This window comes from Nicotiana tabacum, chromosome 17, assembly GCF_000715075.1.
Source record: "Nicotiana tabacum cultivar K326 chromosome 17, ASM71507v2, whole genome shotgun sequence".
NCBI lineage: Eukaryota > Viridiplantae > Streptophyta > Magnoliopsida > Solanales > Solanaceae > Nicotiana > Nicotiana tabacum.
In genome coordinates this window covers 127,308,943-127,380,735 of record NC_134096.1, presented here as the reverse complement: position 1 = coordinate 127,380,735, position 71,793 = coordinate 127,308,943, and the positions used below count along the sequence as shown (strand labels likewise).

The following is a 71,793-nucleotide window of genomic DNA, read 5'->3' as shown; positions in this document are numbered from 1 at the left end:
ATTTTTTTGCCTTCTATTGAAAAACCATGAGATTTGGTCTTGAAATTAAAGTAAGCCAGAAAAGGTAGCTTTAAGATTATAAAGTCCTAATTAGCAGACAAGTTTAAGAGCATGCAACAAGAGAGGAGCTCTCTTTTAATGTTTTAATCAATTCACTTCCAACTTGTAAAACTTTGGATTATTAGGAAATATTACGACGACGCAACTACAAAAAAGTTTCAGGTTTCCCTGCAATATAACAAAACAGTGTTCAACTACAGACCTTTAACCATTGTAAAAGCACAAGAACCTGAGAAAAGTGAAGGATCTTTTGTTACAATAGAATTGTTACATTGGGGTCTTCATTCTTCAAGTAACTATATTTATAAATAATGTGTATAAACTTAGAAAACATCATCTTGACAAGTTAGTGCTGTTTTATGGAACCAAATAGTTCCTCGAATGAACGTTTAGGGGCATCAGTACGAGCTACGATCTCCACGACTTTGTAATGAGATTCTGGATGGAGTAATGCCTCAACTGCTACTTCAGCTACCTGATCTCTAGATATTGAGCCTTCATATAGGGTATCCTACATTATGAGGAAAAACAATGAGCATCTTAGGAAAATAAGGTTGACACATATATAACTAGACATGGAAAACAACAATGAGAGCTGCATATTACTACCTCTTGTTCCATTACAATGTTTCCTTGAGGTGGATCATTTCTTAGCCCACCAGGCCTTACTATTGTGTAGTTGATCCCAGATCTCCGAATATATTGTTCAGCTTGGAGTTTTGCTACCAATGTCAATCCAAGAACATTGAGAAATACATATGCTGGATTAAACAATTGGCCCATTTCAGCCCCATTGACCAGAATGGAGCTAATAAGGATGAATCTTTTAACACCAAGTGTTCGGCATGCTTCAACAAGGTTCACTGTCCCAAAGTTATCAACCTAAGAGAATGAGTATACTAGGGGTTAAACAAGTAGAAGATAATGCAGCAAGATTCAATAGATGGGCCAACATGTCAACCTCAATGACGCGGAAGAGCTACGAATATCTGATAAAATTTTGCTTCATAATTTACTAGAGTAATTAGTATAACCAAGGGAAAGTCGTGAGAACAATGATCTGGATAGAAAAATATCAACAGAGGCGCTACTGGCTATAAAAGAGAAGGAACAGAATAGATCTAAAATACAAATTTAAGGTAAACTCAAGCGGTGGAAACGTAAAGGTGATATGTTTCGCACTCTATACATCTTTACGGGAAGTTCAGTTTTTTTCTTGAAAGCAAACGAAAAGCCTCTCAACATTTCTAGTGCCTTGAGCATTCAACACCTAAGCAAACATCAGAACTCAATGGCTGTTTTTCTTTAGAACGTTCGAACTCAATGGTTGTTCCTTTGAATCCACTAAATTTTTGGCCATTATATTTTATGCTGCTTTGCAGAACCTCAATTACACGATTTTCAATCCAGCTAAAGGCTAGGGAAGGAAATCAAGTCTGGTGTTTTTATTTTACAGGCAAGGAATTCTTTCATAAAACCTGAAACATGAATTGCAGTTTCAATAATACCTGGTCTTCCAATAAGTGGTGGAAGATTATCCCAGGATGCATATGGTGGACCATTCGGAAGGAAAGAAACAATAGATGTTTTGAAGGAAACAGCAACTCCTTACAGAAGATTAAGATGAACTGTCTTTTTTTGTTTCACTTTTGGTGTAAGGAAGATTTTGTACAGGATTTTGATTCAATGATAGATATCATAGGATCCCTGTAGTAGGAGATAGAAGATAGCTATGGTTTTTGTTCTTTTTAGATATCTGTATAGATGGCTTTAGCACAGCCTTCGTGCTACAAATATATAAAATGTTACCATTCTCAAAAAAACAACACTTGGTCTTCTGACAGTAAGTCTGTTCTGAATTCAACCTAGTAGGCCTTAACCTACTTAACCATGCCATTCATGATTCCTGTTCTCCAGGCGCTATAACAAGGATTCTTATGGAGCTATGGCCTTAAAAGTGATATTGGACCTAAAATGTCTGTATTTGAAATTGCTTTGAGTAAACCTGGAACTAGTTTAAAGGGTGGTATAACAGGAAGAAAAAAATAGCAACAAAAAAGAAAAAACACAATTAACACCAACAATCCCACCAGAGAAACAATTGTTAGTACTTGCCTGGTTTCTGAGAAAAGAACGAAAATGTTCTCCATAAACCAAAAAAGATGAAGTCTTAGAAACATGAAACTGTTCACTCCTCCATTTTTCTTTTCTGGAATGTAACAAATCTTCAAGGGAATAAAGTTTCTTTAACGCGAAAGAGCAAATCTACGGCATTGAGTTTCAGTAGCATATCTTGTGGTAGCATATTCACAAAAATCTCCATTGTGAGTTTTAAAAGAACAAAAAATACTTGGTATAATTTCTTTCAATGCCGAAGAATGAGCCCATGGCTAGCACCCATTTAAAACGTGTCATCATGTTAAGAAACTGTCTAACTGAAATAGAATTCAGACTCTTAACAAGCCCAACTGGACTTCCTTCTTTAATTGTTTGTGTTGTGTGTGTTTGGTTCTTTTATTTTTCCTTGGATCAATATGCATATCCTGTAAATCATGTTATCATAAAGAACATCCAAACAGATCAATCAGTATCTCTTTCAAACTACATATGGTAAGTATGACCAAGGTTGCTAACTAACCTTCCATGGAGCCAGAAAATCCAATGAACGCCGAAAACCTGTAGCACATATTACTGCATCTGAATCATTGCCAATGGCATCAGCTAGCCTTGCTGATCCCTCTGTGACATCCGCTTTAACCTGAAAATAACATAATAGAGTTGATTTCACGTAACAATAATTCAAAAACTTAACTGAACATTATTACTCCAAAGTTAAGCTATTCACTTACCTTTCTTCCTTGATCTTTTCTATACAATTTGCAATATCAATTGCTCAGAGGGTAAAATGTAATCACCTTTATGCTAAATGATCACATTTTAAAAGTTTTGAGGTAATCTCCAATTTTAATCCATTTCAATTTAAACTAAAAGTATTACCTGAATACACCGACCAAAACAAGCTATTTCAGAGGATGAAGTATAAGTAAGAAATCACGAGAGAGAAAAAAGATTACAAACTTATTCAAAATGAAGGACAAAAAATGCAAATAGAATTGGACAAATAACCCAAAATATATTAGATGAAATGTAAAGGCATTTCCCCTATTAAACTAGGCCTCATTGCAAAATCCTCTCTGTGCTTAACATTTGACCTATATAGTACCATACTTTACTGCTTAATCATCTACTGATTGAGCAATTATCTATTAATTCTATACAAAATTTTAAAAATAAAATAAAACAATACTCACAATCTGAAGGTCAGGGTTTGGACCCGATAAGATTGATTTAGCCTTATCAATATCAAGAACCCCAGCCTTGACAGCAAAACCCTTAGCCAAAAGCTGCTCAACAATCCTCTTCCCAGTGCTCCCAGTTGCACCTGCAACAAATATTCTCTTCTTTTCACTGATACTCACTTCCTCTTTACCTTCAATTTCACTTCCTTCTATCTGTGATTAACAAAATAAGAAAAACCAAGATGACAAATAACCCCAAATAGCAGAAGTTCATTTTCTCAGAATATCACGAAATCTTGAAAATTGCAAGTACAAAGTGTTAAACTTTTTAAGAGAAGAGAGTTACATTTACTGCTCTGAGATGAAAAGAATGAACTTTGTTGTCAAAGAGAGTAACAGAGTGCGGTTTAGAGGTAAAAGAAAAGGTTTGAAACAGAGAAGTTCTAAGGAAGCAAAGACCAGTGGCAGTAGCCATTGATATTTTCTAAATTGGGGCCGTGGCAATTAGTGTAAGTTTTCAGTTATATTGCCATTTACCGGACATTATACTTCTCCAACTTGCTTGGTCCCAATTGCCCATGAATCATTATCTTATTTTATTTGTTCTTACGTAATAAAAGCAATTTAGTAAAATATAAACAAGAAAGAAAAATAGTGAAGGAAGAGATTTTTTTCTTCAATTGTGTTATATTTCCTATTTATTATGCGATTTTTATATAGGTATGAAAAACGAAGAATTAATATTGTAAAATAGTGAGTGAAATGACCACTATTGAGTGGAATGATCACTACATAAATATGTCATTGAATATGTCATTAAGAATTTGAGAGGAAGATCATGGAAGAAGATCATGGGGAAGGTTATGGAGATAATAGAGAAGAGTAGTGATCATTACTCCTTTGGTGGTGATGGACATCCACCATAATTCAAGATTTTATAACACTTGATGTTGGATTTTATAACACTTGATGTTGGGCATACTTTCATATGTTTCGATATTAATTTACTCGCATTTTACCGCCTTTTGGTTATATTTGATATTGAATACGCCCAACTTAGCTTAAATTATGGAGTTTTATATTTATTTGGATTTTAATGGATAATGTAGGTACTTTGAAGATGAAATTTGGAGCAAAATAAAGAAGTAAAAGTTAGTTATGCATGACAATGTAATTAAAATTTGAAGCATTGGAGACTTTAGTTAAAGAATTGAATGTGAAACTCTTTGTTCTCAAATTGGAGAATCACTACAATAGTTAAATTAAGCAAAGTCCAAATAGTATGTGGCCACAACAAGTTTTTGGCGTCGTTGCCGGGACTTAGAATTAGCTATTTTTCTAGATTAGACTTTTACTTTTATCTTTATAATTTTTTTTCTTTTTTGTAAATATGTTTATTTCTATAACAATTTAATCTTTCTCTTAGTGTATTTCTAGTTCTCTCAACATGACATATGGGGATGAAATATACGGAGGTAAGGTTATTGAAGAAGACGCTTGGTTGACAGAAGACTTTTACGGTACGTATTTTTGGGCTTGTCATGACTTGACCTCTTGGAGATCTGAATTGGAATATGGGAGTAAGGTTTTGTATTGGGACGGATATTCACAATTACGAAAATATGCGGAACGACGTTATCTTCTAATAAAGTTGGTGAATGATTGGTCGAAGGAGAAAGCAAGTTTGGCTTGGCTTTGCACAACTTGGATGTAGATTTGAGTGCAAAGGCTGATGCGTTCAACGTCCAACAATTTAATGATAAGTTGTGTGAAGTTGAAAAGAATCTTCTAGACCAAATTGAGGAGCTAAAATAAGAATACCAATCATTAGACCATATTTTCCTTGATGGTACAAATGTTGAGAAGGGTGTTCTAGAGTCATGTGAGAGAGTAGATAACATAACTTTTGCAGACTCTAGTATATGTAAATATGGGGATGTAAATAGTAATACAATTCATGAGTTAAGGCGCATTAGACCCCATTCTAATTATTTTTTCACATTGTGTTTAGATAGTAAAATAGTAATCGAGCCATCTGAGCCTATGAGGGAGCCAAAGAGTGAGGATGAGAGTGCCTATATTCTTGAATTTGTCATGCAAAAAAGCAAAAATTATATTCCTCGTCTAAAGGCTGAGAAGTGCAGAGTGAAAAATTTATTACTTGGCCGGGTTATCTTTGTAGCCCCACCAAAGGAGCATAGCTGCAGACTGGATGCCCTGTTAGGGGCTCAATTCATAAGTTCGAGGTGGAGGCAAAAAATGGTCCACGCCGTGCCGCGACGTTAAATTAGGCGATTGTTGGGAGGCAACCCAGCTTTACTTTTTTCTTTTAGTTTTGATTTTTTTTCTTATTGTATTATTTTTGTGGTGTTGTTTTATTTTGTAGAATTTTGAGCATAGGGAGCAAAGCCATAGGAAGTGTGCAAAAGTGAGTCAGATGGTTGGAACTAAGTGTGGGGTGCCCAGACAAAGGATCATGCATGGGAGAAGTCTGAGTACCCCGTGAGCTGTTATTCCTTCGGCCTTTGGCTTTTTAGGGAGTTTCTTGTCCACCCTTGTTATTTTTTCTTTATTTGTGCATTGGGGACACTGCACTCTTTTAAGTGTGGGGTGAGAGAATTCCTTTAGATAATTAGTAGCAGTATGTTAGTAAAAATATTAACTTCTTATTTTGTTATTAGCTTCTTATTTTTATTTTTTTAGTTATGTAGTATTATAATAGTAGTTTTAGTAGCTTAATTTTTTTTTATTTTTTTTAATGTGGAAAATCATAAAAAATAATTTTTTTAAAAAAAAATTGAACTTTTCCCGACAATTAATCTCCTAGACAGTTTTCTTGAGGGATTAAAGTCTAACAAAAAATACAAAAAAAAATAAAAAATAAAAAAACATAAAAACATGTCTTTTAGTTTTCTTTAGGTAGTAATAATCCCCCGTGGTTTTTCTTTGTGCCTTGGTTCTTTTCCATGGGATGTAGCTTGAACCGGCTTGTAATTTTATTTTATTTTTAGAGTAGGATGTAGGAAATAAATGGAGGAAGAAAGATGAACCTAGGCACCTTTGACTTGTTTGATAGTAGCATATTTAGGCTTTGACATGTGTAAAATCTTCCCTATGTGTTGAAGTCGTTCATGTTGCCTTGTGTAATTGGATAGCATGTCTTGTGACGCCTAGGTCTCATTTACTTGACTTATGTTCACTTTGTGCTTTGTGCTTAATATCTCGTGGCTTCGTGAATACTTGCATTAGTTGAGAGTCGGAATGGGACCATCCTTAGTAAGTCATGTGCCATGTGTGGTAAGGTTTTTGTGTAATCTATGTATTGTACGTGTGCCTAGAACTTGCCCGGTATGTGAGTTGAAGCGAAATTTTAGGTGATGTTCGGTTTAAAAAATAATTTTAGGCCTTGTTTGATCTTTTTGAGCTTAGTACTTACCATAAATAAAAATTATCTCTAGTTAACCCCTTCGAGCCTATAGACTTTTATTTGGCATCCACATTACAAGCCTATACCCTTTTTGTTCTTAATTGATATTGTTAATCCTTTTACCTCTTAAAGCACTTTAATTGTAAAATGACCGCTAAAAGAAGTAAGAAGAGACCAAGTGTGGGGTGGCTTTTGAGTAGAACCAATAAAAGGAAGAAAGGAGCACATGTTTTTGTAAAAGAATACGCCACTAGTAAAAATTGCAAAAGATAAAAAATAGTTGAAAAAAATATATAGATGAATAAATATCTTATTTTTGCTAGTAGAGTGTAAAGAACGATAATGCTTAAAGAGTGAGGGAACAATTTTTAGGGTGATTTTGTTTGTGATATTGAAGTTGGGATTGAACAATTTGCGCTTAAAGTTTATCATGTGGTGTGTTAAAGTGCTTAGGAGGGTTAGCCACTATTTCTAAAATATATCCTACTCGTCCCTTAGCCCACATTACAACCATGAAAAAGTCTTAATTGATTTTAGATCGAGCAAGCCCACATTAGTAGAGGTTTATATTATGGGCAAGCCTATGGTACCAATTGAGTGTATGTGACTTATTTGTGAGAGTGAGCGATTTTTTTGATATATGTGAGGTCCTTAAATTATATTTCACCATGAGATTCAAATGTGTGGATTCAACTCACTCTCCTTGATTTTGTTGTGAAGGCATATGGTTTCACGAGGGATAGGTTACGTTATTAGACTTCTCTATGATGTTGTGCGTTCAAGCCATGAGTGCATTGTGACATTGAGTAAGTTTTTGAGGCTAGGATTGTCATGAGTATGTTGTCTTGTTGTGAATGTTTCTTTGTAAAGAAAAGTGTATGGGATTGCATAGGCTAAAGTTTAATTGTTGCTATCAACTATGGTCATAGGTGCAATGTGCTTTTAATGTGAGGAGCTTAATTTTGTTTCATCTACTATAGTTATGGTTTGTTCGAGGACGAACAAATGTTTAAGTGTGGGGTAGTGATGTTGGACATACTTTCATATGTTTCGGTATTAATTTACTCGCATTTTACCTCTTTTGGTTATATTTGATATTGAATACGCCCAACTTAACTTAAATTATGAAGTTTTATATTTATTTGGATTTTAATGGATAATGTAGGTACTTTGAAGAGGAAATTTGGAGCAAAATGAAGAAGTAAAAGTTAGTTATGCATGGCAACGTAATTAAAATCTGAGGCATTGGAGACTTTAGTTAAAGAATTGAATGTGAAACTCCTTGTTCTCAAATTGGAGAATCACTACAAAGAGTTAAATTAAACAAAGTCCAAATAGTATGTGGCCACAACAACACTCTCCCTTGGATGTCCATATATAATATGGCTCGTTAAAACCTTACTAAGAAAAACTTTTGTGGGAAAAAATCTTAGTGAAGGAAAAAAAGTACACATATCTGTAATACGCTTTATTTTCTTTCTCGTTAAAAACCTTACCAAGAAAACCCAGTGGGACAAAACCTAGGCTAAGGAAAAAAAGAGTATAACGCGTATCTTACTCCCCCTCATGAAAATATCACTTTATTTCTCGAAGACGGCGCATTCCAATCTTCTGTCTTAATTCTCTCAAATGTTGAAGTTGGTAATGCCTTAGTGAACAGATCAACCAAATTTTCACATGAACGAATCTATTGAACATTAATTTCACCATTCTGTTGAAGATCATGCGTGAAAAAGAATTTTGGTGAAATATACTTTGTTCTTTCTCTTTTGATGTATCCTCCTTTCAGTAGAGCAATGCAAGCGATATTGTCTTTATATAGTGTAGTTGGATTATATTTTTTCATAAGAAAACCACACATTTCCTGAATATGCTGAGTTATTGATCTCAACCAAATACATTCCCGACTAGCTTCATGAATAGATATTATCTCAGCATGATTTGAAGATGTGACATTGTTTGTTTCATTGAACGCCATGATATAGTTGTACCTCCATATGTAAATAAATAGCCTGTTTGAGATCGGGCTTTATGTGGATCAGACAAATAACCTGCATCGATATAGCCAATCATTTCTGACTTGAATTCATTAGAATAAAACAATCACATATCTAGAGTTCCCCGAAGATATCTAAATATATGATTAACACTATTCCAATGTCTTCTTGTTGGGGAGGAGCTAAATCTTGCTAATAAGCTTACTGCAAAAGCAATATCTGGCCGGGTATTGTTGGCAAGATACATCAGTGCCCCAATTGCACTAAAATATGGAGTTTCATCACCAACGAGCTCTTCATCATTTTTTTGAGGCCGAAATGGGTCTTTATTTATGTCAAGCGATCTCACAACTATTGGGGGTACTAAATGGATGTGCATTATCCATATAAATTCGCTTTAAAACCTTTTCAGTGTATGTTGATTGATGGACAAAAAATTTCATTTGTTATATGTTCAATTTGTAGGCCAAGACAAAATTTTGTCTTACCAAGATCTTTCATTCCAAATTCTTTCTTCAAACACTCTACAGCCTTTGAAAGCTCTTTAAAAGTCACACATCGGTTGTGTGTTGAGTGACTTAATTTATCAGTTGCTAGCATATTAATATGACTTGAATAAGTATCAACAATTGATTATCTTGTAAAATAAAAATATGGCAGTACCCTCACATACAAATAGATTGTTTGAAGAACGAACTTCAGAAAATGCCTGCATTTGTATAACCAACAAATCTTTGGCAATATTTGTTAGAATAAACAAATCTATATCAAGGATTCCTTTTGCAATATAATCCCAATAGTATTCCAATATCTTCATATAGGAATAAAACTATATCTTGCTAGTATATGGTTATACTCATAGTTCTAGCAAGATATATTGGTGCACCAATTGCACTAGACACAAAAATAAATCAAGTACGCCATGATCGCTCTAATTTACATAAGAATTTGCTGAAGCTTTATTTAATAAATTTCTTGAGAACCTTAATATGCTTCAGAACAATTTAAATCCTTCAATGATTTCCATTATACGCATATCAAGTGTTTCATGTATTGCCAGATTAAAACCTGAAATGACTATATCCACCAAGGAGAACATGTCTCCATATAATCAATGCTAGGATATTTATAAATCTTCTTATGACACAAGTCGTCTTTATGTCTATCGACTTGACTTTTTTTTTCGTACAAGAACACATTTATACCTCCACTGACTTTATATTTTCAGGTGTTGGGACTATCCGTCCGACTTTATATTTTTCAGGTGAAGTCAATTTTATTACGTATTTTTTATTTGACCAATCATTTATCTGTCTAAATTCTATGACAGATTTGAGCTCAAGATCCCCATCAATATTAATAATATTGAGCGCTACATTATATCAACAATATCGTCGACGATCATTTTATATCGGTTCCATCGTTACCCAAATAAGACATAACTTATTGAGATCTGTTTATCTCATTACTTTCAGGTATCTGAACCTCTCCCATGAGGTCTTATAAAGTGTTATGTCATGGTGCTCTTATAAAACACTTGCCTCCTTAGTATGATCATCTTTATCTTTTGCTTATCTCCTTCTTCAAGGAGTTTTATCTTTGGAACCGATTGGTCTGCTATGCTTTTTGCGTGCCATAGACTTTGTTCCTCATGGACTTTATTCTATTTGGAGCATTAGCAGCTGAAATATGATATTTAGCTTTGGGTCAGCAAATGCGTCTCGCAATAATTTACAAATGAATTATCACTTGAACTTCAAGTTCATATTTTCTTGTATGAGGATCTATATGTATTAATAATAATTCATTCCACGCATAATTTTCTCAGCTGCCCATTTTCTCCCCCTAATGTTAGGATCACCAACACATTTCTCAACCTTCTTTGGGAACCCGTCTTTGTGTATTGTGCTGGCATAATTAAATCATATAGCACATCCATATTTCTAGATGGAAATTATTTGGTTCCTGACCCTGAATCGATTGTGATAGGGAGAAATTTTCATAACCTGGCTCGATGCATACAAGTACTGTTGTATATTAAATAATGCATCTCATACCAAGTTTCGTTTTGGGAGTTTTGTTCTCATAACCAATGGTTTAGCTATAATTGGAGGCATACATTTTTTGCAAAACCAACTTGGATTTAAACCAGCATTATTAAGATAAATTACCATAATTTATATTCCGAAACTGTGCTCTAATAATTTGAGCAAGCAACCTTGCAAAAGTCAAACTGCAAGTTGATAACAAATGCACATGTGACCATACAATAGATGTATCTATTAAAATCATATAATAGTAAACGATCCACATGGCAGGTGACTGGGCCCATATATTTATCACCTTTTATTCGTTCCAGAAATCAAGGGATTCAATCCCAACTTTAACTGGTATATCATGAGAATAAGTAACACAAGAGAATTCTTGAAAAATCTTCTATTTCTTCAATATATGCCAATGTGAATTCTCAATTAATTTTCGCATCGTAATTGAATCGGGATGGCCAACTGGTCATGCCAACTAATATTTATTTCAGTAAACCTCTAGTTTACTTGTGGCATATGATTCCATCATCATACTTATATTTGTGTAGTACAAATAGAATGAAAATTGGGTGACTTTTTATATTTACCCGGTATAATTAAAGGTAATATGAAGATAATCATCCTTCCTTTCATTTATAGTCTCAATATGCCAACCACTTTGACTAATATATTTGAAACTCAAAAAGTTTCTTTTGAGACTTACTACAATATCAATATCATGAACAATTTTACTCATACGGGTAATAACAAATTAGCTCTTTCAGAGTTTTTAATTGATTTTGTACTGCAAGATCTTTTGTCACACCATCCATATGTTGAATGTCTCGTTCACGGATAAAATTATATCATAATGATGTCATGGTCAAAATCATCATAAGCAAAATCATTTCTTGATTTAATTTTGCCTTTAATAACCTTTTATAAGACATGGCAAAAATATTTTCGGCATACCATATGTACGCGATCAATAACATATTCATGTAACTACACAGTAATATTTATTATCTTTTTTTCTGGTCCCACAGACTTCTTCCCCGAAGGTCAAGCTGTCTCAAACCCCCCGTAGAGGTGAGTTATAGTATTTATTCAACCATGCATAAATACATTCTTATGCATAATTTGTATCACATATATATTTTCACATTCACTTTCAGAAATGGATTTGCATTTATAATGCTTATCACAAGTCACATTTTCAAGGAATGAACCATAATCATCTGAACGTGCCTTTTATTTACGGACCACATTGATACATATTTCCTTCACATTTGAAGGATTATTTTGAGAACCATTATTGTTCTCCTTTTTACAATGACCATAATGGTGACTATTATTATTTTGGTCTTTGGCATACCCACATTCATTCGTCAATCATTTGTCTTCATTTAGACTTATTATGCACTACTACCACATTCACTTCAAGAATGGAGCAAATCAAGTTGGACGCGCTTCACGCCTTTTCATGAAAAATATATTATTTTTCTTTAGTCATCATTATATCATCAATATGGTACATTGGGACTCAAACCCAATGCATTAGCAATATAAAGACATGTTAGGCCATAATGAATTGGGACTCAAACCCAACTCTTATCACCGTGGAGTATCAGGACTTGAATCTGATGTCTTATCCTCAATCAATGTCATAATATGTTAAAATAAATTGGGACCATAAAATATTACCATTCATGATTATATGCATAAGTAAATTAAGTTTCAACAATACCTATAGAATATAATAACTCTTATGGTCAGAATAATTGTTGTAAATCCTATTATAGTTCAAATGGACCATAAATCAATGTCATAATATCTCCTGAATCAATTTTAGGATATTGCTACTGCGGGGCTAATTTACGATAGAAAATATAAAGAATATTTCCAAATGTATGTATCGGGATGATGTTCTTTCGATACAATTTTAATTGAAAATAGATTCTGGAGGTAAGTTGTACTTATAATTTTAAAATCATATACACATAGAGTTGTAATACACCTTCAATTATAGTAGTAATTTTTATAGTCACAGTACCTCTCCAATTTGGTAATCATTTTAATATTGTGCTCATCCTTATAAATGTAAGTCTAACTCAACATCAAACAAACAAAACTAAATCGCATGCATCAAGAATCAAAATATATAGGAAGAGAAAGACCAAAGATATTGCTATAGTTCGGTGCTAAGCCATCCTTTTTTTTTAATCATTAGCTTTATGTACTATTAATAAACATTATGATCTCAAAGATGTCATATATTTCTGTATAACATGCACAAACTCATAAAAACACCACTATGATGAATGAAGGCAAAGAAATCTTACCTATGGTCGTATTTGATTATATAACAAATTCATTTCTCTTCAAAATTATAATTATACTATCGTGTAAAATAAATTATATTAACCTTTAATCATAAAATAATTTAATATTAGAATGAATAGTGAAATTCACTCCCTGGACAATAGAGATCTCGTACATCTCACTTTCTTAAATTTTTACTTTGGGTTTGGTTTAGGCAACAATTATGTTCCTTACTGACTAAAACTCTACGAAAAGAAATTTCATATTAGATAGTACAAAAAAGTAGATATTTGTGTAGTGGTATGAATGTATAAACCCTTACCATTATGAAGAAAAAATAGAATAAAGTTACCTTGCTGCCAAATTGGTATTGGCCAACGCCATGGAAGTTAAAGAGCACCTACCACATAATCTTGATAGAAAATTATGAAATGAGTCATTCGTGCTGATAACGTGTTGTGAAATAAAAGCAATTTAGTAAAACATGAACAAGAAATGGAGATAGAGAGAAAGAAGAGATTTTCTTCTTCAATTGTGTTATCTTTCCTATATATTACAAGGCCTTTATATAAGCATGAAAAGTGAAAAATCACTATTGTGAAATAGTGAGTGGAATGGCCACTATTGAGAGAAATGGCCACTATTGAGTGGAATTGTCACTACATAAATATGTCATTAAGAATTTGAGAGGAACATCATGGAGGAAGATCATGGGGAGGGGGGGGGGTATAGAGATAATTGAGAAGAGTAGTGAGCATTACTCCTTTGGTGGTTATGAACATCCACCATAATTCAAGATTTTATAACAGTTCTATCTTTTTGTCTAATTTTCTTTTCTTGTTTTTTCAATTAAAAAGTTTCTTTTTTTTGTTATTTGAGGGTTATTTCTATCATGAAACAATTAATATGGAGTTAAACTTGCACTAGTTTTTTTTTATTAAATGGAAAAGATACTTATTAGTCATATTTTTGTGATAGATTTTTATCGTATAATATTTTATGGAAGTCGAAAAAGTTATTTTCATTATATCTTATTTCATCTTTACTGTTTGTATAATTAGAATCGTTAGGTTTGTGAGGAACTTATTTTGAGATTATTATTGGAGGTCATAATACAGAGATTAAATAATGATGAAATTATTTAGTGAGTATATTTTTATTGGTAAATGTTTGATCATTGATCTAAAATAACATACAAGGATATAATATAAAAACTTACATTTGATTTTACACTAAATAAACTTATATAAACTTTTATTTCCAGTTTTGACATGAGTGTTTTAAAAGGATTTCGAGGGGGAGAAGGGGGGAGTACGGCATAAGAAAAATATTGTAGTGGTAAATAATCCTGAAATTGCTTATACCAGAATTAATAATTCAATTAAACACTGTTACTCCGTATCACTTATCACCAAGCTAGGGATAATAATTACATTCGTTTGGAGTTTCGTGTGACTGAACGTGTGATCAGACATATATACAAAGTGAACCTTATAATATTTGGAATTGACCTACTTTTTTGTACGATTATTATGGAAAAACTTCAATGCACTCTTGAGTGGAACAAGTGAAAGCCGATCATGATTTTAAAGAATAGCTCAAGTGCTAAACGCTGCCACAAGTTGTCTTCATTTTCTCCAATGTTTTCTGCTTTTATTTGTCGTTGCTTCAGGTTTCTTTTAACCTTCTTGATTAGAGGCTTAACTGTTAGACTTGAAGAAAAACAAGGCTTATTTATTAGAGAAGTTAATGCAGGCTTACCATGTGGTTTTAGGCCTAGATGAGGCAACGCCTACTAACGAGGTATATATACACTCACGTGATATGCAACTTTTCAGTTGAGGAAATAACTTCTGGTTAAAGCTAAGTAAATGGTGGTCATAACAAATTGAGCATGGTTTCTTGAAGGGAAATATAAGATTCAAATGCTTCATCAGATCTACATCTGAATGTCAAAGTGGGGATAAAGAGAGGAGTACCACAATATCAAAGAAATAAGAAAAGTTTTGGTATAACAACCGAAAACATTCCCCATATAGTTAGGCTTGGACCATCCATCAGAAAGGAGACAACTGCTCTTGGAGCTCCAATTAGACTGTTTTACATGAAGTAAACAACATTGGTGTCACTATGTATCCACAATTGGCCTTTCTCTTGCATCATCTGCACATTAGAGCACTTCCCACTATTAGTTGTTTAACCTTCAAAATAAGTTATCCAAGCAATATATCAAAACTAAAATACACATTCCAGTGTTGCCCACTTGTGAAAAAATAGGTAATCTTCACATACGTTTGTAACTTGGACACCAAAGACATTGTAATTAAAGAACTTGCATACCTGTAATAGTTTCTCTATCTCCGCCTTTGAGTAAGGTACAGGAGCCCCATTGTTGACAACACTCTCTACATCAGCAACTGAAATTTGTTCAACATGTTGTGAGCTCCTGTGCCTACCAAGCACTGCACTGAATGCTTGCAATCTGCAAGCAAGTTCAGAGATGTTAGATTCCATAATCGACATCAATCATGGAGTATAAGAAAATGCATTCAATGATCAATTAGTTAATCGCTCAGACCTCTCAGGAGATACGCTGATTTCAGCTGCCGAAGGATCATCAGTTTCCATTGCTTCACTGCCCCTTTTCCAAGAAGAATGCAAAAGAAAATTTTAGAAACATAGACATTAGAAGGATAAATATCATAATAGATAAAACAAGATAACACCATATAGATAGATCATCAAAGGAATGAAATGTGAATAACACCATATAAATAGATAATCAAAGGAATGAAATGTGAGGAAGTTGCAACCACCTACTATTGTTTACTTGATGACAACTTATCAGTTATTAAAAACCACTTACCAAAAAACTAACATACCTGTAGCAGATAAACAAGATACCCCTAGGGGTCGTTTAGTACGCGGACTAAATTATCCCGAGATTATAATCCAAGTACTAATTTATAGCACATGAGAGGTGGGATTAAATAATCCCACATTTGATGGGATAAGATGGGATATCCTGGATTAAGTCTGGGATTAAATTTATACCTTGTTTGGTTGGCGGTATAAATTTATCCTACATCTTATCCCACCTTATACCTCATACCAAACAACCCCCTAAGACTCAAAAATGGTGATAGTAGCTGAAGCAAGTATATTCAGTCAGTAACTCACCCAACTCCGTTGGCTTCATGATCAGCTGATTCAGTACCAGCATCATGCTCAGCTCTGCGTTTACGAGCTGAACCATTATTACCAGCATCATGGTCAGCTCTGCGCTTTTTCTCCAATTCCTTTTCTCTTTCTTGCTCACGTTCCTCCATCTCAGTCAGTTCTTGATGATATATGGCAAAATGTAGAACTTGAAGAGCAGCGTCAACATCAGACTTCAAAACCTGCCAGAAAAGGAATTGAAAGAAATTTTGTAGCAAAAGAAAATCCATTCAGTGAAGATAACCACGCCAAGAATGAGAAAGCAGAACATACTCAGTGAAACTACAGTCCTAAGAAGTTACATACGGTTTAGTTCATCGTCCTACCATAGGAATTATAATCAAAGAAGATTCACACCTGTCTTCTCAACTTCAGCTTGGCATGGGCAGTTGAGAGCCGAATAATTGTTTCCAAAGTTCTGGCAGTAATTGGAAGTGTTCCTCCCCCAGTCTATTGGAAATTCAGGCAAATCAATTACATCACAAAAAAACTGTAACAAGATAGTTATCTGGATATTCAGACATCAAACACAAACCTTCGCATTTGTACTGGCACTCCTAAGCTCTGCGTAAGCAGTAGCTATGTGATCAGATGCCTACAAATGGTTATTATAAATATCAGAATGGGAGCAGTACATCAATCAAGATATGCCTAAGGTTTATTTAAAGCCTTATTCTTTAAGAGGGATCTCAAATTTTAAATTCCAAAGGAATAAAGAAAAATTTGATTTTGCAAGGGAAAGCAATGGTGGTATCATCATTATGCATAAATTAAGCTAAATTACCTCATCAGTCAGTTCAGGGTGGATCCTGTTTTTTGCATAATGAATGTATGTCTTAAGAAACTGGATGGTCAGCACATCCTTTTTACGCCGACTTGAATTACCATGTAACGTCCGATTATGCTTAACATAGACAGGCATTTCGTCCTTGTCATTTTGCTCTTCATATCTTGAATTGTCATCTGATGTCGAGCTACCTAAAAGGTGAAATAGTTCGCTTCATTCATAAGCAAAAAAGAAAGGAAACACATGGAGATTTTCAAACTTCACTGCGAACCTACCTCCATCTATTGTACGATACTGATGCATGCGCAAAACATGCTCAGAAATTTGACGATCAACCCCAGGATCCATTTGATCCAGAACAATAAACAACAAATCAAAACGAGAGAGCAGAGAGTCTGGAAGTCCGATGTTCTTCGTTGGAGTTAATGATCGGTCATACTGTCAAGAACCAAGATGGTATAGAAAAGTTAATGACACATAACTTAAGGATATTACACATAGGTGGACGTGTTTTGAACAACTTACAGAACCATATATGGGATTTGCAGCTGCAACTACACTGCATCGAGCATTCAATGATGCATGGATTCCTGCTTTAGCAATTGTTACAGTCTGCTGTTCCATAACTTCATGTATAGCAACTCGATCTTGATCATTCATTTTATCGAACTCATCAATGCAAACAACACCTCTGTCAGCAAGTACCATGGCACCAGCTTCTAGCCTTCTTTCTCCTGTTTCCAAGTACATATTTGTCAGTTTACTCTACATACAATGCAAATCCTGCTTTTGAAAAAGAATTACCTGTTTCTTGATCAGAAGTAACTGCGGCTGTCAAACCAACTCCAGAAGAACCACGACCAGTAGTTGATATTGCTAATGGAGCAATATTCATAATTGCTCTCAGCAGCTGAGACTTGGCAACAGATGGATCACCAACCATCATCATGTTTATATCACTAAATACAGTAAAAATGGTAGCTGTGAGGACTCAAGAATCAATCTCATATGGAGAAGTTACTGTACATCAAAAAGTTCTACTATAGTTGCCTGAAGCAACTGAAAATAAAAAAGGCTTGATTCACATGGTCAAGCAGTAATGCTAGCAATGGTGCTAAGGAGAGCAAAAGGACGCTAACATAAGGCCAAAGAGCTCATCTTACCCTCTTAAATGAGTTCCATTTTTCAAGTTCTTTTCAATCCCACCGAGCATGAGCAGAACTACTGCTTTCTTTATCCACAAATGCCCATAGATTGAAGGAGCCAGTGAATTAGCAAGTAGGTCAAAAGTATCATCCCTACCACATATATTCTTGATGTCTTTCAGGACTTTCTCTGTGTAGTTTGGCGCATTTGCTGACTTGTTAAGGAGAGACACATTGTTAGCTATGAGGATTGTTCTGCACAACAAAATTGGTGGACAGGATTAAATACAGAAAACAGTGGTTAACTACTCTAAGGGTAGTATTTTACTTTAAACACACAACCTGAATACCCCATTCATGCTTCCTTGGCTTTTACTAGGAAGAGCTTTGTATACCCCAACAACTGCTACACGGTCTCCAGGCTTGCATGAATCAACAAGATCATCCTCCACAACTATATCAACTGTTCGAGGAAGTTGACCAGGAGCAGAATTTTCAGGAACCTCTTGCATTGATAAAGTTTGGTGATCTTTATATGTGCATAGCCCATATTCTGTAACTAGCAAATTTCCATTATCATCCTACAACATGATCATTCTTGTAAAATTTCTTTTTGCTAAATAAAAAACAAAAACAAAACTACACAGTAAATCAATTTATTATTACCCGTGTCGGGTACACAGAACCAGTTGGCAGACCAACATTTGACGTGATATCTCTGTATTCACGGGCCATGAATTTCTCAGTTGTCGGGCAAAAGTGGACACTCTTTACTACCTTTGGCCTCACAAGAGAACCTATAGATGTTGAAAGTAGCAGTTTTCATCAATAAAGTTAACTAAAATAATCAATTAGTAAGTAGCCTCAAAGCTAAGGACTCAATATAAAACAAGAAAGCAATTTATAACTCAACAAATTACAGACAATGTTTATAACTCAATAATTTCGTTGATGACAGGTGAAATCTGTGATTTAACTTGTGTCTCCCCTTTTAGTAATACATGTAAATGTTTCATTGCAAATATAAGATGGAAAAGCCAATGCAGAATAGCAGTGGCGGACCCAGGATTTTGTGCAAGCGGGTTCAATCTTAGAAGTACATAACTTTAGTCGTAAAATAGTAGTTGTCAAGTGGGTTCAAATAAAATATTTATACAAAATTTATGCAGCTTTAATAGTAATTTATACATATACACAATATTATTTTTTGACAAAGCGGGTTAAGTTGAACCCGCTTTCCACCATGTGCGTCCGCCACTGCAGAATAGATGTGATGCTGATAATGAAAGAGAGTGATAAAAGATAGTGATACACTTCAGTTATAAACAACAAGAAATAATGAAAAATACATGTGTTTTATATTCATGCATACTTGAGATTGCAGATATAAGCAGGAAAAATCAAGAGGAAAATTGATGCTAATAAAGAAACAGAGCAACAGAAGACAACACATTCAAATATGAAATAACAACTTGATATCCATGATTCGAGAAATTGGAGCACAAAGCATGAAAAGCATTGTGGATCAAAAGAAATCTCTACCAAAAGTGACAGTCCATAAGGAACTTTTGTTTCTTGTCTCACTAGAAGACAGCTAGCTAATCTTTTTCCAGTTTCAACCAGCAAACTGCACTAGTTACTGAAACTAACAGAGATCCAAAATGCTTCTAAGAATATGGTGCATTTTTCTGAAAATAAGGAACACAGAAATCACCAGTAGAAATGGATAAAATGGATATCTCTTGTCCAGTCCAGCTACTTAGGACTCAATTATAGCTCTTGCTTAATAAGTTGAACCCTCTTATAGTAGAACTATAGTCCTAGAAAGGTCAGTGTTCTTGTGCGTTCACAAGCAACTGGTACTGATATAGCATGCCCCCCTAAAAGCGAGCAACTACTAAATCACCTTAAATTCAATCACTAGACATATGCATGTCTTCCCCTGTCGTATGGACAGGGATATGTTTAAAAGGTCATTCCAAATGGAAAATCACAACCAACATACAGCTGCCAAACACAAATCAGCTGTATCATCATACCCAAGCCTTTGTGGCATGATGTAAAACAACTAGCACACCAGTTAAATAGTTCTCTCTTTTCATTGTTTTTACCATTATAAAAGCACTTTCTTTGAAAAGTATTCATCAATGTTTTCACCATAGACCCTAAATCATCAAAACTTGCAATACCTGACTCAGAAATTATTAGTCCTTCCTACTGATTCATTAACGACATCAATTAAAACAAACTACTTCATTGGCAAAATTGGTGATACCACAGTACATATGAATAATTCAAAATCTACACTTTACACTGACATAACACCACAAAGTCATCATATATGAGCTAGAAATGAGCACTATAAGCAGATTGGAAAGTCATACACTTGGTAACAATTCCTTCAACGCAGACCATGGAACCAATGAAACGGGACAAAAGCTCTCTTGGGGTTACTCTCCTCGAAACAAATGGACCAGTAAACCCAACCAACACTTGCTCTCCTTCTTTAAGGTACTTGGGATTATGGGTCCGGATCATATCCGTTAAAGAATCAACCAATGGCTGCATATATTCACTTGGATTCTGAAGAATCCTACACAATTCAAGAAAAATAAAAAATTGACAAACTGGAAACTAATGTCAACAACCCTAGCTAGTACTTCAAATACTCAATCAAACAAAAAAATCATTGAAAATCTTGTTCTTTTCCAGCATTTTTCCCTCAAATTGATCCCGCAAGCTAAAAAAACTGGAAAAACCAAAACATCAAGCCTAGGTAGTAGTTCATTTTCAAAAAGGCAACCAAAAATCAGTATGTAATTTTTATTTTTTTCTTCAAATTATACGAGCCAAATCACATCACTAAAATTCGTGAAAAATAGGAAACCTGCGAGCCAAATCAGAGCCTTCTCTGTCATTGTAGAAATCAGAGAGGTCCAAAATGACACGACGCCTGTTATTGTTGATCATTGAGTCAAAATCCTTCTTCAGCTCCGTGTCCAGCTCCTGCAAAAAGTGAATCCGCAGTTGCAAATATAACAAAATAATTAAATACAACTAACAGTCCGTCAAATTACACAAACTATATCGAACAGAAATAATGTGGAGAAAGAAATAAAAATGGTTATGGAGAAAATCTTACAGTTTGTTCAAAGAATTTGAGGAAAGTTCTTTTGTGCGATGCCCTGACTTCATCACTTAGATCCATGGCTGACAGAGAGAGACTGAAACTGTGTGTGTGAAGAGAGGGAGGGAGGAGAGAGAAAGAGAGAGAGTTGTGAAAGTTGAGATTTGGGAGGGTTTGCGTCTTATTTTGGAGTTAGGGTTCAGAATTTGGCGGGAAATGAAGGGTTGAGGTTGGCGGGAAGGAGGAGGGCATTTCGTCATTCTATCCGCCTTTTGTTTCTTGTTCTTATTTTTCTTTTTCTTACTTTATCCGTCCAGAAAATAGATGTTATTATTTTATTTATTATATAGAAATGAAACACCTCTAAGATATTTTAAATTAAATTATTTGATTTTTTTGTATCTTTATGTAGTTTATGATAACATCAAAATTTTAAATTTGTGATTGATTTACCAAAAACTAAATTTGCATATCGTTTCTTTTAGGACGAGAAAGATTATTTTTAATTTTTTAAAGATAACATATAAGAGCTCAACTAAAAGATTACTCAATTCCCCATATTCATGTTGAAGATTTTTGTCATTTTTTTTTTCTTTCAGTTTTGTCTATCTTACTTTTTCCTATCTACTTATTATTTAAATTATCTATATTAAATGATTTTTTTTAAAATAGCATAGTTGACTAATTTCAAAAGGTCAAAATGAATATCTAATAGCACCATTTTGTATGTTGTCACACACGTATTCCGTTCTTGTATATGGGGCCAATTTCATATATATCCACTTTTGGGGTCATTGCTAAAGTTATACCCACATTGCACAAAATTTTACAAAGTATATCCGCTCGGATCTGAAATAGTTCAATCTTTTCAATACAAGTTCAGAATATCAAATCCAAAATTCTTATATCTTTCAAATGCTACTTCAAAAATTCGAATCTGAAGTAATTTAATATCTTTATCCAACTCCAGAAATTAAATCTGAAGTTCTTCTTTCTTTCAAATGTAATTTTATAAATTCAAATATTAAGTACTAGTTCAATATATTGAATGCAACTTCAGATTTCGAATCTTAAGTTCTGAAGCATAAACTTATTTTTCGAATTTCAACAATCAAATACATGATTCAATGCCTAAATCTATTCCAAATGAGCTCAAATTTGAAACATAACTTTCAATTATCATAAAGAATAAATCTCAATTATAAAATTATCAAAACAACAACAAATTTAACAAAGTCATTTTGCAACTAAAAAAAAGAAAATAACAGTAAACAAGAAGAGAAAGTGTATGTAAATAAAGTTATCCAAAAGTTGGGTAAAATTCAATATGTGAGGCAAATGAAAATTTTACTATGTACATGTGTGAGTTAATTCAACCCATGTTTCTTAAATTGTGTGAAAACCAGCACCGACCTCATAAATTTTGACCCACTCTCCAACCAAAACCTGTCCCCATGGCCCCCTTTGCTTGTCAGTTTGAGCCCAGAAAAGAACCTCTCCATATAAAGCACTCCTTATCACTATCTTTTCGAAGACTGGACCGGAGACTCATTCCATTACAATTCTTGATGTCTTTTTTGTTTTTTCAGAATAACGAGACACTCATATGGTTTGATGTACCTGCACTAGCGCGGCCCCCAGAAATATTTTTTTCATTAAAATTCAAGGTCGAGTCTACAGCAGCCCCAATACCTACTTGGCGAAGCAAAGTACAAGAAATGAATATAGCTGCTTATACAAATTGCAGACCACTTGGATATGGCTGCTGATACAGTTCTCATTTACCTTCTGGACAGGGGATCTGTTCAGAATTTTCTTAAAAAATAATAAACTCAAATGACGTGTCTTTTCATCTTTTATTATTCCATCATGTAAAAATAGCAGTTCAGAAACATGTCATCTGAATCTTAAAATTCTGATTTCTATAAATTTATTTAAGAAGACTTCTTTAATCTAAATCTCCATGCAAAAAAAATACTTTTTTCCTGTCTCTGGGTACCACGAAGCAAAAACATGCTCCAACACCAAATGGAAAATTAGTCAGATGCCATCACAAAGCTCTTAACCTCAAAAGACATTGCATATTTCAAAGCTCGCATCTTTCACATAATTCAAAACCGATAGCATTGTTGTCTAATCAAGCTGTGAAGGTCCAAGCTAATTTAAGGAGTGAAAACACATGCGAAAAGTAAGAATGTTCGTTGCTAAGCTAAGAACTACAAGCCAAAAATTATTATATAAAAGAATTGACAATTGTTCATCTCTCGCAGCGCCTTGTTTATAGCCATGCGGAGATGAAACAGCCTCTGTTTCACTGTAATCCTCTATATTATGCCTCCACAAAAGGAGGATTGCTCTTTGCTGAAGTGAGCTGGATTAAGGCTTGAATGCAGAAAAGGCGACGACAGAGTTGTGACCACCAAAACCAAAGGAATTTGAGATTCCTGCATATGAAAGAAATAGATGTTACTAAATGCCTTTTCTTTTCATAAATAATTTTGCTATCTTCAGCATTTTTATTTTTTTTTGCAAGTTGGAAGTGTTTCAATTATTCCTGAGAACTGTTTATTTCTAAGAAGATAGCACACTGTCATAATTTAAAAGTGTATCTTACCGACATTCACTTCATGCTGCTGTTTTTTGTTTGGAACAGTATCAAACTCCACTGAAGGCTCGGGATTCTGCAATATTCGTTAAAGTTAAGAGATTTGTAAATGAAGAATGAGCATAACAACCAACATTTCATATCCAAGTTTCGGAATATAAAACAACGCACAAATTGGTTAATTGAAGGATGCACCCAGCCGGTTGTAATAGCTTTAACTGTTGCAATAGCTTCCATACCACCAGCAGCGCCCAGGCAATGCCCTATCATAGACTGGAAAAGAATGGAAAACAAAAATCTTGAAAGTTGAACATACTGGCAAAAACTCCAATAAATTCAAATAAATGGAGAGATGCATTACAATGTCGACAAAAAATTACCTTGGTTGCATTCATTTTGATTCCTGAGGTGTTCTTGAATACCTTCTTAATAGCATTTACCTCTGCTATATCACCAACAATGGTGGAAGTTGCATGAGCATTGATGTAATTAACCTGAAAAGAAAAAAGAGAAGATCAACTCAGTAACTAAATCCAACTATAACTTATCAGCAAAATCTACTCAATACAATCTTCACCTCCCCAAAGACATCATCAAAGTTGAATGTTTCAAGTATCCACCTAAACTAGGTTCTAAGATTCTGGATTGCAACGTAGACAGACAATTTCACCTTTGGCTGATTTGTCATAGACAACAACAGCAACAACAACAATGTTACAATCCAAATTAGTTGGACTCGGCCATACTAATTCTCAATATCATTCCTTTCTGCTTGAGCGTCTTAAAAAGGATTACGGATTTTCAATCTTTTAAATTTAACCAATAGCAATCAGTACTAGACGAAAGGACATTCTAGGGTTCTACCAGAATGTGAATGTGGGACTTTGTTAATTCATCAAGAGAATGGTAGGATAAAAATGGAGAAGGTTGTATATGATATCTACCTTAAATTTCCCCATTCTCATATATGGCAGTTCTACCAGTTTCTTTGAAAGATGGTAAAGAATCCTGTATTATCTATGTCTTAATCCTCATCATGAAGGCTTTGAGAAAAATGTGGAACAAGAAAGTCTGGATTTTCTTAGAGCAAAATGAGGGCAATAGAGCAGCACCCTTCGCTGATGGCATGCTGATCCTAAACAATTGATACATCTTACGGCATTCCTCTGTGGTTTCAAGCAGTTGTTAGTGTCATGGCTCAAGATAGAGGGGTTTGTATCTAGGACGAGTTCTTCAGGCATTTTAGGTGCGTTGTGGTTAATGGTGAAAGAATCCATTTTTTCTGATCGCCGGCGGTGTGAACATATGCCTTGATGAGTAACCTTTCCTTTACTCTCAATAGGGGAGGTTTTTATCTAATACAGACGAAGGGCAGTAGTCTTTACTTGGAATCTGGAATTTAGAATAAACCTCACATGGGAGGTAGCATTTGTTCTCTAAGTGACAAAAGGACATGGATGGAAGAGTCTTTGGGCAGAAAATCGACATGGAATAGACTCTGATGCGACAAGAAGTTATTTTTGAACTATTAAAGAAAGGAGATTAACTCGTCCACAATTACTCCGATTCAGCCAAAAACTAACACACAAAAATGTCCTGCAACGAGGCTCATGGGCCACGATAAAAAATTTCGTTCAGGTTAACAGTTATTCTCTCCATTGTAATCTTTCCCCAACAACAGAAGAATTCTGAGAAGCAAAAGTATGAAATATGATGGATCCTTGGTCTGGTGGCCCCAACATAACATTTTGTCATTTTGAAAAATTTCCAAACTTTTTATGGAAAACATCTAAAGTAGTATGCTCTTTCCAGCATTTCTTTTACCCCTCTCTTTGACTATTGAGTAGAGAATGAGAGCATAACCTCAACTGATAGGAGAGAGAAGCAAATACCTCTTCTGGTGACACTCCAGCATCTTCAAGGCTGCTTTGAATACATGACGAAACACCAAGACCATCAGCTCGGGGATCAGTCATGTGATGAGCATCACAATTAACTGCACCACCCAAATACTCTGCAATTATTGGCGCTCCTCGTTTCATTGCATGCTCCAAACTTTCCATCACCTGCCAAGCATGTCATTCAGTCTTAACATTGAATTTCCAAACGGTGAGTACATCGTATGAAAAAGAAACATAATCTCTAGTGATTGATCTAAATTACGCAGTACCAGACAATGAAAGAAAGCCCAGCAATTCATGGATAGCAGTTTATGGCATATTTAGTTGCTTCAGCATAGGAGTCAATTTATGAAAAAGAAAACAACACTGGACCGCAGATAACTTGCTCAAACAAGATACAAATCTTAGATGCACTTCCTACGATCAAAATATGATCATCACTTGCAAGAAACTTACCAAGACTCCAGACCCCTCGCCCATAACAAAGCCATCTCTTTCTTTGTCCCATGGTCTGGAAGCAGTTTGTGGATCATCATTCCTTTGAGACAAAGCTCTACATGCCACAAAACCTCCTAATCCAATAGGTATTATGGCAGCTTCAGTACCACCAGCTAGCATCAAATCAGCTTCACCTCTGCGAATGTGATTGGCGGCAGCATAAAAACAATAATTGGAGGTAGCACAAGCAGTCGAGATTGAGTAGTTTGGTCCCATAAAACCAAGATCAATACCAAGCAAGGCAGAACCCATGTTTGTTATGGCATATGGTATAAAAAATGGAGTAATTTTCCTGTGACCCTTTTCAATAAGGTTTTGGACGCCATCTGAGAAAACCGTAAGACCACCCATTCCTGTTCCTACCAGAATACCTGCTCGCTCCTTATCAATCTGCAGGCAAAATATTATAAGTAAATAACCTAAAGTCATTTACTGCAGAAAAGAAACAAATCTAGAAAAACAATGAAAGCGGAACAAGGAGAAAAATTAACATCATGCTTTTCATATGCACCATCAAACATTTGTTTTGTGAAGAAAAGTAGTTTGACTGTTTCTGGAACTCCCAAAATGCTCTGGAAGGACTTAAAGAGACTATTACACAGTTTACGATCACTAAGGTGGTATCTGATATAAACTTGCACAATGAGGGAATACACTTAACTATAAATGGCATTCAACAATTCACATATATACAGAAAAGTTTGTTTTTATCCAATTTGTGCAGTGCAATTTTCTGGCGAATTGGATTCAATTGAACCCCCTTCAACACACTTGGCTATACCACTGTATTCATGTCAATGTAAGCTTTTACCTTTAAAGTTAAAGGCTTAGAAAACCAGAGCAAAACAGCATAAAGAAACGAGCCAAAATAACAAAGGAACACATCATGCAATCCCAATGAATAAGGCAATAAACTGTATAAAAACGAGCTAAAAGTACCAAAATAACAAACCAAGAATGCCAAAATAAACACATTATCAGCAAGCAGTTTTCTCCAAATTCTCCACTTTTCCAAAAATTAAAATAAAGCAATGGACAAAATCACACGAGCCAAAAACACATCATGCAAGCCCAATTCCAGCAAATTCATCATATAGAAAAAAAAATGTGACAGATTTACACAAACTCAAAAAAAAGCCGAAGAAAGAAAAAAGCCCAAACCTTTCCAAGTCTGTCACCACCAAGATCTGCATTTTCAAGAGCTTTTTTCCCAGCAACAATGGCATACCTAAGACAATCATCAAGTCTCCTATCATTCTTCCCATCAATATATCCGTCTGATGTAAACCCACGAATTTGTCCCCCAAATCTTGTGGGGAACTTAGAAGCATCAAAACGATCAATGAGTGAAATCCCACTTTCACCAGCCAAAAGTCTGTCATAGTAAGTATCGACGTCATTACCGAACACAGAAACAAGGCCCATCCCAGTTATAACAACCCTTTTCTTTGGGTCTTTTTCTCTTTTTGGAGCGGAAACAGTGGTGGCTGAAGCTGAAATAAAGGGCACTCTTTTGACATGACTCAATGACCTCACATTGGAGAATTGGGGGACGGTTTTTTTGAGTGGATCGAGTGGAGATGGACGGAAAGATGGAGATTGGATTGATTGCATGATTTTACTGAGGAAGAAGAAGCAGGAGAGAAGAGCTTTCGATGTGAACGATGTGGTTGTACTAATACGATTTTCCAGTACAGAGAGGGGAAATATGTTTTGTTACAACAAACAGACCAAAGTGTATATAAATAGAGAAACATTCATGTTTTGGCGAGAAAGTTTAGCGGACATTAATGAAAAACTAAAAAAAGAGAAAGTTTTCAATATTAGTTGAATTTGTGTTATTCAATGAAAAATGGACAAAAAATTAACATTAGATATAGAAAATAGATTTAAGCCATATGGATTGATATGGTAAAAGTTCTTTACACTACTTCTGTAATTTAATTACTTAGAGAATATTAATTGTACTAGTTTTTCAAATTATTAATCAAATGCATTTTTAACTTGATTGTTTAAATACATTTTGAGTGTCAGTGCATCTAACTATACTACAATATAACTTTTTAATGTGAAATACCAAAACCAGAGTAATGATGGACCGGTTAGCTTATCTAAATTAGTGTCACCAGTTTATCGTAATTACAATGCTACTATCAATATTTATATTTTTTTTACCGTGCAAAGATCTTCACCTGCATTTGGATTTGTTTCTTCCTATTTCAACTTCAATTCTTTTTCAAAAAAATAAATGTCTTTACTTTTTAACTTTTCAATCTCAATTTACTGTGTAAAATTGTGATCGAGTGTCTCGCTTAGCGCACAGTACAATTCTACGGGGCTTTCACACCCATCTTTTTGTTTTTTTTTCCCTCGCATTTCTATAAATTTTAATATTACTTTTATTGATATTGGTGGGTTGTATTTTGGTTAATTCTTGCGTACAGAAGTGATATAGGCCGTGTGGTTTTTTTTTTTTTTTTTTTTTAAGTTGAGGTGTTTGGTCAAGTTTTTAGAAAAAAAAATTAAAATAAATAAAAATGTGATAAGCAAAAAAATAGTTTCTCCCCCAAAAATATTTTTTTGTAAAGCATTTTTGAGTAAAAATATACTTAAAAACACTTTTTAAAAGTTTGATCAAATATTAATTATTGCTCGAAAGTACTTTTTAAATTAATTAGTCAAACTACTTTTCACCAAAAGTATTTTTTTGAAAAACACTTCTCAAGATGATAAAGTTGATTTTAGAATCATGGCCAAAAAGACTATTAGTGAGATAGTATAGTCAAAGGTCAAACATATTTATTATGCATGTTTTTATTAAGTACAATCAAACATCTCTATAACAGACTCATTTATTTTTATATTTTTCGATTGCTATAGTGAAGTACTGTTATAGAAAATATATATGATAACATAACATGAAAAATTGGTTCCGAAAAAAAACTTGTATAAATGACACCGAGTAGTCATTCTAGAGGGATATTATTTAAGAATTAGCTAATGTGTCCTGAATTTCAGTTTTCCATTTTAATTTTTCCCGATATAAAATTCTGAAATTAAAATTTTTAGTTTAAATATTTAGGACAAAATAAGTATTGAAAAATTTTGAAATAACAGTACCAATAATAATTATATGTGTACTCTCCTTTAAATCTTAACTGTTGTAGTAAAATATCGTTACAAAGGATTACTATTACAGAAAGATTACTAGGTGAAGACCTTGGTCTACCAAATTAATGTGCTCCATACCGAAAATGCCATTACTACTCAATAAGAGCTGAAGTGCACATCCACCCAACCTTCCATTTTGTATCATGCTAATCTGTTTGGCCAAACTAAAAAATAAACTTATTTTGAAAAGTAAGCTTATTTGGAAAAATTCAGTTTGTATTTGGCTAATCAATTTGAAAATTATTTTTAAGCAATAATTTCTGTTTTGCCAAGTGTTTCAAAAAGTATTTTTAACTATCAAAATACGAATAAAGATATTAATAGATTTACTTAATAGTTAATATTATATAAATAAATAAATAATTTCAAATATTTATTAACGATAATATTAAGTTTTTTCTTTTTGTTCAAGTAAAATGAAAATAAAATTGGAAAGTACTTTAATTCTTTCAAGGTGATTTAAATATATCAAAAAAATATTCAATAAATATAAAATCATTTACCCTAAAGTCACTATATATTAGAAATCTATCCTAAAAATAATAAAAAATATTTATACATTAGGAGAGCTCTGAATAATATATCTCTAATTCTAAGTATTAGGTTTAAAATAAGTAAGGTCATTTTGGTATGTATTATATTTTGCTATGGTATTTTTGGTAAGAAAAAAGTTAAAACTACTTCTAGTTCTGCTTATGGGGAGAAGCTACTTTTTCTGCTTCTCCCCAAAGTACATTTTCCCTTAAAAAGCTTGGCCAAACAAACAATAAAAATAAAATAAAAATCTGACATTTATAACAATCAATAGGCTGACAAACATAATTAACTACCGACAATAAAAATAAGTAAATATAAAATCCAAAACTAAATGAACTTTACCAAAATAGAATTTAAGGTAATCTAAATTTTGATTTTGTTAAATCAAATTCGATTGCTGATATGATACGGGTAGGGGTTGTCGAACCTATTGAAGCCATTATTTAAGGAAATTGAGGTAAAGGAAGAGCTCACAAGTGATAACACACGAGTTAGGCAGAAAGCATAGAGGAGCCAGAATTATGTATGGGTTCGGTAACATTTATTTTAAATTCTCTATTTATATTAAGAAATATATTTTTATTAAATATATATAAATAGTAAATTATGGACCCAATAACTTTTGCTTATTGAATAGCGTGTTTGTATATCAGTTTTTTTAGCTGAACGTCTAGGTTCTTCATGATAACTTGTTGATATTGCCTCTAGATATGAGTAGGCAATCATTATCTAGAGACAATCTAATCTACCCTTTAGTTTGATAAACCTAATAGGTTTCTTCAATCTCTACTTGAGGTTTTCAATGTATTTCTTGAGGATCGGAGATTAAGTCAGATCTAGTTTTTCTCTTGATTTCTATCAAGATTTTATTGTAATATTCGTATTTTAATATAAAAATAAAAACATGTCATGATCTATTCTTAATTATCCCATCATCTTTAATCAGAAGTTTCGAGTTCGAGTCCAAGATATGAAATCACATTTGTTTGGAAGCGTTTTACCTAATGTGGGACTTTCTAGCGCGAATTTGAATTTAGTCGGGCTCCAACGGGGCACTGGACACCGGGAAACAAAAAAAATAAATTATCCCATCATCTTGAAAATGACCATACCTCCCCCCTACTCTATGATTTAGAAAATGGTCATAACTCTTTTGTAATTACTCTTCCACGTTCTACCATAAATTACACACTAATTCATCCATTATCACATGATCTTCATGATTTCATAAGTTATTATCCCATTTTCTTCCAATTTAATCCAAAGAAGTATTATATCTTGGAGAGACAAGTCAAGAGGCTTACCTAGGGTGAAGATTTTTGTTGCAGTAGGCTTGAATCTTCTTTAAAAGAGCGAGATATCCGCATCTCAACCTAAAAGTATTTTATTTTTTTCATTATTTTTCAATTGTAATTGTATTTTCACCAACAATTATCATACCTTAATTTTCCAACTAAAACACCCATCTGAAAATTCCATATGCATCTGCAAAGTAAGTAGAAGACTGACCTGTATTTCTGTCTTACCTAACCAAACCAATTCAGCAACTTTTTTCACTTGATAAAGTCTTGATTTGGTTTATCTAATGCAAGTTAGCTATAACTGGCCTTTAGATTCCATTTGTATGTGGTGAAAAGGTTGTTGTTGCTAAACTTTTAGAAAGGATGCTAATTAACCTAGACACGAATTCATTTAATATTGAGATTCGATTTGATTTTATAATTTTGTCGGGAAAAAAGATCGTTAAAACATGTATTGATCATATACTGTTATTTTCATCTTCGGAGATACTACTACTACTAGAAAGGAAATTTGTACTGTGTGTAAACAACAACATACCCAGTATTATCCCACACCGTGGGATATGGGAGGGTAGTGTGTATGCAAACCTTACTCCTATCTTGTGAGGATAGAGAGGATGTGCGTAAAAGTAGGACTAAATTTTCTTTCTTGGTTAAAGTACAACGATAATTAACTCATGTAAAATGACTATTGAGAGGAAAAGAAGAAAAATTAAAGCTAGAAATACTTATTAATTTCATAATAATTCCTAATTGCTTCAGGTCTTGCCCTACTACATTGGATTGGATTACAGTCTCAAACTGCTCCCCTTAAACAGATTCTGAGTCATTGTTGACAATCCTAATGAATGAGCTATGGATTTGACTTCCGCGATCATTGCCACCTGATCGTTAAGCTTGTTGATGGCCGAGCCAACGCCCTGAGTTCAAACATCAAACACAAGTTTCAGTGATTTGGGTTAGATGCCTTAAAATGTTGCTACAATTTCAAACCAATTCTAATATGAGAATAAAAAAAAGTTCTCCTAAGATTAAAGATAGTGTAAGGCATACCACGCCAGCAGCTCCAGCTGTTATCGCCATTGGTGCTGTGACTGCGCTCAATCCAGATGAACACATGACAGGGATATTGACTGCCCTTGAAATTGAGTAAGCAGCTGCTAGTGTTGGTGTTGCCTATATAAATGAATAATATCAAAATGAATGACAATTAGATGAGTTAATACTGCAAAGCAATAAGCAGCTTCTCAATTGCTTGCCTTTTGTCTTACTATGTTTCTTCATTTCTTCTTCAGCACAGTGTTTTCTTGCATTTTGTTTCTAGTTCAAAGCTTATACCATTTATGGCATGCACTGGGATTTTTCACTTTTAGTTAAGATCAATCAAGGTGATTGCATAGTATCCACATATTCAGCAGGTAAGTTAAATCTCTATTAGTACTAGACTGCAAACGTGCTAGTTTACCTTTTCGATTAAACCAAGGACACCGGCCTTTGATGGAATAGAGCATTTTCCTCCTTCTGTTTGGATAATGTCAACACCTTCTTGTTCTAATAGCTCGGCCAGCTTGACCTGGTGAAAATGCGATGAATATTTGTAAGAAAGTGAAGTTTCTTCGATTTGAACTTAACATGTCATATAGAAAAGTGCTTTTCCAAACCTGATCGGGAAGGCTTAGTGTGTGAGGCACAGTAACTGACAATGTCACTGATGGAAGTATCCTCTTTGTCTCCTTTGTTAGTTTCAGAATCTGGAAAGCATTATCAGCAGAATAAGAAGTAGTGAACATCATTGACAAAGATTCACAACTAATATGCATTTGGATAGAGCTGGTTTTCGTGTATTTAAGTTGGAATACCAGGACAAAAATGGAATCAGGCTAAAGCTGGATTGCCCTTTTGTCCAGGCAAGTCCAAGTAATCAATCAAATCATATATTTACAAATTTATTTATTTATTTATTTTGGCTCAATTTGACATTATGACTCAATCCACTGCAAGGTAATTCGCCTTACCTGCTCAGGAGAGAATACCAATCCCTTCTCATAGAACGAGTCATAGTTTCCGATCTCGACCTGCACCAGAAAAGTTTTTCTTTATGATGAGCTACAAAAAGGAACTTATTCCTAGCAGAACGTGAGGTTATGTAATCGCGGTGCTGAACTGTTTAGTATTCTTGCTTATGGTGTCTATGAACTGAAATTGAAACAATTATGAGAAGAGGTCATACCATTAAGGCTCCTGCTTCAACAGCAGCTGGAAATGCTGCAGGATCCACAGAAGAAACACAAACCTGCAAGTATGTGAAACCAAAATTTAAGCTGATAATATTTACGCTTAAAGTGCTTGAGATAGCCTTCATGTTTTTAGTACTGATTCATATATTAAACAAACTAATCCTTGCAACTAAAATCAGATAGTGGCTGAGGATGTAAATGCCTAAAATGGTGGTGATGAGCTCAAAGCACTCTGTATAAAGAAGATGCAGGTCAAATTGATAATCGTTGGATGGTATATGATTTGTTGAAGCAACAAAGGACCAAAAAATATACATGATTCAACCGGAATGTTCAGAGATAAGAGAGAAACTGGAAATTGCAATTAGCTAATATAAGATAAAGCTTAAGGCACATTTGGCTTGAATATTTTTACAAAAAGAACCTAATTTAGGCCAGTTGTCCGATCATTTTAATGTTGCCTAAGAACAAATTCACAAGAAAGGTTGAAACAATAGATCAGTTGTTTATGTTAAAGTAAAGAGTTCATCAAGGGTATTCTACACAATGCAGCGCTAAAGGAAAGATTGAACGAATTTAAACAGAAAAGATTTACCGGAAGGTTAGTCAAGCTTATGGCAAGCTTGACCAGCTCAGGGTCACAAGCGATGTCTACATGGGTTGCTCCCCCCTGTAAGCAGGATCAAAGAGTTAGTCTTAGTACATTTAATGAAATTTCTAAAACTCCAAGTACACTAACAGCATACTACCATATCCATTACCAGAACAGTGAATCCAACTATCTGAACAATTGCAACTCCTACTCAATCCTTAATAAGAGTGCTTTAGAATTTCAATTACTACTATAAATTTTATGCACAATGAAGAATAATCAACTTAACATTCATTTGGTGGAAATTTCAGTAACATGTTTTAGTCATTAAACGAAAAAGAACAAAGTACAAATAACTGCTGAATGAACATGAGCCAGTTTTTTCCTCCAAAAAAGCAATTTTAAAGCATTAGATAAGACCAAACCTTATCTGCAGCAGTAACAACAGAAGCCACATTCTCTTTGTCTAGATTCTGCAATCCTGCAATAATCTGAAGCAGTACAGCAATGTATCATTAGTAATTTTACCATGATGGGACCAGGGGCGGATATATAGGGGAGATAATGGGGCACGTGAACTTAGGTTCTCTCCTCAAAATTAGATATTTTATGTATATATTTTCTAAAATTGGCCATACTACAAGAAGGTTGAATGGTGTACTTGGTTAAAGGTTAAGTTATTTACCAAGAGGAATAGGGATCAATTTTCACTTAATATATTTTTTCCTTCTTTTTTTTTTTTTTTTAATAGTGCACCCATATACTTAAAATCTTAGGTACGTCTCTGGTCGGAACACTGTCCTTCTCCCCAACACTATCCTCTCAAAACTGGTCTAGTTCAAGTAACTAAAAAACCAATGAAGTTGTAATAAAATAAAAGGAACTCATTTTAGAAGATGCAATACCTAAAAAGAACAAGATAAAGCTCAACTACCATCTCATTTTAGAAGGGGAAAAAAAAAGGAGATCCTATTTCTTCACATATGGCTAAATCTACTTTTTCTTTATGAGATTTTCTTGAAAAGAAAGAAAGAACTAAACTACTATCTAAGAATAGAGTATTTTTGGCATGATTTTGATATTAGTTAAAATGATAATACCTTAAGGGCTCTTTTCTCATGAAATTCTTTCAAGACTGCTTCTTTGTTATGTGAAAGCAGGGCTCTCGTGGTACTTGTTCTTCTTCTAGCAAATGAAATGCACCTTGGAAGTACAAGGGAATTCTGATTTGGTTTCAAAAGTATTTGGTTTTTGGGAGAAATTGGTGTGTAGATTGAGATGCTCATTTTCTTCTTTCTTGTCTATGGAGGGAAATTTTGGCCAGGAGATAAGAAAGTAAGCAGCTTTAAGCAAGCTGTGGATATTTCCCTTATCACTATTTATCTTCTGAAAATGATAAATAGTTTGAAAAAAAAAATGAAATTACAAAGAAAATGCAGCAAGACCCAAGTATGGTCTGAAATTTTCATTCTAAGTAATTTATGCATAACTAGTATTCAATGTTTCCATATCCACATACTTTTACATGTTGAAATAAAGTGAAGAAAACTTTCAGAATTCGTATAGTTTTACAGTTTTATGTATAGAAATACTCCCAAAAAATGTAATATGACTTGAGTTCATTTTAGAAAATTAAGATGAATAGACAATATGGATAGAAAATCATGGAATATTTAACCGATATAGCGTTATACTTTGAATTTAAAAGTATCTAATATACTAAAGATTTAAAATTTTGGAGAAAATATCAAATTGATCCATATTATTTAATATCAAGCAATTGCATCCTAAACGGCAGATTTGTCGCAGGTTTACCAAGTGCAGCAACAACTAAGGGTGTGTTTGGTATAACAGAAAATGTTTTCTTGGAATACAAGTAGTAATCTTATTTATTTTTCGGTGTTTGGTACACAAATTAAGGAAAATAACTTCTCAAAAGTATTCATAAATAATTTAGATACAATAAACATGAAGCCATAAACTTTCGAACCAACAAACTTCCGAACCCACAAATTTCATAAACTTCTGAACCGCTAAACTTTCAAAACCGCGAAATTTCGAACCCGTAAACTTTATAATTTCTACATCCGTAAACTTCCAAACACATAAACCTCCGAACTCATAATTTTCGAACTTGTAAAATTTCGAACCTTTAAACCGAAACATGAAAAAACTAAAATTGAAAATATATAAAAAAATATTTTTTTTTCCTGGGGAGGGGAGGGGGGAAGGGTAGGGGGGAGGTGTGCAGAAAAACGAAAAAATAGAAATTTGAAATTACAAAAAACAAGTAAAAAAAACTATTTTTTTGTGCGAGGTGGGAGCAATGGGGGTGGGTGGTGCAGAAAAAAGAAAAAATAGAAATTTAAAAATTAAAAAAAATATGCGGGGGTGGGGGCAGTGGGGAGTGGGGGTGGGTGATGGAGAAAAACGAAAAAATAAAAATTTGAAATTATAAAAAATAAAATAAAAAAAATTGCATGGGTAGTAAGGTGGGTGGTGATTTTGGAGAGAGGGGGTGGGGTGGGTAGGCATGGGGTGGGGTTAGGTGGGTGGGTGTAGGGTGTGGGATGAGTTGGTGAGGGTGAAATAAGGTGGGGAAGGTTGAGAAGGAGTTTTGGAAAATGTTTTCTCTTAACATTTTTCTCAAATTAGAGGAAAAAAGTTAATAAGGAAAATGTTTTCCAAAACATTTAAACCAACCAAATATGGAAAAATTGAAAAATATTTTCTTTCGTACCAAACACACCCTAAATCGTAAACTTTTCTCTATCACCTGATCCTCAAGCATAGTCATAGATTCATAGTGTAATTATCATTTGCGGGGATAGATTTCTGCTTTTCTTTTTCACCTTTTCTTGTTTGTTCTAGAGATAGTAGTGAATTTCTCTGATGTTTTGGTTTCCATTATTTAGCTTCTTAGTGCCGTCCTCATAAATTGTTTTGAGTGAAGTTGATAACTTCTTTTTTTCGTTTTTATGAAAAAGAAACTCAGACACCAAGAAAGCTCAAAATACTTCCATGGTCTTAAATCTTAAATCCCACACTTCTACTGACCCACTTTGTAAAGGAACATCATATCAAAGAGCATCCTTAAAGTAATAAAATTAAAGTCTACTCACGCAAAAAAATAATAAAATATTTAAGGTCTTTAGTTTGAGAATAAGGCAAATGACTCATGTATGGTCTATCTTCTGTGCTCTATTAAATTTTTTTTACAAGATCCCTATCTATCAAAGTTATTATATGGTACAGCTACTTAATAATTATCTTCATTACCAAATATAATGAGGCACAAACTCGCAACCGCTCCTGAGGTAGAGAGATGTACTGAATTTTGTGCACAGGAAAGTTATACTGCAGAAAAAATTGTGCCTTTTCCATTTGAAAGCAGCACATAAGAATTCTTTGACAAATGAGCCTGCTTTTAAAGAAAGTATCCGTAGGCATAGCATCCCCGTCCTAGAAAAAGTCGAATGACACAGCTATCAATGCTCTACACGAGCTACACCAACAAAGTACAACAATATCATTGTAAAGTATGCAGCCAGATTCAAGACCTTGGCAATTACCTGAGAAACCATTTGACATATCTGACAAGGCAAAAAGGGGAGAGGGAAGGGAAGAATACAGCCCCCCGGTATGCTAGTAAGTATTCTGAGGATTAGCTCTCCTCCTAAAATCTTGTCTGTAGTATGGAGTTTCATCAATTGTCCTCCTAACATAATCCAAGAAAGGCTGAGGTGTCCGAGGAGAATGTTCGTTTACTACAGCAGGACTGCTCCGTTCAGGAGTTGCAGGTGCAGCTACCCTTGGCGTGCCAGGAGGAGCAGATGGTGGGGATCTCACAGGTTGGTCCAAGTAACAAATGAATAAAGTAGCTGTGAATATCATCAAAATGAAACACGCAGCTGCAGCAGACCATAAATTAAGATTAGCATATGTTGCTCTTCTCTCTTCGGGTTCATACCTAACATTAACTTCCATCCTCTGACCAGTGGCTGGGAGTGTAAAAATCAGTGTGTCTTTAATTTTCTCTGCTCTGCGAATTTTGACCTCGTACTGTGCACGGCTTCCTCCTTGCGAATCTTCCCCATATATTGGTCTGATAGCTAGCCGTTCCTGATCATGCCAGTAGATATTCACATCTGTGTTTCCTACGACAGTTAGGACACTCTTGTTATATTCTGGGGTTAGATTTAACTGCAATGAATCTCCTTCTGTTCCCAGAATGATGAAGCCTCCAACAAAAAGTGCTGAAGCAGATCCTGAGATATTCTGCTCTCCTATGAGCGATGCCTTTATGGTAACAGCTAAATCCTGTCTAGTGTCTCCTGACTTTGGAGTGGCAAGTACCAAATGTTCTGGAGAGTAAGGGAAGAAAAGGCAATACGAACTACCAGTATCAAGATCAACCCATGGCTTCACGTATCCAACATAAGGTGGATCAACCCGGCAATCAAACAAGAAAATTGCCCTGTTTTTAGCAGATTTATACTTGTGGCCATGAGCATCATTAAGTTTAACATGAAAGCTATATCCATTTGCTGGAAGCGGCACGTTTGTCAGCATCTCTCTTGGAGCATCAACAGACATCATCTCTGGCTGAGACACTGTAACTGTAGTTTGCAGTTTCATATTTGAACTCTCAAAGATAATTCGTGCAGAACCTTCCCCTATCGCCTTGGCATGTCCAGATAGCTGGTCCACAGACACAATGCTTGTATTACTACTAAACCACTGACCAGATACCTGATCATTTAGACCTTCTATGCTGAAGTTAAGACCACTCCCTAGGTGAAAGGTTGGATTCTGAGGATGCAAATGAGCACCAACAAGAATCACCACATAATCAGACTTCTCCAGGTCATTGGCAAAACCTACTCGCACAAGAGCTCTACCATGACTGATTGCTCTGAGATGGACATTTCCATTGCCATCAACTGCATCCTCAACAGAGATGACATCACGGTAGTTAGTTTCAACTCCAAAAAGAAATACATCATGAGCCTCATGGAAAGGATTCCCAAGCACATCATAATATTTGATCGGAACATCAATTTCAGCACCTATCGCTAATGTGTGAACCAGCAACTTTTCTTCCGTGAAACGTACTTGAGTCACTTCAGCGACCTTCACACAAGATGCTATCTCAACTCTTCCATTTGACCTATCTTTTGCTTGAATACATGCAAGATTGCCACTCTCTTTTGTTCTTATTCTGCTCCCATCAATGAGTATAGGATCATCTTCCTCCCTTTCACCCTTTCTTCTACAGCCTCCCAGTATAGAATAAGTAACCTTACCCATACTTGCATTCCCTTTACTGAAAGTTTTAGAAGCTGAAGGCAAAAGATCAGACGTGGTATAATGTGGAGGGAGAATCCAAGTAATTGGTGACCCGAGAGCAAGGGGGAGCTCAGGCACTACCGACAAGGAAATAGATGCAGTATATAATCTTGACTGTGAAAAAGATTTACGAGCAACAAAATCACAGGAGAAAGAAACTGTAACATCTGTCTGCCCCGAAGATCTTCCATGCAATACTTGAATAAAACCAAGGTCTTTATCACCCACATATCCTGCCAGCCCATTGCCTTTTTCAATGGACAAGAGCATTCCATTCTTTCCACCATGTAAGTCGCCTGCTGCTTGGAAACTCAATACCTCTTCATCATTTATAGTCCACTTATAATTTCTGCAAAGTTCATAAAATGAAAATAAATTTCCCTCAGACAGGGAGGGAAATATTGGTATTAGACGGCCAACAGCTAGCTGCTCACTTTGAACATTTAACATAGCTGAAGAAGGAACACCTACTTTAACTTCACCATATGCCTGACAAATAAAGATATCTCCATTCCTGTATATCTTGGCAGCTATGGTACTGTTTCCTGGTGATGTTGCAGAAACTCGTCCTGTGGCTGTATGGACCTTAGCAACCTCATTATCCATACTGACGAACTTGATATATGCACCAGTTTTTGGGCCTCCTTTCACAGTAAGCACGTAAGAAGCACCTGGTACAAGGAAAATATCACTAGGCTGAATTCTAGGTGGTGCATAGACTTCTACCTTAATTGGCTGACTCAGTATCTCATGGCCAGTATGTTGTCTAGCGCTGACATACAGTGTGGTGACCCCAAGGCGCATTGCCCTTATTCTGAAGTTAGGCACAATCACATATCCATCATCACAACAGGAAAGATCATCTTCATTGACAAGTTCAACTATATGATCCTCAATATGAACATGAATATTCATGTAAACATACTGCGAAGAATCAAAAGTGTTCCCATCATTTACTCCAGCAAGAAAATTGATTGATAGTGAACTCCCTTCCATAATGATCAGTTCTTCTCCAGATGTAATCTTAATCCAGTCCACATCTGCAACTTGAACCACAGAGAAAGCGGAAAGAGGTGGGGCAAGCCCAACATCTCGAACCGTTACAAGTGCAGTTCCCAACTTCTTAGGAGCCAGTAGTAATTGTACACACTGTAAACCTAGAGCAGGCTGAGTTATTTCCATAACTTGCGTATCATTTACTGCAGCATCAATGAAACAACTTCCTCCAGCAATTGACAGATTCAACTTGGCATCATAATTGAGATACAACAAGCTGAATTCTGGATAGACCCTTAAGGATGAAACAAGTTGCAAGCGTATAGCATCTGTCAGATCATTCTCAGGGCCTGGAATGTGTTTAAGAGAATGACGATGGCTACCCAAATCAACAGGTCCAATAACGGTTGCTCGTACAACACATAGTCCAGTTGCATTTGCCAAGACCAAGTACCTCTCCCAATTTGATAACATTGCTAAGTTGTGGATATCATCCCAAAATGCCAGATCATCACAATCTTTAAGCTCCCACTTCAAAGGAAGAGAAGATGAGTTTCCAAACGCTATTCCAGACTCACTAATGCCAACTGCTGATAGTCGAACTGTGCGCCCATTTGCTATTGTGATTGGGGTCGTACGAATCCTTCCACTGCCACGGTCAGCCTGAGCTGCAGACTGGATCACTTTAACGGAATTAACAGTTTCATCGGCTATTAATGCTATAGAGGCTGGGAAACCACATGTGAGTGATAATTGCACTTCAGATACAGCAGGCAAAGGATGACCCTCTCCAATTAAATTCCCACGTTTCATAAGAAGCCTAAAGCTTCCAACATCTTGGCACTTGATTCTGTAGGTGCTCCCATAGCTGGTAAATTCTTGATTAACTAGAAGCCCATCTTGAACCCTGAGATTGTGTTCATCCAAACTCTCCACGGATTCAACAAATTCAACTCCCTGGTCCCATCGATTAGGTCCTCCACGAAGCATCACATCAAAATATGTTCCAGGGGCAAGATATAGATGCTCCATATTGTCCAAGTGATTATCAGCTTCAGCCTGAACTAAATTAAACGAGTAACCACCAAACTGGTTTCCATCACTAGCCGGGTGCACAATGAGTGGTATAAAAGCTGCAATACGCGAGGTTGCTTGCAGAACAACAGAACCGCCAGTATAGCGATCATACTGTTGAAATTCTTTTGACAATGTTGCATGTAGCATCGTCTGACCAGAATTAGAAGCATAGACATAAGTCCATGCACATGTAGGACCATATTTCTCTGTACCAATTGGAAGAATTTCTTGCTTTTCAGAGATAAAGGTCTCACCAGCATCCACAATAAGGAAAGTGTCACTGCCAGTTTTCCACTTAATGGATGAGCTAAAAGCATCACATTTGTAGAATAAGTCACCATCCAATGTTTTAAATGTCACAGCTGCTCGAAGATATGAACCTACAGGAGTCTCCACTGGAAAATTAGGCAGTACTATCATTAAAGAAGGCAAACTCACTTCAACAACTATCTCATCATAATTAAGAGAATCAAAAACTGAGACTGCCTTTATAGTCACTTTTCCAGGTCTTTTTGCCTGGACAACCCCAGAAGCAGATACGGACACAATAGACATATCAGAACAGAACCATCTGTAGTCACCAGACACCATTGCACAGCCCCCAGTAACCTTTAGCTCCAACTCCTGAAAAACACCAGGGGCCCAAGGAAGAGTAATACTGTCGGAGACACCTTCCATGCTGAACTTCACCTGGTCACAAACCATAACTTCTTGAACAACCTTGAGAACTTCCTTTGTTTCTTCGTGCCCAGTGCAATATGTGAGAGTCGCAGTCAATTTTCCCAGACCACACGAAAGAGCTTTTAGGATTCTGGATACCCCTTTCTCTCCAATGCGATTGGATGAGGGAATAATACTCCAGATTTCTGATGAGTCATCATGCAACTTAACGTCATCATTTTCTGAAATATAAACTTCTTGAGCCCATGTTCCTTTCGAGAAAATCCTTACTTGGATGAGATATTCCCGACCAAAAACTACATACCAGCGTGCCACGGAGGGTATTGGTTCAATTCCCTTTACATGATCACCCGAAAGAGATAGAGGTAACATATACAATGACAAGGAATCTGGTAGGACAACATGGAAAGAAGACACTTGTGTATGGCCAACCACCCTAGTATCTTCAACAGTTACTGTTGTTATACCCAAGTTCAAAGCCTTGGCAGTACCCACCATCCTCTCTACCTGAGCAACTGAGGAGTTTGAAACAGACCATCGGTGAAAGGCTGATGGCAGAGTTACAAGTTGTGGAGTATTCCCACGGATAACTTTAAGACTATAATGAACAATAGCACCAACAAGGACACAAACCGGCGAAGGAGGTTCCAGAGATATGGCTTCTGCCACAGTTAGGACAATTTTATCTTCCATATATCTAACTGATGGTTCATCCAAATGAACAGACACTATTTCATGGCCTATTTCCGTGCCCTTTACCACATAAAGATCAGAAAACACGCCGCTATTTTCAAGCTTTATTTGGATATCAAGGTCACCACATAATCCGCCACAATCACTCAATGGAGAGTCCTTCAAAGGGATATGGGTCAGGTGATGAGGCAATCCATCAGTTTCAGGCATTAGGTGCCACATGAATTGTATGCCCACCAAAGACGAGAAAACATTCTCTGAAAATTCAGCAAATACATATTTAGCAATCGGAGCTATTACCACTACAAAGAAAAAATAAAATGGTAATAATGCTCATATGGAGATTTATTGCAAAATAAGATATAATTTTTAGTTAATATGCATCAAACAGACAAACTTTTGGGGGAGAAACTTGTACATTTGCTACCTACAGGGATGTTCTGTAACTAATGTGTTACCCTTTTCTCCTTCTATGAGCTTTTGGTTGCTTTATAGTACTAGATGTGTCTGTAGCACATCTTTAAACCCTTGTTTTTTTATAGGTTTGGGTATTTGACTGATCTGCCCACCAGATAAAAGAAGGAGAAAAGGGTAACACATTAGTTACAGAACATCTTAGGATTTAGTTGGCAAAAGTAGGACTCATTGATCCTTAAGAATTTTATAATGACAAGAAGAATAGGATTTATAGGTGATTTTCCATTTCATATGGTACAGAAAGAAATATGTACGTTGTCATACATATCATATACCTCTTTTATGAAAATATAAAACATATAATTTAGTTCTGTAATATTAGTTTTTCTTTTGTACTTCTAAATTTTTTGGAGATAATCAGGATACGCATAGCCTACACCTCATCTCGTGTCTTTGCCTTTTAGAATTTAGGAAAACATCAAACAAAAAAGAAACAAGCCTTTCAAAGCAGGAAAGATTACGAGTTACTTTTAGACAAAAAGAAAGCTGAGACGAATAAAGTGAAACCACACAATTGATGACAGATATTAAACCATATTTTTGGCTCAATATATGATTCCAGTATAAATTTGAAGATCAATTACTAATAAAAACACATGAAAAGATCCCAGCCTAATGTAGCAAAAACACATGTTCAGTTGAAGAGTCTGAGAGAGTATTTCCAGAAATATCTAAGCTTATCAAAGCAGTAGAGAAAACACTAAATACTGCTATATGTTGGGAAGAGATAGCACAGTACAAGTGCACTTTTAAATGATGGCTTAGAAGAATAAGACAAAAGAATATATAGTCTAGTAAGCTAGAAAATGACTGCCGTCTCTTGTTTCAAATGCTAATTAAAATTATGAAATCTTGCACCCTTTTATTCATAGGCTATCAAACGATTGTCATTATTTCCAAAAAAATTAAGTAATACGATTAAAACTAATCGAAAATAACTATTAAAGTAGCAAAGTACCTTCACTATCAAAGGCACGGACACGTAAAGTAGCAAGGCCATCAAGGTCGAGTTTGACGGAACTATGGAAAATCTGGATCCTAGAGAAGTTGTCAACATAAACTTTGCATCGAATCACAGCTCCAGTATGCACATCTGTCGCATAGACAGCAGTCTCCTTTCGACCACTATAAGGGGCAATTGATTTTAAGCGGGCACTTGTAGAGCACTGGCTACTTACATTGTACTCAGGCAGCACAGCTAAAATATCATGATGATCCCATGTCCTACACGCAAAAACCAGACATACAGAAAGCAGAGAGAAAAATATTAGTACAAATCCATAACTGTTTCTAAATAATGAAAAGTTACTTAAATGTTGTACCAATGTCAACTTCTTGCAACTTAAGATGTCATAACATCCGTTGTAAATAGAAAACTAGGTGAGCATGACTTAAAAGTGTTTTAACAAACTTATAATGGCATAAGATTTGTTCTATGATACATAGAACATAAAATAACGAAAAAAAATTGTACTCTAGCCTCAAATTTCAGGTCTTATTCTGAGGAACTAGATTTCTTGCTTTTGCATCTAATACTCTTCCTTAATAATAATAAAGAAAACACATGACAACATAAGTTAATCTTGATATCCTCTATATCCATAAACTAATGAAACTTCATTTATAATGGCTCTTCAAACACACAATAACATGCTATTAATAACCTATAAAGAAATAAGAATCACCCATTACCAAAACCTCAGCTCTCAAAGGAAGCTAAGACAAGACAATGACCAATAACAGATGAAAAAATCCAGCATAAACTTCAAGAATTAAGCAGAGAATATAGCTAAGAGACTGCCTACGTAGCTTAATAGTTAATTGAAATCTATCATCTACACTCACAAAGCTAATGCACCAAACAGAAATGAATGTTGGGAAATAGGGACATACCATTTGAAGCAACCATCACTACCTTGAAGTCTATACTCAACAGGGTGAGTCATTTTGGGAGGCAACAGTATGTTGACATCCGCAATGTGAGGACCAGTCGCCGGAAAAGGCGTAGCCAATGGCAAAAGCAGAAGAAGCAGTGAAAGACAGTGGAGCAACATTTTCAGGTGAAAACAGCAAACCAAGGAAGACCATCAGATTTGAGAGTGAAGCAGCCAAAGGATGTACTGAACGAAGTATATGAGAGCTAAGGGGTCAAACCAGTGATTGAAGCGGGAAAATTTGGGGGCAAAATCCGAGGTAATATGACTAGGGTTTTGCTGAAGAGTTTTTGGGGTTTTGGAGGAACACTGAAAAGTTTTGGGAGTGGGTTTACTTGTCGGACTTTTGATTGAAGACGACCAGGTTATGGGAATCTTTTCAATTTCACTAATTAATACTTTATAATTACCGCATTATTGTGGAGTATCAAAAATCAGGTTTATCCTTTGTTTGGAAGTTGGAGCGTAAGAACGGAGAAATAAAGAGAAACAAAGGCCAAATAACTTTATTGAGAAAATAACAAAACTAGTCCCCAATATTTGGATTTGGTCTAAAATAGTATATGCATTTGAACAGTTTTAATCCTTTGTATCTACGAAAATTGAGCCTCTTTTTGTCTTTGTTGTATTTAAAACACATGGCAACCGTTATTTTGACGAAATTGGCTCTTGAGAAGCTTGTGAGCCTTGAAAAAATATCATATGAACAGGATCTATCAATTTTCTAATTATTTGTATCTTAGGAAAAGTCCATAATTGTAAATTTCAATAACAAAGGGTGTTATTGAGTGTTCGAAAGATATAGAAAATATTAACTATGAATTGGAGGATGTGAAATTTGAAGAAGTTCATCCAGATTATTTTCTTCAATTTAAATGGCTCATGTGCTGCTCACAAGCTAGCTTCAAAAAAATAACATTTTTTGAAATAATATAGACCAAAAATGATTAATCTTAATAAATATAAAGGACTAAACTGCTCAAATATACAAAAAGGATAATTCTAAACCATTCCCCAAACAAGGGACTATTTGAATTAATAAATGAATTGTTTCTAATTTACCCAAATTCATGAGTAAGATGGATTGGGTTAATGCGGCTAAAGAAATCAATTTTATATATATATATATATATATATATATATATATATATATATATATATATATATATATATATATATATATATAACACTAGGATTAAAACAAGTCCTCATTTCCGATCAAGAGAAAGTTACAACTTTCTTTCCGTTTTACAACCACAAAGATCTAAAGGTTCATTCAATAATTAACTAGGCACAATATCTATACAACAAATAGTGTCAGTTTGGAACTTGTTGGCAAGTAAAATCCAATTTGACGTTTGGGGGATTACATATATGAGTTAAAAAAAAAAAATCATGTTTGATCAAAAGAGACAGTCTCGAGGTAACTTCAGTATGAAACAATTTGCTAGTTCAATACCTTAAATATATGAAAAATAATTCAAGTTCTCGAGGAATTTCAATAACATTCGAGACACAACTATTATTTGAGTTCAAGAATATATGTTGCCAAACTTCGACACAATTATCATTTGAGTTCAAAAATATATGTCACCAAACTTCGACACTTCTTCCGTAATAAAGTGGTAAAGTATGGTTGTACACTTAACTAACTAAAATTATTACACAAGCTTTTATATAGCTTTACAAATTTGTGGATAAGAATTTCTTTAAGCTTTACAGTTTTATCATTTCCTTATCAAATTGACTGAAGTCTTTATGGTTTATTAGTTGAAAAGTCGAACAATTTTTTGCAGCTATAACAAATGTACGAAATAACTAATTAAAACATTTTTAAGAAGAAAAATATGCCGATTGCATTTCTATGTCCTGGAGAAACTTCTTAACACCTACAACTACAAGTTACGTGTATATTGGAAAATACGTTATAATAATTCATCAAATTCGCTTCCTTGTGGAAGAAATGGGACATGAAGGTATTTTATTGACGTCAGTGTTCAAACCCATTTGATAAAACAAAAAGGGACAAAATTGAGAAGTAATGAAGTTTCGTTTACTTTGAATTCATTGATAGATTTCAACCTTATAGAGAAAACGTCAGACTTCAATGGGCAATAGTCATCAACTACCACTAGTAACACATATGAATGATTACAATTATAATAACAAATTAATAAAGAAAAATTAACCAAAATAACCGTTTACCTAATCACTTAAATTAAAAATAGTCAACATATGGGTAATATGTTCATAATTAGTGTATAATATATGTATATTGATTAGGATAAGTAAATTATAATTTCGACCGGCTAAGAAAATACTCAATTATAGAGCATAAGATGTCGAACATCCTTGAAAATTATTAGTACCTAGTATGGTAAAAACTTACCCGCACTAGGTATATACACCCCATAGTTAAGTTAACCATAAAAGATAAACTAAGGCTATTAGGAGTCTTATTTCTAATTAATCAAAAAAATATTAAAAAGGAAATAAATTCATAATAACAGAAATATAACAATACAAAATATAGATTTGCCGTCAGCGTACCTTCTCTTTTATTTCGTGCTTCTCTTCAATTCCAAGTTCTCTAGTGGTCTTTCTTCATCACTCTCCAAGGACTACTGCTGGTTTGGGGGTTAAAGAATGTCACGACGCAAACCGAAGGGCCGCGACAGGCACTTGGTGCCTAAGTCAACCGAGTACCAACGTAACGTATCCTTCTTATCATACTATCATGTGTAAATAAAACTGAAAAAACGTCATGAGATAACCAGAATTAAACATAAGATAATACTAGACATGGGACGACCCAACATGATATAGAAACTTATACATGTGACATACGGGCCTATAAGGCCGACATGATCATTTGTATACTAAAAACATAGGCCGACAAGGCCATACAAGTATCCATATACATGACACCTGTCTACAAGCCTCTAAGAGTACATAAATATCATAAAGGTCGGGACAGGGCCCCCACCATACCAATCAATACATGTCCAAATCATACTGACCAAATAAGCAACTCCGAAGCAAATGGAGTACACCAATACCTTCCGCTGAGATGATAGCCTACTTGGAGGATTCTCAACCTGTCTATCGGGACATGTGGGCATGAGACGCAGTGTCCCCGGGGAAAAGGGACGTCAATACAAATAAAGTACTGAGTATGTAAGGCATGAAAAGTAGTATATAATAGACATGAGAGAAACATGGGGTAAAAGACTCAACATGTAAGTCTGAATAGCTCTGTGAATCATGTAACATTTATAATGTCATGCATATGTGTATCAGTGTTTTAAAAGGCGTGGGCGTAAGGCGAGGCGTTTTACATATACCTCAGCGGGGCGTAAACCCCATAGGTATTTAATTTTTAATATTTTATAAAATAATATAATGACAGTAAATATTTATAAACAGGTAAAATTGCATAAAAATTAAAAAAAACTATATATATGTGTGCTCCATCCCCACAAAAAACTAATCAAAACAATCTATTATACGCTACTTACAAGCACAAATAATTTAAGTCTAAAAGAATAAAGTTTTCTATATAGAGGAATAAAAAAGATGATTAACCTGCAATTTGAACTTTGAATTTGCTGCTATGGAGAAGAATGTAGTTCTCTTTGTATTTGTAAAAAAAAAAATAATATATTCGTTGTTTTTGGGAGATATTAGTAGACTAGGGGACAAGATAAAAAAATTGGAAAAAATCATTAATTAGGGCTTAAATCAACAAAAAGGTCTTGACTTTTAAATTTAATACTTTTGAGTTCCTTTTTAAATATTTTGAGTAATTACCAAACTAACTTTTGAGAATTTGGGTATTATACGAAGGACTAATTCAATAATTTTTGTTTTAATTTAAAAAAGTCTCCCGGACTTACTCCTCACTAAAAAAACGCGCCTCGAACGCCCGAGCGTACGCCTCTTGAGACTTTCGCCCCACACCATCGCCCTAGGGCGTTTTTGGTAAGCCTCGCCCCAAAAATGCCTTTTAAAATAATAATGTGTATAAATGTCATATCATGCAAAGGTATATGCGTACATAACATCATCAAGCCTCTGAGGGCATCCCATCATATCATCTCGGCCAATGTGGGGGAAATCATTAACGTATACCAGCTGATCAGGTGGTGGTGCGTATATAAGGTCGTAACCTTTTCCCATACCCCATATACATATAATGTATGCGTATATAACGCTATCTGGTCATGGATCAATGTACATGTATAAATGAATGCAATGCATAATAAGTAAGTCAATAAGATCTCTCGGGATGTCATAAGATCAATATGCCTTCGGTTAATATGACGAAATAAACTTTATCAACTTATGTAATATCTGAGACCCATGAACATCCAATATAATAACAGGACACATGTGGAATCAAGAACATAGGCAACCCTAGTACTTATAAGAATATAATCATTTATGAAAGTTCAGCGTTTGATCGTTTCGTTTGTATCATATGGATCATGCCAAAAGGAAAGAAGGGATAACCTTAACATACCTGGTCTTAACCCACTGTCTCAAGAGCTCAACTCGAATCCGCTTCACGATCTATACGATAACAAGAATAATACTATTGTCAACTATACGAATAATTCTCTTAATCGCATAACGGAAGGTAACCTATACTACAATGAAATGGACAGTATGTTCTTATCGTTCCCTCAAGCCTAGCATAGGCAAGGTAACACAACTAACACAAGCAACAACTCCCACAACAAGTTTTACACCCCAAACTATGATACAACGAGCGGCAAGCTCGGCTATTATCAACCATAGTCCTCCAATCTTTTCTTTCCTTCAAAACACATATCGATGACTACATCAATTATATACTCAATTTACTCCAAAAATTTTTAGCCACAACATAACTTAGAAAATTACCAAATAGTCAATACAACAACAACAACGCCAAAATATGATTTTTCGCTATTAACTCCATAATTCTCATCCCACAATTTAGCTATGACCTTGACAAATTTAAATATACCAAGGGGAGAAAAATTCTTACCTTATTTGTCAAAAAATACTCTTATTCCACCTTACTTCACATCGAAGAAAGTCCGGATTAACCAACATACCAAAATAAAATAACGAGATCGAGGTGGTGCACAAAACCCGTATATTGATCTTGTCAAAAATTGCATTGTACTTCCTTAAAAATGCAAGTGTCCTTGATGCTATATCCATAAATTATCTTACGTTGCAGCTATTAAATATAACTTACCATTCCAACATAGTTGTTTGCCTTCATAAAATCCAAGAAAGTGATATAAGGTCTTAAGTAACCTTTTTCTCTTTACATCATCCCTTGGTCACACTTTCATTACATGATGACACCACATAATTTTCGCATATATAACACTTACTTCCACTTGTCCATATCCCGCACGACTTATGTCCACGTACTTTTTATTCAATAGTCCTAATAAATTTCTAGTCTTAGACTACAATCTTCCATTTAACCAACTACACATATAATTAATTTATGGATCTCATTTTACTTAAATACTAATCACTTTTAACCTACTTCATATACCCTATTAACATGGTCATGTGGTATAGCACTAATTCATAAATACGGGGTATTTTAGCTTGAATTATTTTTTCGTCCCAAAATGTCAAATTTCGACGAAACTCATTCTATTCAACCCGTTTACCCTCTAACCTTCACGACACATACTTATCACTTGTTATTAATAACATAAATACTTATAACCTGAAAAATAATCTTGTCCCTGAACTTATATCAATTTCTTATTACAAATTCAACGTACAAAAGTACGGGATGTAACAAAGAATTGGCATATAGCAGGTTATTTCATGCTATTTTAGGAACAAGTGCATACTGAAAGAATTCAAGGAATACTTTTTGTGCATATTGTTGTGTAGAAACGAAAATTCTATATATGTAGTATTTAGGAGTATTCTCAGTAATACTATCTCCAAAATTTTATTTTTAAATATTATTAATTTGGTTTTTTTATATTTTGTTACATGAATATGGCTAAATTTGATTATAGTTGTATAAATATTTCTATTTTTTCTGTTGTTATATGTATTACAGAAAATTATTTATTCTTTTGTAATATCAGAATGTCAAATTTTGAGAAGACAAACAACATTGAGAGTTATGACGAGTCGTTAGAAGATATTAGAACTGAAGAGGATGATGAGAGAATATAAGAAGAGAAAGTTTCAGAAAATTACATAACTAAATTAGAGGGAAAAATGAAAGATCAAATTGTAGGGACGAGGACGAAGCTTATAACTAATATTGTGAATATACACATTCTAAAGGTTTCAGTGTAAGGAAGGATAAACAATATTACTTTCAAGATGGTGTAGTGATAAAAGAAAAATGATTTGTGTGCTATAAGCATAGAGAAAAAGATGAAAGGCAAAGAAAATACAGTAAGAAATCTTGCACTCACATAGACACACGATCAAATTGTCCTACAATAATAAGCTTTAAGCGTCAATTTTCTAATAGTCTTTTCACGACGGATAGATTGGTTAAAGGACATAATCATGAGATGGCTTCACCGAAAAAGACACTTGTTAAGATCTGCTCGGTTAATAACTAAAACCAAAAGGCTAGTGATTGAAAATATGGTTAACGTTGGTATGAAGCTGACTTCAATATATTCTTACTTGGCGGAAGAATTTGGAGGAATGATGTTTTAGGTTATTTAAAGAAGGATTATTATAATTTTATACATCAATTGATGAAATCTACGGTGGAAGCTGGGGTTGCTCAAAGTATTGTTAATAAATTTAATAACACACAAGCAAATGAGACACTCTTTTATTGGGAAGTTCAACTTGACTTGGAAGGGCATATAGCTAATTATTTTTGGAGAGATGGTCGATCTAGAATTGACTATGAGATATTTGGCGACGTCGTGTTTTTTGATACCACATATCGAACAAATAAGTATCGTATGATTTGCGCACCATTTATTGGAATAAATCATCATTGGTATATATAATATTTGGTTGTGCTTTTTTATCTAATGAGTCTGGAAAATCTTTCAAATGGTTGTTCTCTACATTTTTAAAATCAATGGGAGGTGTTGCCCCGAAAACTATTATAACTGATCAAGCTCAAGCAGTGGCAATTGCCATTAGAGAATTGATGTCTGGCACTAGCCATAGAATGTGTCAATGGAATATATCTGAGAATGCCCCATCTCATTTGGGCTCGCTTAAGAACGATAAAGGTTTTTCTAAACTTTTTAACAAGTGTATGTCCGAATGTGATTCTACTATTGAATTTAAAAAAGCGCGGGAGACGATGCTTACAATTCACAATGTATAAGAACACAAGTGGCTGAAGAATCTTTATAATATTCGACACATGTAGTCTACAACTTTTAATAATGATGTGTTTAGTGCTGGATTGAAAGCCACGTCTCGAATGAATCTACTAATCATGTACTAAATGTGCATGGAGATTTGAACACTTATTTGCATATATTTGTGATTAATTATGAGAAAAATATGATAAATAAGTGGTGTCTGAGTGAAGAACACGAAGACTTCAAATGTAAACAAGGTAAGTCTACTTCTATTGTTAAAGGTAGTCCAATTTTAACTCAAAATTCTGCGGTCTACACTCATAAGATTTATAACATGTTTGAGAAAGAGTTTCTCAAAGGAGTTGGGGCATGTTTTATTGAGGCACAAGTATATTGTGATGGTCAAGTGTCCAAATATGAAGTAAGAATGTATAATTCAAGTAAGAGTTGATTTGTTGAGTTGGATCATACAACTTTACATGTGGCACGCACTTGCAAGAAGTTTAAATCTATGAATATTTTATGTGCACATTATCTGCTTATTTCTACGTTAAAGTTTATGAAATTCCTAAGTAATATATTTTGAGAAGATGGACCAAAGATGTGAGGAAAAAGATAAAAAAATTGCCAAGTCAAATTTGTTCTGTGAATAGAAGTTCAGAATCTGAGATTGTTCACACTAATAGTGTGATGCAAAATGGTGACAATCTTACTCATCTTAGCAAATATAGTGTGGAGTATCGAGAGATTTTTCAAAGACATCTCGAAAATACTTCAGATGAGTTAGATGATTATCTAGAGAAATTGAACAGTACTGCTGCCCATATTTCAGCAAAAATTGGGGAAAAAAATATAGAAGACAATAAGGTATTATGGCCTCTTTATGTAAAAGCACCAGGTGTTCGTAAAGAGTGTATTATATTCCATTGGGAGAAACCCAAAAAAAAAAAAAATCTCAACGACTAATGTGAGAATTAGTAAGTATTACAATACAAGTCTTTGATGGGTTTACTTTTTTTACAACAATCTAATTAGTGGTTTGTTTATGGAGAAATCTCAAAAAGATGTTGCACCACCAATTAAAAACTTGCTTGAGGACAATGCTATACACTCCTCATCAACCAATATCTCCCTTATCAGAAGTTAATTTCACTACTAGAAGTTGAGTAAAAATCGATCACGGTCGACCGATCAAATTTGGTCGGTCAAAAAATCGGCCAAAAAACTGACCAAAGGTGGTTGGTTTTTCAAAATATTTTATTTTTTATTTTTTTTAAGAAATCGACCAACTTTGATCGGTTTTCTTTGGCACAAAAATGCGGAAAACTATTTTTGAGTCCCGCGAAATTTATTTTTTAAAAAACCGACCAACATTGATCGGTTTTTCATTTAAAATAAATTAAATTTAATATTAAAAAAATCGACCGAAATCGGTCTGTTAATTCAACCGATCATTTAAAAAACCGACCAACTTTGGTCGGTTATTTTCGTGCGAAAAATACAATTAAAGAGTATAAATGAAATAAAAGACAGTCTTAAAATAAAATGCAACAATGGTCTAGTGGTAGAATAGTATCCTGCCACAGTACAGACCCCGGTTCGATTCCGAAATGGTGTATTTTTTAATTACATAATTAAAATATCGATCAACATTGGTCGGTTTTTTCGGCATTATTGTTTTTTGAATTTAACTGACCGACCAAGGTCGGTCGGTAATTTCCGACCAACTTTGGTCGGTATGCCCTTCCGACCTTCAAAATACCGTCCACACGTAAATGGTCGCGTTTTGGACTGTTATCGGTCATTACCGACCAACTTTGGTCGGTTTCTTTATACGGTTTTGCCCGAATTTCTAGTAGTGTTTGCAAGTTAGTTTTCTTTCATTCCTTTTTACATAAAACTTATGTTAATATATTGTCATATTATTAACTCTTCTTGAATTTTCTTTTCCTGAAAGGATGTTGATTTTGATTTGGATATGAATGAATCAAATGTCTCACTTTTAACCTTGTTACAAAATGTTGAGAACACAACACAAGTATTCTAACAATATGACTTTCTTGTAGGAAGTGTAGAGAAGTACTGCAACTATAGTTAGTGTGTTTAAAACTTTTCATAATTCTATTTTTATTTTTATTTTTGTAGCAATCATCTACAAGTACGTGAAAATCAGGAGCAAAGTACAATTGAAGTACTATAGCGTGGCTGCCTTTGTTGATACTTGTATTGTTGCATACAATTCGGTTCGCATTTTTCATCGACTTATATAGAATGATTTATACAAAGTAGTATTTTGAGACATTCGAGAAGGAGAAGCTAGTGAACTAGATTTCTTTGATTTTTGGATAGAAGAATTTACATACATTTGTAGAGAATCATTGATTGCTTTTGTAGACTAATAAATTTTTTATATTATTGAAACCCATAATTACCCTTGCTTACATAAGCTTTACTTTGCTTCTCCATTGTAGTCTTCTCTAGGTGTTAGTTCAAAACCTTCTTCCTATATGACCTTTTTATTTGTCTTTTCCTGAATTTTTCAAGGACAATAAATTTAAACTCTTAACTTGATCCTACGTGCATTTACGGGTTTGTTCAAAGGTAGAAGTGATATGAATGCTGGAAATTCTGCTTTTCTGACTAGGGGGTAGGGAGTAGGAGGAGGTTTGTAGTCTATTTGGCATTGCAATTGTGGCTTGATCCTCAAAAGAGATGTATTACTTAGGCATATATAAAATGAGTTTTCAGACATGGATATGTTGGAAAAGCCAAGATTCAAGAAAGAAGAGAGATGCAATTTAGACCTTTGGATTTTGAGGGTACACGTGGCAAAAATCAAAGAGGCCATTGAAGAACACTGGAGGGTTATTTACTGGAGCTGATCCAAACCTTTAAAAAAGAAGCTTAGTGACGTTATCGTTTGCGATACAACGTGAATATAAGGATATTAATTTTTTTTTGAGAAATTATTAAGGAACACGTGCAAAATATATAATGGTTAACTATAGTTAAGTATTAATAGTTATAATTAAATAAGGTGACATGTGACATTATTTTATTAGTTGGGTGTAAAGTATAAACACACGATGCGGGTTAATTTTTACCATACAGACGATAAGGCGCTGGAAATCTTTTTTGATGCACATCGAACGGAGTTACCAGTGTCTTCGATTGCTTTAGCTTTTTTAAAGAGGAATATATATTTAGGTCCGAGCGTAAAACTTCTTGCTCTTTCCATCAGAATTTCTTTTCATTTCTATACCTTTGAATGTGAATATTGTGGAGATTGTTTGCCGTTAGGTGTAAAAGGCTTAATCTAACGGTTCAATTTTGGCCTGTCCTATATACTATCTTCAATTTGGAATGACATTCCACAGAATATATATATAGGAACTAAAGAAATACAACTATCTTTTCCTTTTTGCACCGAACGTTAAGGGCCAACTGTCCCGTTGGACAACAAAATTGCATGCACATTTCACTCCATCTAATTAACCAAGATATATAAAAATAAATAAATCTTCTCCGTTTCCAAATATGAAACTTGAGGCTAATTAAAGTCAAACACAGTAAAAGTAAAATTTCTTAGTTAAAACGCATTATGTTACGCTGAATTTCGTTAACGGAGAGAGGTGAAATTAACTTTGTATACGGTCAAAACCGGTTTTGACCTTCATGTATTTAATTGAGATTGGAACATGATGGACCAGGGTCGTCATCATAATATCGAGATGAGATCTGAAGCCAGGTTATCGAGCTTAAGATTCAGGGACCGATCAATACCGAGCTTGAATCAATACCGAGCTCGAGATCCAGAGATCGACCAATACCAAAACCGGCCAAGATCGAGCTAAGAGACAAAGAGCCGTTGTAGCCACACCAGGGGAGAGAATCTCGGCGAAAATTAAAGAAAAACTAATTAACTAATCTATCATGGGATCCCCACTATGTATTTTTAATTATATCCAAAGTAAAATTCCTCCACTATATGAAGAGTGACTATCATTTCTGTAAGGGATTGGACATTCAACATTGAGACATCAATACACTATCACATTTCAAATATATTGAGATTTACACTTATATAGTAAACATTATCCTTTTTTGAACTTTGGAGATTGGTTCATCTTGTTTGTTTATAGACCATTCTCTACTCAATTTGAGTTCGTATTTCTTTTTTTTTTTACAATCAATATTCGATATATTTTTACCAATTTTTTCGATTTGTACCAAGTTATACCATGTATCCTTAGAACTACGTATAAATTAAACTCTATCCGTTTTTCGGATAAACAATCTTTTTGGAGTGAAATAGTTCATGTCTCATCTCCTTCTCAAAATAGCTCTCTAAGAAGAAAAAGAGTGAACAAATTAAAAACCCTCACAAGTCACAAATGGCAAAACCTCCCTTAACTTACATTCTTTCTTGATATATTTAACTAATAAATTGACACCATACTTAAACAGGATTATGTTCCCGATCCTTCAACTCCACGGATCCTGATCAACATCAAATTAAAGCAAAATGTTCAAATAACTTACTGAACCAGTCAAGTTTATCAAATTTGTAAATATGTTTTACGTCATAATGAAAAAATTAAATTCGTAATACAATTGAACGTTACGTGCTTGCGTATTCTAAAACCAAACGACCCTATAATTAAACGTGAACAAGAAGTATGGCTTTTTCTCTTTCTTTGTTTCACTTGAACATAATAATACTATACCAGAGAGGAGACACCTTAATTCAAGTCATACTTAGCTGTCATTTGCTCTTTTTCTAGATGGCCGTTGCACTATATAATGACATGTTTGAGTAGTAGTATATAATATGCAGCATATGACCGTTCAATTGGCAATTAAGTGTTAATGAAACCCCACATATATCACAAGAAAAATATATGGCTGCTGAACTGGTCCAAGCTCATTACTCTCCTTTTAAAGAAACTTCTAAAGTGAATCTTTGCCTCAAGCATATTACCGTTTCGAAGAAACTAGTTTCAAGATGATGATAAGTAAAAAGTACGCCTTATATATTCTACTATTCTATAAGTGAGAGTTTAGCAGCTCTCCGTCAATGTGCTAGCTTGCCAATCAGGGGCATTTCTGTTATTTCAAAGATTTTAAAATTCAAACAAATTACATGTCATAATTTGCTAAAACTTCAATTAATTTTTAAAAAGTTTGCCACACATAGATTCAAACAAATTGCATGTTAGGAACTGCTAAAATTATATACACAAACAATTCGGTGATTGAGTGAAGGTGGGAACACGTGGGGTACAAATTTAGGCAAGAAAGTTACTGTGGGAGAAATGGGCAATTTGGTCAAGGCACATAAAATTTTACTTGGCAGCTACAATAATGCCCTTTCTTAGCCATTGCAGAAAAAAGAAAAAGAGTAAAAATCATTACCAGAACCCATAGATTCAATGGAGGGCTATATAAAAACAGTAAAACTAAGAAGTGAGTCATGTAAGAAGCAGTGGTGATTAAATAAAGAAAAGAAAGCAGAAAACTCAAACTAATTGAGAAATAGAGAAATTAGCCGAGAAAACTTGGAACCAAATTAAAACATCTCAAAGAGATAAAATTCAAGGATGGTGAAAAGAATAGTTTATAGAATGGACTATTGGAGTGTGGCAGTAAAAAATATAAATTGAAAGTGGAATACACGTGTTTAGAGATGAATAGGATGAAGAAACCCAATCACCAATTTACCCTAAAAATAAAATTAATTAGATGGTGTAAGTCAAGGATATAATAGATATCTTAACATTTTTTGACAAATATATAGTAGATGTTATCATTCTTTGTAGAGTAGACAGCAGGAGCACAGAATTTTATTATTTTTATTCACGGTGAGTAGATGTGTATCAAAGTAAGTCATCATAATTTCTACGGAATCTTACCTTACCTTTAAAGACTTACTGTTCATGTCAAATAAAAAGTTGTCATTTCCTATTACAATTAGTAGAGGGACTAGATCAAAAGCTTGTGTAAATAGCAAATTTCTAAGTTAAATTGGTCACATGTGTTGTCTATAGACCACATCTTATTGAAGAAAACGATTGTTTGGTATAGGATATCAATTAAACACAACCAACAAAAATTAGATCAACGAATTCAGTTCAATATTTCTAAGTATATAAAACCCATTTTTCTCCTAAGAAGCTTCCAACATAGAACATCCCGGCACGAAGTGTTGCTCTTTCCTTTTATTGGCACTTGTACAACTCTCTTTTCAGTTGATGTTAGACTCCTTCACCAAACTAAATTTATCCAATTCAATATTTACACTGATTAAGTTAAACAATTAATGTTGGAGTCAGATATTAAATAAAAATGCATATCATTTAAATATGATTTATTAATGATAAAATTTGTCCTAATTCCATTTGAACTTGTCTGGAATGTCATCCAGTTTAGGATTATTTTGTTACTTCAGAATAAAAAAGAATGACTTTGCCGGTTTTCGACAAATAGTAAAGTAATTTAATTTAAAACTATTTACTTAACAATCATTATAAGTCCAACCATGATAAGCAATTGCGAATGGATAGGGGTACATTTTAACTTTAGCTCTTGAAGGATCCGATGAAAAAACTGGAAAGAAAAAAGAAATAGATATTTATTTTTTTGACGTAGTGCCTAGATCAGCTTGTTTTCCATCGAATTTGCTATCTCAGCATAAATACCAAATAACATTGAAGTTTACACATATGGGAAGAGATCACACAATGCAAGACTCATGTAGCCTTTCGGTTACGGGTATAAGTTTAATTTCGACACAAAGTATAGTTTTATATATAAAAATCTACTAAAATCTCAATATGCATTAGAGTTAAACTCATAATTTTAATAGTACAATGAATTTAATGCTAAAACTCTTAAAGTTGAACCCATTAAATTTAAATTTTGGATCCGAATCTGACCCGGGATTAATATTTTTTACTTCCGTTAGGAGATGATTCTTTTCCTACATTATCGATCACTAGGTCATGCCCTAGGGGTTGAATAAAACTTCTATTTGCTCACCATTACTATCTACTACTACTATAGTATTGCTTCGTCATTTTCAAATTAAACTGTGGATGAGTTTTACAGTCAACAACCTTTCAAAATTTATCGTTAATAGCCAATTAGGAGTAATTTATAATTTGTCATTACCAGATGAAACTAATTATTAGGATATCATTAGCCAAAACCCCAATCATGAGACCAGAAAAGAAAAGCCCATATATAGAATAAATAAGAAAGCTTGAGTACTGGCCAAGAGAGGAAGGAAGAACAAGAAAGAGAAGAAATCTAATGATTACTAGTTGAAGAAAAGAACAATTAAGATATTAAGATTACATTACATACAAAAGAATATCTAAGTTAGTAATGCAAATTAGTACATTAACTTTCTCTATACATTACAAAACGTCAACAAAATTCAGCCAGAAAATAGAAGAATGAAAAGAGACATCTAATGATAATTTTCACCCCATTCAGCATTAATGCATTAGCCGTGAGCTCCTCCAATGATCTCTTGCCCCTCCCCACAAAAAGATATCAACTTTTTTTTTTTAATTTTATTTTCAGAATTCCACTTCCCAGCTGTTAATATGCTCCATCAACTTACCACAAGTAAAAAAAAAAGGTTCAAAAAGGAGGAAAATTTAAAATAAATGGCTATTTTCTGAAATATGGAAGAATCTAGATATGGCAGCCGCAGCAGAGGTAGAAAAAAGCCAAGGTGGAGACGAGAAAAATGGCTTCAAAGGCAGAAACAATCTTGAAGAGGAGACAGTCAACGATCCAGTATCTCAATTTGTAAAGCCTCTTACTCTTCCACCTCAATCCACTGGACAGATTCTTGAATCGCCACCGCAACGACGACGGCCGCGGCGGCTGAGTTAAAGAATCATGAAGTTGATGATGATCTCCGGCGCTACCCGCTTCAGAACCAACAGTTCCGGCGACACCCTTTTTGTTAAGCCTCTTGAATGAGAACAAATAGCCACCAACTTTCATTGTTCTCTCTTTTGGGAATTCTTGTTTGGAAGGAAAAAAACAGAGTTTGGTGAGAAAAAGAAGTTTGCAATAAGAGGGTGAATGGTATCTTGGTATTTAAGGTGTGAGCAGGGGTATTTTAGGAAAGTCAAATATGGGGGCTAGATTGGAATGTTATTGTGTAGGAATAAATTTTCGCGTGCGCGTGGGTGCATGTTATGCCTTGTGGAATAAGTCTAGTAGGAGCAGAGTGGAAAGAGTGAAAACTGAAGTACTTTGGTCATCACAGTATTTTGGACCGTTGAATATATAAGTGTTTACCGGAAAAATCAGATAACGTTAGATTTGTGTATTGTTCTAAGGATATGCGATACAATTCGATATAAATTGCGTAGAGAAATAGAAATATGTGTATTGTTGACTGTGAAAATAAAAATAATAAGCAAAAAAGAATAAATAAGTAAAACAAACATAAGAGAATAACTATCAATATAAGAAGTGACCTTCCTTTCTCCTCTTTTTTGCCCTGCTTTTGCTTACAAGGATTCCCCTTTTATTGAAGAGGGTTATTACAAAAAAATAATAAAATAAAACAAATAGTGGAAGGCCCATGATAACTTGTCTCTTCTTTGATTCCCGCCAAGATTCTCTCTCTTGGTGCGGTTGCGACGGTTCTTGTCTGTGAGCTCGATACTAGCTCGAACTCGTTACTGGGTCGGGCCCTTCGGTCTCGGATCGAGTTCGACCTTCGACATGGACGTCGCGTATTTCCGACCTCGAAGCAGTGCCTTGCGGATCGATTCGGTCACGGGCTCGATAGGATTATCGAGCCGCCTCCTCGAGTGACCTTCGGGCTCGAGGTTCGTTAGTACCGACCTCAGAGCTCACTCCCAAAACCTCATTCCGGTTTTTTAACACTCGAACTCGATCGAACGTAGGAAAGCCGAAATCTATTTCGACCGTATACAGATAGTCCCCTCGTTTCTCAGAAAAGGACGTGGCGAGAAACGATATGATTTTCCAGCAGCTCGATCAGATATACACTGATGTTTTTATCGATCCCGACCATGACGTATGTAATGCTCGATCATCTTATGCGTCTTTATAGTCCCCGACTTTATCGAGGATACCCGAATTTTTTCCTCCCCTGTGGGAATTGTCAGTTACCTTCGGTCCTTGAATCGGGTAACTTCTGATGGCGTTTTCGCCGCCTCTGTACAAAAAATTTGTAAATACAAATCTTTTTTTCTTTTTTTGAAGAGAAATGGCCTTTCAAACTAAATAGATAGTTTGAATTTAAATTTCGGTTGCCTTCGGGCCTCGTGGGTAGTCCCATTTGCTTTATCGGGATCGAGCGTCCTTCAGCTTAAATAGTCAAGTGTTTATTTTAACTCGAAGAAATGAGTAGTTTTGCTCGAAATAATGTAGCTCGTAGGCGTAATAGTCGAGCGAGTGATTGCTCGAACTCGAAATAAAGGTAGCCTGTAGGCTTAATGGTCGAGTGAGTGATTGTTCGAACTCAAAATAAAGGTAGCCCGTAGGCTTGGCAGTTGAGCGAATGATTCAAACTCGATGCAATGTAGCCCGTAGGCATAATAGTCAAAGTAGCCCGTAGGCTTGGCAGTCGAGGGAATGATTCGAACTCGATGTGATGTAGCCCGTAGGTGTAATAGTCAAAGTAGCCCGTAGGCTTAATGGTCGAGTGAGTGATTTTTCGAACACGAAATAAAAGTAGCCCGTGGGCTTGGCAATCAAGCGAATGGTTCGAACTCGATGCGATGTAGCCCGTAGGCTTAATGGTCGAGTGAGTGATTACTCGAACTCAAAATAAAGGTAGCCTGTAGGCTTGGCAGTCGAGCGAATGATTTGAACTCGATGCAATATAGCCCGTAGGCGTAATAGTCAAAGTAGCCCGTAGGCTTAATGGTCGAGTGAGTGATTGCTCGAACTCGAAATAAAGGTAGCCCGTGGGCTTGGCAATCAAACGAATGGTTCGAACTCGATGCGATGTAGCCCGTAGGCGTAATAGTCGAAGTAGCCCGTAGGCTTAATGGTCGAGTGAGTGATTGCTCGAACTCGAAATAAAGGTAGCCCGTAGGCTTGGCAGTCGAGCGAATGATTCGAACTCGATGTGATGTATCCCGTAGGCGTAATAGTCAAAGTAGCCCGTTGGCTTAATGGTCGAGTGAGTGATTGCTCGAACTCGAAATAAAGGTAGCCCGTGGGCTTGGCAATCAAGCGAATGGTTCGAACTCGATGCGATGTAGCCCGTAGGCATAATAGTCGAAGTAGCCCGTAGGCTTAATGGTCAAGTGAGTGATTGCTCGAACTCGAAATAAAGGTAGCTCGTAGGCTTGACAGTCGAGCGAATGATTCGAACTCGATGTGATGTAGCCCGTAGGCGTAATAGTCAAAGTAGCCCGTAGGCTTAATGGTCGAGTGAGTGATTGCTCAAACTCGAAATAAAGGTAGCATGTGGGCTTGGCAATCAAGCGAATGGTTCGAACTCGATGCGATGTAGCCCGTAGGCATAATCGTCGAAGTAGCCCGTAGGCTTAATGGTCGAGTGAGTGATTGCTCAAACTCGAAATAAAGGTAGCACGTAGGCTTGGCAGTCGAGCGAATGGTTCGAACTCGATGCAATGTAGCCCATAGGCGTAATAGTCAAAGTAGCCCGTAGGCTTGGCAGTCGAGCGAATGATTCGAACTCGATGTGATGTAGCCCATAAGCGTAATAGTCAAAGTAGCCCGTAGGCTTAATGGTCGAGTGAGTGATTGCTCGAATTCGAAATAAAAGTAGCCCGTAGGCCCATAGGCGTAATAGTCAAAGTAGCCCGTAGGCTTAATGGTCGAGTGAGTGATTGCTCGAACTCGAAATAAAGGTAGCCCGTAGGCTTGGCAGTCGAGCGAATGGTTCGAACTCGATCCTTTTTTGCATAATAAATCTTGAACATAGGATATCGGTAAAGAAGAGAGCTTTCTTTTCAAGTCATTATACATGGGTTCATATTTTGCGTCAAGGCTCGGGTCAACTGTATAAGCATGGTTCGTTTTGACCATTTGGCCCTTACGACGTTTCCCGTTGAGACACTGTTTTGTCATGAAATAATGAAGTAACTTCCTTTGCACCGAACTTGATAATCATCACAGATGCGTTCAATGATAAATCCCCCATGTGTACAAGGTTGATTTTAAAGAGGCCTTGGATACTCAGCAGTAGTATCGTTTCTATTAAATGGTTCGATCTTTGGTCGACTTTTGCTTTTTCGTAATAGACCTAGAAGTCAACTGGTCATCTTCGACTCTTATTTTAGATTGATATCGATTGTGCACATCGGTCCAAGTAATAGCTGGGTACTCAATCAGATTTTGCTTCAACCGTCGTGAAGCCCTCGAGATCCGCTTATTTAGACCTTGAGTGAAAGCTTGAACAACCCAATCGTCTGTGACTGATGGCAGATCCATTCGTTTCCATTTCAAAATGAGCTACGAACTCCCTTAGAATCTCGTTATCCTTTTGTATTACCTTGAACAGATCCGACTTTCTGGTTTCAACCTTTATGGCTCTGATATGTGCTTTTACGAAGCAATCTACAAGCATAACAAAAGAATCAATGGAGTTAGATGGTAAATTATGATACCATATCATTGCCCCCTTTGACAGGGTGTCACCAAAATTTTTCAATAATACAGATTCGATCTCATCATTTTCCAAATCATTGCCCTTGATGGCACACGTGTAAGAAGTGACGTGCTCATTGGGGTCGATCGTTCCGTTATATTTGGGTATTTCGGGCATACGGAATTTTTTGGGGATTGGTTTTGGGGCTACACTCGAGGGAAAAGGCTTTTGAATGTATTTTTTTTGAATCTAGACCTTTTATCATTGGTGGAGCTCCCGAGATTTGGTCGACCCTGGAATTATATGTCTCTATTTTTTTTTATCATTGGTTTTGACTCGTTTTGTAAGTTCCTCGAGCAATTTAGTAATTTTGGGAGTAGTCCCCAATTCTTGCTCATTTGAATTCTCTATGGCAGGTTCCGTTCTGTGGGTTACTTCTCGAAGCAGATTGGGCTCCGGCCTGCTTTGTACCTGAGTTTGGCTCTGCAACTGAGCTATCATTGTTTGCTGGGCTTGTAACATCTCGAAGATCATCCGTAAGCTGACTCCGATCTCCTCCACGTTATGGTTGTCTCGAGCTACGGATCGAGTACCGCCCTGAATACTTCTTTTCAGTTCGGAACGCTGATTCGCCCCTAGAGCTATTTGTGAATTGACATCCAATGGTACTTCGACTCGAATTTCGGGTGCTTCGATTCGAGCCTTAGTGCCATCATCGAGTGGCCTTCCGGCCCTGGGCGCCAAGTTGTTGGTTTCATCTTGAAGGCCGGCTTCGTGGTTGATAGGTGAAGCCATTGCTAATTTGAAGTTGCAAACTGGCGTGTACTTTAGATTTATATCAAACGATCACTGTTACCCTTAGCCCCACGGTGGGCGCCAAACTATTTACCGAAAAAATTGGATAACGTTAGATTTGTATATGGTTCTAAGGATATGCGATACAATTCGATATAAAATCGCGTAGAGAAATAGAAATATATGTATTGTTGGCTGTGAGAATGAAAATAATAAGCAAAAAAGAATGAATAAGTAAAACAAACATAAGGGGATAACTATCAATATAAGAAGTGATCTTCCTTTCTTCTCTTTTTGCCCTGTTTGGCTTACAAGGATTCCCCATTTTATAGAAGATGGTTATTACAAAAATTACAATAAAATAAAATATATAGTGGAAGGCCCATGATGACTTGTCTCTTCTTTGATTCCCGCCAAGATTCTCTCTCTTGGTGCGGTTTGCAACGGCTCTTGTCTGTGAGCTCGATACTAGCTCGAACTCGTTACTGGGTCAGGCCCTTCGGTCTCGGATTGAGTTCGACCTTCGAGATGGACGTCGCATATTTCCGACCTTGAAGGAGTGCCTTACGGATCGATTCGGTCACGGGCTCGATAGGATTATCGAGTCGCCTCCTCGAGTGACCTTCGGGCTCGAGGTTCGTTAGTACCGACCTCAGAGCTCACTCCCAAAACCTAATTCCGGCTTTTTAACACTCGAACTCGATCGAACGTAGGAAGGCCGAAATCTATTTCGACCGTATACAATAAGGTTATAGAATAAATCCTTGAATTGCTATAATTCCCCTAAATTTGCCGGTCAAAAAAGTTACGACGATTCTCTATTGCAACTTCCATGTATAGCTCCTCCATTGTCTTCAAAAATAGGTTAATGCTTCTCCAATATTACGTTTACCCTCAAAATCGGATAACAATTAAATTTGTTATTGGTTTAAAAGATATGCGGATTAACTTGATACAAAGCGATAAATTAGATTGCAATTGAAATAAATAACGATAAATTAATTGCAAACAAACCACATGAATTGGATGATTTCAGCTTAGGAAAGCAAGTCACCCTTGAGTTGAATGCACTTTTATTGACACAAAGATAACAAAGAAATAAGAATTTTGAGGATAACGGTAATGTATTGCTTATGAGTATATGTTACAATGTCCTTCATGAATTGTGAGGCCCCATTTATATATTAGGGGAACCTACTTTTCAGATATTATTCTATTATTCCATAAAAAGTAAAAAGGCTTTGATTTGTTGACCGTTGGTCCCTTTTTTTGTATGTTCTCTGATTTTCACCGTAATGTCCGGTTAATTATGGGAATTTCGGATAAACTAGCAATATATTCCTTGAGACCGTTATGACCAAGACCGATTATGACTTCGGTAAACTCGAGGGCAAATCTGGTGGTGTCGATGACTAATTTTAGCAATGCTTTGGGTCCGATCTTAATTATCATATTTCGATCTCGGCTGATTGTGTTGGATGTAAGATAGAACTTCGAGCTCGACTTTTACCCGATTACAAATATTTCGTCCTTGTCCTTAATTAGGGAGGTTGGAAGCTCGATCAAACATCGAACCCTGTTTTACCCGTATACAGATAGTCCCCTCGTTTTTCAGAGAGTAGATGACGAGAAATAATATGAGCCTCCGATTCTCACTTCGATATATCATGACGTAAGTGACAAAATCATGATGTAAGATCCTCTTGTTTTTCAGAGAATAAATGATGAGAAATGATACGAGCTTCCGATTCTCACTTCGATAAATCATGACGACAAAGTCATGACGCAAGTGATAAGAATAGTTGAAATGTCCCGTCGGTCCAGTTTTTAAGGCATTAAATGCGTGTCAGTTAATGGTCGGCCACTTCAGGACCCAAACATCCATTTGAGAAAACTATAAATACCCTTTCACCCATTCATTTAGAACTTTTACATTCAAATTTTTGTTCTTGTGCTTTAAGAAGACTTTATCATTCCCATCTCCTGGTTTTCTGAAAGCTTACATAAGTTTTCTGCTAATCATACCTCTTCTTTTATGAACACTTTCTTTTCTCCTCTATTTAGAAGTAATGGCAAAGACTTCAAAATCTGTTCCTAAAAAAGAAAACCATTCTTCCTCGAGACCGTCTGAGAACGTTTCGCCTGTTGTTAGTGAGGAACCGATACCGGAACCCCCTCTAAAGATGTTTGTCCCTACGGGGTGCCTAACCGGAGCCGATTTCAAGGTTGAGAAAACTTCCTCGGTACTGGGCCGGTGCGAGCCGGTCTCAAGATACATATGTTCGGTCACCGACAATGTCCTTGCCAAGGTCAAGGAGGACTGCAATTGGGTTGATAAGCACGTGGTGGTTCCTACGCCCAATGAAGCGATAACCACCCACGTGGTGGGTTTTTAAGTGTTTACACTTACCCTTTAACGCTGGGTCCTTTAGATCCAGTTATTATAGCCTTTTGCAAAAGGTGTGAGGTGACTCTCAGGCAGATTCATCCTTCGTTTTGGGGGATTGTAATTCTCTTTCGATTCTTCGTGAGCAAACTCGAGGGGTGTACCTTCACCATCAACCACCTTATGCGCCTGTATAGTCCCCGACTCAATCGAGGGGGATTAATCAAGCTCGCACGTCGGGTCAGTTAGACCCCATTCTCGAGCATCGACGAGGATCGAGACTGAGGCTGGTTGAGCCGATTTGTTAGAGTGAAGACCTCAGATTTAATCTCGACCGAGGATATGCCATTTCCTGAGAAATGGAACATGAAACGTAAGTATAACCTTGCCTTTAAGATTTCTTTTATCGCTTTTCCTTTTCCTCCCTTCTTATCGATATTTTGTGATAGTGCAGCTGTTGCTCGGATGTCGGATGCAGTTCCTCGACTCAAGGAGTGGGTTGAGGGTATCGCAACACAGAGATCTTACTCCGAGCGCTCATAGCGTGAGCTTTCGAAGGACTGTTGGGAGGCCAATTCTGATGGTGAGAGATTTTTTTTTCTTTTTTTTTTCTTTAGGTCACATTCGATCTTACTTTCACGCCGTCGATTTCTAACTTGTCTTACTTTCCTTTTGCAGGTTTATCAAAAGATGTTGAAATGAGGCCTCCGTCCGGTGATGATGACATTTTCAACGAGCCTCCTACTCCGAAGCAGAATAAAGAGAAGAAAATGAGAAAAACTTAGAGCAGAATAAATCGAAGAGGCGACTAGTGCGCACATTCAAAGAAAGTACCAGCGCCCGAGAACTCCCATCGGACTTACTCCACCGGTTGAGGGATTAGTCTGAAGAAGAAGAAGAAAACTCTGAATTGGTGACCCGCGTGAGAAGCGGTACCGAACTGCCTCGAACCAGGGGGCCCGATGAAGAGGCAATGGCCGAGGCCTCCGAACTAGGGAGGGTCGAGGCTGTTTTTACCCCAAGCCGGTGAGGTCGACAAAGAGACCGTGTCGGTATTCCTCGGGCAGAAGATAATGTATCGAAGGACGCACTTGGGGTGATAGATCTCTCCGAGTCACCTTCTTTTATTGATTCTATGATAAATGAGGCTCAGACGCTGAAAGGTCACCTCATCGAGAGGCCCCAAGGAGCAGCAAATTCTTTTAACAACTACTTCGATGGCTTAGATTCTACCACCTCGGAGGACGTCACTAGGTTGGGTGACTTACAAGTACCAAAGAAGATACCGTCTCTGAGAGCTGGCGGGTCTTCTTCAAGTCCGAAATTAGTAGATCAATTCCCAGCTCTGAGTGCAGATCCTTCCTGGAAGCGGTCAATCGTTATGTCCATTTCGGAGGATGCCCGGGTTCTCTCCTCCCCTGTGGGGATTGCCAGTTATCTTCGGTGCCTGGTGATCGAAAAGGATCAAGCCAAGATGAACGAGGTGGAAGTGCCCTGCCTGTTCAACGAAGCTCAACAGGCGTTAAATCGGGTAGCTTCGAATGCCCCTCTATTATGTACTTAGATTAAGTCATAAACAATCGTAACATTTTCCTTTGTGCTTACACGCCTCGGTGCTTCATCACGAGACCTTTCTCCAATACCGGGAGGTGTTAAAACATCACGAGGTTGAGACTTGGGAGCTCACTGAGAAGAATGATGCTTACAAGCTTCTTAGTGAGAAACTCCAGGATGAGCTAGAAGCAGCTCGGAAGGAGTATGCCGACTTGGTGGAGCATGTAAAAAGAGTTTTTGAAGTTAGTGACGATGAGACAGACACAGTGGCTAACGATCCAAACCTGTATGTTCAAAAGAAACTTGACCAGATCGAGCAGCTCCAGGTGGAGGTGGATCCGATCAAAGCTGAGGCCGGAGAATGAAAGAAAAACATGGATCGCCTGGCCTCGGAGAATGAGACTGCCCGGGCAGAGTTTGCTTCGGCTGAGGTCCAGCTTCAAGCTGCAAAGGAAAAAACCTCGGCACAGGCCAAAAAGCTCGAGGAGCTCCAGTCTCAGCTGAACTTGGCTATCTTCGGTCAAGAAAATTTGGCCAAGGAGCTTGAGGCGGCCAAGTTAGAGGTTGTCGTGTTCAGGGCCGAGGCCAATGATAGGGTGGCCCAGCACAAGGCCGATGCCGAAGTGGCTCACGATCAAGCGAGAAATATGGTGAAGCACGCGAATTGGCAATCTCAAAGGGAGGCCCTCGACAGAGTCCATGCTCGGGATTTTGATTTATTGGCTGAAAACTAGAATGCCAAGATATATGAAGCCAAGGCTAGGAAGTTGGCTTATCCCGAGGAGGAAGATTCCGAGGGATATGAAGATTCGGGTAAGTCCGATGGTGGCAAAGATCTCGTAGGCAATGATGTAGCCCCCGATGAAGACTAGGCCATTTAGGATCTTTTATGCATTTTTGCCTTTTGTTTTTTGTCTCATCTTTTTGTTGAGGCCATTTAGCCTTTGTAAAAATTTGTATCGGGGCTATTTAGCTCTTGCAAAAAGAATTTATGATATATATAAGGCTTTTTTTTTTCCTTTCACAGCTTTTGAACTTTTCCTTTGCTTTTTTATTTGTATTCGCAAAGATCGAAATTCCTTAACACTAAATAGCTTGGTCCTGTTCGAGGTTTTGAACAAGTTTTGCCTTTGATTTTTCTTAAGGCAATACAACTCGGTATGACAGAAATGTTTTCCCAAAGTACTTATAATTTTGCCGAATGTACCTATTGTCAAGGGCTTCGGACGTCCCCGAGCCATTTTTAGTATAATCATAGTCTTTTCGGGTTCGGGCAATGCGAGATAAGCTTCATGCCCTCGAGTGTTGTTAACTCGGAATGACCTTAGCCCTTTAGTTCGGGCAATGCCAAATAATCTTCATGCCATAGAGTGTTGTTAACTCAGAACGGCCTTAGCCCTTTAGTTCGAGCATTGCCAAATAAGCTTTATGCCCTCGGGTTTTGCTAACCCGGAATGGCCGTAGCCTTTTAATTCGGGCAACGCCAAATAAGCTTTGTGCCCTTGGGTTTCGCTAACCTGGAATGGCCGTAGCCTTTTAATTCGGGCAACGTCAAATAAGCTTTGTGCCCTCGGGTTTCACTAACCCGGAATGGCCGTAGCTTTTTAATTCGGGCAACGCCAAATAAGCTTTGTGCCCTCGGGTTTTGCTAACCCGGAATGTCCATAGCCTTTTAATTCAGGAAACATCAAATAAGCTTTGTGCCCTCGGGTTTCGCTAACCCGGAATAGCCGTAGCCTTTTAATTCGGGCAACGCCAAATAAGCTTTGTGCCCTCGGGTTTCGCTAACCTGGAATGGCCGTAGCCTTTTAATTTGGGCAGCGCCAAATAAGCTTTGTGCCCTCGGATTTTGCTAACCCGAAATGGCCGTAGCCTTTTAATTCGGGCAACGCCAAATAAGCTTTGTGCCCTCGGGTTTTGCTAGCCCGGAATGGCCGTAGCCTTTTAATCTAGGCAATGCCTAATTGGAAATCCCCGAGCGAAGTGGCTCTTGGGCTCGATGTCTTCGGGGAACCAAACGAAAAACTCTTTGAGAGGATAGGAATTTTTATTCAAAAGGCATAAGCTTCCTTTCAATTTTGTGCGTAGTATACAAAATTAAACTTGTATTTTTTGTCCGAGCTCGGGTGATCTATGTGGACACGGTTCAATCGACCGTTTGGCCTCTACAGAAAATCTCACAATTGAGCGAGCCTAGATTGTTAGAGCACAAGAATCAAAAACCATTCCCCTCGGATTATGCTCCTTAGTGTACGGGGTTTGTCGTAGATGAGCCCCGAATACTGTTGACTTCAATCCTAAGTTAGCACGATTTCATTGTTGCCTCATTAAAAACCTTGCCGAAAAACCCATTTGGGATTAAACCGGATCAAAGGGAAAAAGAGTGCAACACGTGCTTTCAGTCCTAAAGAATTGTGTTGGGTACCTGCAAGTATTAGTTAAAAATGTAGCTTAGTAAAAGAAATGGCCGGGGTCGTACCTTAGCAATAATATCGCTTCAAATGGGTTATGTTCAAGTTATTCGGTAACTGTCCACCGTTCATTGTTCCGAGTTTGTTCGACCCTTTTCCGACGATCTTAATAATCTGATACGGGCCTTCCCAGTTCGGTCCTAGTTTTTCTTCGTTCAGATTTCGAGTGTTTAACGTGACCTTCCTTAA

At 35.8% G+C, this 71,793-nt stretch overlaps 5 protein-coding genes across 7 annotated transcripts; all 5 read right to left on the bottom strand.

The window, feature by feature from the left end:
• Window positions 1-236: 236 nt before the first annotated feature.
• On the bottom strand, window positions 237-3,870 carry LOC107784248 (uncharacterized protein At2g34460, chloroplastic). Its single transcript, XM_016605350.2, has 5 exons — window positions 3,706-3,870; window positions 3,372-3,572; window positions 2,699-2,818; window positions 670-942; window positions 237-571 (listed from the first exon to the last, which is right to left on the bottom strand). The coding sequence occupies exons 1-5, from the start codon at window positions 3,832-3,834 to the stop codon at window positions 407-409; spliced, it is 888 nt and encodes a 295-aa protein (XP_016460836.1). The 5' UTR covers window positions 3,835-3,870; the 3' UTR covers window positions 237-406.
• An 11,157-nt stretch (window positions 3,871-15,027) lies between these two features.
• Window positions 15,028-21,590, bottom strand: LOC107784237 (DNA replication licensing factor MCM3 homolog 2). 2 transcript variants are annotated; one of them, XM_016605336.2, is made up of 16 exons: window positions 21,423-21,590; window positions 21,168-21,286; window positions 20,665-20,873; window positions 18,947-19,077; window positions 18,623-18,861; window positions 18,299-18,535; window positions 17,940-18,094; window positions 17,661-17,869; window positions 17,411-17,573; window positions 17,133-17,326; window positions 16,884-16,943; window positions 16,706-16,798; window positions 16,310-16,530; window positions 15,708-15,764; window positions 15,470-15,611; window positions 15,028-15,292 (listed from the first exon to the last, which is right to left on the bottom strand). In XM_016605336.2, exons 1-16 carry the CDS (start codon window positions 21,486-21,488, stop codon window positions 15,230-15,232), a joined length of 2,358 nt encoding a protein of 785 aa, XP_016460822.1. In that variant the 5' UTR covers window positions 21,489-21,590; the 3' UTR covers window positions 15,028-15,229. The 2 variants fall into 2 exon arrangements, with proteins under 2 accessions (XP_016460822.1, XP_016460814.1); XM_016605328.2 differs by having other exon boundaries at window positions 15,708-15,770; window positions 21,423-21,589.
• A 1,878-nt stretch (window positions 21,591-23,468) lies between these two features.
• LOC107784232 (3-oxoacyl-[acyl-carrier-protein] synthase I, chloroplastic) lies at window positions 23,469-28,138 on the bottom strand. The gene is made up of 7 exons (XM_016605315.2): window positions 27,573-28,138; window positions 26,370-26,801; window positions 25,905-26,078; window positions 24,393-24,506; window positions 24,184-24,285; window positions 24,022-24,088; window positions 23,469-23,851 (listed from the first exon to the last, which is right to left on the bottom strand). The coding sequence occupies exons 1-7, from the start codon at window positions 28,023-28,025 to the stop codon at window positions 23,784-23,786; spliced, it is 1,410 nt and encodes a 469-aa protein (XP_016460801.1). The 5' UTR covers window positions 28,026-28,138; the 3' UTR covers window positions 23,469-23,783.
• A 3,994-nt stretch (window positions 28,139-32,132) lies between these two features.
• On the bottom strand, window positions 32,133-35,614 carry LOC107784224 (uncharacterized protein ycf23). The gene is made up of 9 exons (XM_016605313.2): window positions 35,350-35,614; window positions 34,675-34,740; window positions 34,253-34,327; window positions 33,651-33,713; window positions 33,436-33,495; window positions 33,082-33,171; window positions 32,886-32,993; window positions 32,474-32,596; window positions 32,133-32,340 (listed from the first exon to the last, which is right to left on the bottom strand). Exons 1-9 carry the CDS (start codon window positions 35,533-35,535, stop codon window positions 32,209-32,211), a joined length of 903 nt encoding a protein of 300 aa, XP_016460799.1. The 5' UTR covers window positions 35,536-35,614; the 3' UTR covers window positions 32,133-32,208.
• Window positions 35,615-37,383: 1,769 nt separating this feature from the next.
• LOC107814409 (nuclear pore complex protein GP210-like) lies at window positions 37,384-45,984 on the bottom strand. Of its 2 annotated transcripts, XR_001654543.2 has the most exons (4): window positions 45,416-45,984; window positions 44,481-44,746; window positions 37,822-43,302; window positions 37,384-37,711 (listed from the first exon to the last, which is right to left on the bottom strand). XR_001654543.2 is itself a non-coding variant. In XM_016639827.2 (3 exons), exons 1-3 carry the CDS (start codon window positions 45,574-45,576, stop codon window positions 37,895-37,897), a joined length of 5,835 nt encoding a protein of 1,944 aa, XP_016495313.2. In that variant the 5' UTR covers window positions 45,577-45,984; the 3' UTR covers window positions 37,384-37,894. The 2 variants fall into 2 exon arrangements, 1 of the variants encoding a protein (XP_016495313.2); XM_016639827.2 differs by having other exon boundaries at window positions 37,384-43,302.
• Window positions 45,985-71,793: the final 25,809 nt, after the last annotated feature.

Coding starts and splice junctions, on each gene's coding strand:
- LOC107784248 (XM_016605350.2), bottom strand. CDS start 3,834: ATGGCTACTGCCACTGGTCTTTGCTTCCTTAGAACTTCTCTGTTTCAA. Junction 3,573..3,705: donor TTCATCTCAGAGCAGTAAAT/GTAACTCTCTTC, acceptor TGTTAATCACAG/ATAGAAGGAAGTGAAATTGA. Junction 943..2,698: donor ATTTTCTGGCTCCATGGAAG/GTTAGTTAGCAA, acceptor TCATTCTCTTAG/GTTGATAACTTTGGGACAGT.
- LOC107814409 (XM_016639827.2), bottom strand. CDS start 45,576: ATGTTGCTCCACTGTCTTTCACTGCTTCTTCTGCTTTTGCCATTGGCT. Junction 44,747..45,415: donor AGTGATGGTTGCTTCAAATG/GTATGTCCCTAT, acceptor TTTTGCGTGTAG/GACATGGGATCATCATGATA. Junction 43,303..44,480: donor CCGTGCCTTTGATAGTGAAG/GTACTTTGCTAC, acceptor CTGAATTTTCAG/AGAATGTTTTCTCGTCTTTG.
- LOC107784237 (XM_016605328.2), bottom strand. CDS start 21,488: ATGGATCTAAGTGATGAAGTCAGGGCATCGCACAAAAGAACTTTCCTC. Junction 19,078..20,664: donor TGAAGGAATTGTTACCAAGT/GTATGACTTTCC, acceptor CAACATCTATAG/GTTCTCTTGTGAGGCCAAAG. Junction 18,862..18,946: donor GTTCTGTGTACCCGACACGG/GTAATAATAAAT, acceptor ATCATGTTGTAG/GATGATAATGGAAATTTGCT.
- LOC107784224 (XM_016605313.2), bottom strand. CDS start 35,535: ATGAGCATCTCAATCTACACACCAATTTCTCCCAAAAACCAAATACTT. Junction 33,714..34,252: donor TAAGCTTGACTAACCTTCCG/GTAAATCTTTTC, acceptor ACATACTTGCAG/GTTTGTGTTTCTTCTGTGGA. Junction 32,597..32,885: donor TCCTTGGTTTAATCGAAAAG/GTAAACTAGCAC, acceptor TCATTTATATAG/GCAACACCAACACTAGCAGC.
- LOC107784232 (XM_016605315.2), bottom strand. CDS start 28,025: ATGCAATCAATCCAATCTCCATCTTTCCGTCCATCTCCACTCGATCCA. Junction 24,507..25,904: donor CTGGAGTGTCACCAGAAGAG/GTATTTGCTTCT, acceptor TTTTCTTTTCAG/GTTAATTACATCAATGCTCA. Junction 24,089..24,183: donor ATCCTTCAATTAACCAATTT/GTGCGTTGTTTT, acceptor CGAATATTGCAG/AATCCCGAGCCTTCAGTGGA.